Here is a 60,948-nt window from a genome sequence, read left to right as displayed (position 1 = left end):
CAAATAACAATTGAAATGTAATTTTAACAGGATAAAACATATTTAAAATAACATTTGTTTGAGTCCCAATGTACCAAAAATTATGCACAGGCTTTTTTCCAACTGTCTCCTCTCTGGTGACAAAGACGCTGAAATTACCGTAATAACCGCACGTTGGCTTTCAGAAACAGTTGGAATTTTTTCCGATAGCACAAAGCGTCGCGTAATTACGGTAACGCAAAGTGCACTTGCGCGATAATATCGCTCGGTGTTAAAGGGTTAATATGTGCTAATTTCTACTATTTAATATTGAAAATAGTGTCAAACGGTACCAGTCAAACATTGTTTGTTAAGTAAATACAAATACAGTGTCGTGCATATAAAATGGAGTCATACATCTACAGCCCGGGTCTGGAGGGATTAAACCGCACTCTGGAGTTGGCAGCAGATTCATGAACTATGTTATTAGTTTGAACAACAGTGGCCTGATTGTTAACATACTTTGTTCCTTTCTGCTGTTTGCTTTCCGTCATTAAAAACATTGGCCCACTACAGTTTTAGGGACGTTAATAAATCATCTCCATCTCTTGAGAGGAAAAATTGGGCTCTCTCTTACACACACACACACATATGCTGGTTTTATATTCTTTGTGTGGACACCCGCATACATAATGTGTTCCCTCACCCTTACTTAAAACTTAAACCTGATGAATTCCTTTGTAAAAGTGTGAATTTTAGGACATAAATTGGCCTCAAAAAGACAGAAGTAAGAGAAAACTCTGGGTTTAATTCCTGTCATTTTGGATTTCGTGAAATGAAGTCTATGTTTGACCTTAAACTGGATCATCTTGACCTTTTGTTAAACATTTATTAAATGTCCTTCCAGATTACTTTGAAAACAAAGTGTAAGAAAAGTCAGATTTCACAGAAAAGACAGGTAAAATGAGGATAGTTTTTATGTTTTTACCTTGACATGTCATGTTTCAACCACTTCCTGTGGTCTTCCTCAGATGTGATGACTCGTCTTTGCTTCCTGTTTTATACAGGTTTGTCAGACAACAGGGGGTGACTATGCCCCCTGCAGGCAGGAGATTTAGCTCCAAAAAAGTTAAAAGAAAACAAAAAACAAATGTGGATTGTATTATTGAGGAAAATATCTGTGTACTTTCATCACAAGCCTGAAGGCGACGCTCCAGCTGGAGTGCATTTACTTATCTAAATGTGTTTGTGGAGCGGGGATCGATGAGCACACTGATAAGCATGAAAGGAGTCCTTCAGGTCCATCACTCAAAGCTGAGTCTGGAAAGAACATTAGCGAGAGCGATGCAGACGAGAAGAACCAGAGCCAAATATTTGTGTAGTTTTGGACAAAATCTGTCACCTATCACTACCATTTTTACCAAGTTGCTACACATCATTTTTTTTTGTTTTTTTAATGGCAGCCCATCAGGTATTTCAGTCTGTTGTTCCTTGAACAGTTGACATGTTGTTTTGTTTATGACGGCTCTGGGCTTCATCACGTCTCATTTTGAAATAAAACAATGGATGCTATGATTAAGTGCCAAGTCTCCAGCTTTCATTTAAAGCGAGAAAAGAATGGCATGGGAGACAAAGACGACTCAACGCCAGCGACACGACTATAAATAACCTACAAAAAGAGTATGCACATGATGAATGTTATTATATTCAGTGTTTTCTACTCTTTATTTGCAGTATAATTTTTGATTCGTATGAATGCCCATTTTTAAGTGGTTATACCCCGTATACCTGCATATCAAGTAGACTGCACCACTGGCTGCAATCTTACCTGGCAAATAAAATAAATAAAACTGAGAAGAACGGTTGTGTTTGTGTTGATTTTCACTCCGTATTCCAAGTGGCACAATAGTAAAGAGGTAAATATGGCGTCAACGGAATGAAAAGTAACAAAATAAAACCATGACAATGACTTTACTAGTTCTGATTTAAAGAGCTACAAAGAATGAACTGTAATAAATAACTTTATTATATTATCATTAAATATAATGAAATGATAAAATGAAAACACCATTATTCACATTCAATAGAATACAACAAATGCTTAAATAATAAATCAAAAGAGAGCAAAATGTGTCAAGAACCTCTGTTTGAAAATAATATAGAGCACAAACAAAGACATAAATATACAAAAAAATATGTATGCAGTGTTCAAATAACAGAGTTCTTACAGACTTTAGCATTTAGTGTCATCGATAATTTGTCCAAAAAAATAAAACAACAACAACAAAAAAAGTCTATTATGCCACGTTTGTTCAGGAAATGCTTGAACGTTATACGCACATGCTTTCACTGTGGATTTGCATCAGCAAAGGCCAACAACAAACCACTTTTGTACAGTATTATGAGTAAAAAAAAAACACACTCAGAATCCAACAATTGAGCTCCAATTGTTGGATTCTGGGAAGTGTTTACGCCGACCGACGCGGACGGCGTTTCTCTGACCCAGTTTGTGACACTGTGGAATCTGCAGCGTGAAAACGGGATTATTCTGACGGAGGTACGGTCGTGTTCAGGCTGCTGCTCGTACGGAATGTAAACACAGCTGCACACACACACACACACACACACACACACACGTACACGTCATCAGTCTACACTGCTGCTGCATCTGAGCTCCTCCAAAAATGGAACCGTACAGATTCATACTAACACAGAGACACACATGCAGGTAAACCGCTCTGCAGATAATGACATGCCTTTAAAGGGCCAGTACAACTCATAAATTGTACATTACATTTTGCAGCTCTGACCTAAGCTAAATATATTTTATCTGCCCTAAAATGACTTGATTTGGCAGATTATACCTCACCCAGGTGGGAATATGCTTAAAGGGCCAGTACAACTCAAAACTCAACAAAAATGTGTGCATTCCCACTTGCCAAAACAGTGATTGCAGCTCCGACCTTGCATCAACATCTCTTGGTTTCAATAGTGAGGCTAATATTTGGCAGATTATACCTCACCCAGTCATTTTCTTTCCTCGAAATGTTTACTTGTTTGAATAACTTTAAATATGTCAACACAATGGAGTAAAAATTTTGTTTTTGTTGTCTTTTTATCGCATGTTATTTGAACGGTGCACATCCTGTCTTGTTGTTTTGCACCGAACGTAAACAAACTTTGATTGTCATGGTTCAAAACTCAAAACTTCTCCTTCCACGTCCTCAAACCTCTTGTCTTGTCGTCTACCTGTCCGTCCCCACACATCTGCTGCTCGTTCGCGAAGAGCCTTGCACTATTTATGTCCAAATACTTTGATCCCAGTCTTTTGTCAAATCATAACGGCCTCTGGTCGTGGATGTGTTTCTGATTCTGATGTTCTGTTGTCTGTCTCGTCTGTCTTGTATGACATGTTTTTCCTCCTCCTCTCTTCCCGTAAGGCCTGCTTTCCTTAATTCACAGACTGCTGCTGCCTTTGAGTGTCTACAGTTGTGGTTTTACACTGTATCCTGTTTGTTTTTGGCACCACTTGTGACCGTGTTGTTATGAATAAAATATTTACAATTGGATTTTGATCCAATAAACAACCTTGGTTTCACCTATAACAGTTGTGTCTAGCGAAACATTTGGCCTTGACTTAACTTAGGCCTCATCACTGAGCCATAGGCAGAGTTTGACCTTTGCCCTGCCCTTGCACAGTGCAACTAAGCAAGGTTATAATAGTTTTTATTCAGTTTTGACTTTTTGTTTTTAAAATTTGTTAATTTTAATTAGTTTTAGAGCGGGTTTGTTAGTTGTTTTTTGATAAATGCTTAGATTTAATTAGTTTTAGAGCAGGTTAGCTAGTTTTCTTTGGTAAATGCTTAGTTTTAATTAGTTTTAGAGTGGATTTTCTATGTTTTTTTTGGTAAATGCTTAGTTTTAATTAGTTATAGAGTGGGTTTGCTAGTTCTTTTGGTAAATGTTTAGATTTAATTTGTTAACGAGTGGGTTTGCTAGTTTTTTTTTGATAAATGCTCAGTTTTAATTAGTTATAGAGCGGATTTGCTAGTTTTTTGGTAAATGCTTAGTTTTAATTAGTTTTAGAGCAGGTTTTCTAGTTTTTTTTTGTAAATTGGTAGTTTTAGATGATTAATTAGTTTAAATCATCTGCGTGTGTCGTGGCTCTAGCTCATATATACTGTATCGTATCATTAATCTAAGTACTCTAAGGAAAGGGTTACTGAAAAATGGAACGGTTGGAGCCTGTTATTTTGGTACTATTCCTCATGGAAATGGAAAATAATACATTCTGAATTGCTCCAGCGCTCAATGGAAACACAGCACACCTCAACTCCAATTCATGTCAGTCTACAGGCTTTGCCATTCTAATAATAATAATACACTTTATTTGTATTGTAACTTTCAAACAAGGAGTGCAGCTCAAAGTGCAAACACTCAAACACAGGGTGGAATAAAATAGGAAAAGGATTGAGTGAAGAGGTTTAAACTGTTGTTGTTTTTTACTTTAAATCAAACTAAAAATGCAAATTAAACACAACACCCACAACAACCCTGATATCTAAGGATAGTGTGTTCCATTGTAAGCAAAGGACGAGGCTGATCTGGTCATTCATTGAAATAAAAAATAAAAAATAAAAAACAATTAATCCATGATTAAGTCCCCGTATGTCAGGTGAAATGTTATCATGTTAAAATCCCCTCTGATGTGCAGGAACACGTACAGACACAGACTCTGCCCTCAGGGTGAGGCCGGATCATTCCACGGTTCCATCCTGTACATCCAGCAGCTAACAGCTAACACACAATCGATGAAACTGTCTGTGTGTGTGTGTTTGTGTGCGTTTGTGTTAAGTGCATCACAACACACTGAGGGCTTTAAAGAGATAATGATTAACACAAATCTCGTTTTCCGAGTCATCACTTCACTATTGATGGTTTTAATGGGTTTATAAGCGCCCTTACACACACACACACACAAAGAGCTTTTGGTCTAATTAATGAGCGTGCACTGAATCATCAAATGCTGTCCTTATCGCAGGTTAATTACTTTAACTGAAACATTTCTCCATTTACGTAGATGTTAACGTGCCCCGAGGTGAGTTGTTATTGGAGAATTTACACATCACTGAGGTGTGACCTCATTGTGTGTTTGTATTTATCAGTGGAACATTAGAGGGTAAACATCATTATATAATGACACACACACATACCTGCTGCAAACTGAGTCATATTAAATCGGATGACCGGATGACGTCTTTACCGGGAACAGTGACTTACATGAGAGTGGTCATTATCGGTATATGTACGCGAGTCCTCCTTTAAATGAATAATTCATGGGTAAAAACATGGGGACAACAGTCTGCACTGTCTAAATCTAAAAATGCGCATAAAATAGACATAAAAACATGCAATAAAACAACAGAAACGGCCACAAACTTAGTCAAACAACACAAATAAAAGTTCACGTTGTGGTAAATGCTAAAGAAAACAGATGTGTCTTCAAGAGAGATTTTAAAAAAAAGGAAGAGAAGAAGCCTACTCTACCTACCTAACAGTTAAAGGCAACTTATTCCAGGTCCGATTCCTTATGTCAGGTGATCAGCCGACCTTCAGGGCCTGAGAGGGAACATAATGGCTGAAGCAGATCAGAGCGGTAGGGTTCACACATTTATATACAATTAAAATAATCAATTCTAAAAGACACAGGGAGCCAATGGAGAGTGGAAAGTACAGGTGAAATGTGCTCACGTCTGTGAGCTCTGCACATGAAAGGTTAAGCATGGTTTAACCCCAAACATAGAGACTGCTAAAGTTGCGATAAAAGCGTGGATTATTTTCCCCTTGATCCTGTCGTGTCAGGGCGGCTTTCAGCTCCGCTATCTAGCCTTAACTGAAAGAAACTATTCTGAACAACACAAAAACAAGATAATGTAATAATCTACGATGAGAGGATGACCTGACAAAAGTGAGATGTTACAGTGTATGCATGAATGTGAGTGATTGCCTTCCTGACCTTTGACTAATGCTTGAAGACTTATCCTAAACGATCCTCATTTATAGTCACTCTATATCTAATGCTACACATTGTAACACTTCACTTTTCTTCAAACATATGTTGCACCCCCCTCCCCTTCACCCCTTGAGGAATTTAAAGTAATTTTTAAAAAAAAACGCTGCCTGCGTCTCTACTGACGTATATTGAGGGCCTCCCTTCGGGCCCAAATACGTGAATAATCACCGAAACCACGTTCAGATGCAGTTTGAGGACGCATGTGGCCGCATTCCTGAGCAGCGGCATGAAGTCAATCTGTCCCGAGGACACGAGAGGACGTAAACCGTTTCAGTTTTCCATATGTGGGGGTTCTCCTCACTTGACATCGTTCAAGTTTCCATGTCCATTGTCTCTTTTGGTCCCTAAAAAATGAAAAAATAAAGCATGAAACCAACTGGAATGGAGAGTGCTGTGCTCACCTGGAGCACGTGCACTCGTCACATACTGTCCAGGCAGAGTCAGATTGGAAATATGTGTCCACAGGGATTGGGCAGATGGTGAAATCTGCATTACATGGACACAAATGGACCTTGTATTTGGAGAAAATGTTAAAATTCTCCCAGATACGGTCAATTTAGAGTGCCCAATTGACCTACTTCCAATATTGCATGTTTTTGGACTGTGAGAGAAACCAGGAGAAAACACACACACACATGGGGATAAAATGGAAACTCATGCAAGAGTACAGTAAATGTCATCTATAAATTCCAGGAACATCCGTCTGGCTGCGATATTTTGGATTTCAAACTTGACAGGTGTCTTGCTACGGGCGCCAGTCAGTGCAGTGCCAAGTTTGACGTGGTTTGGATAAGTAATGCAAAAGATATCGTTACAGTAAATATATCGGTGAAAGAAGCGCAATTTGGCTTCCGCCGCTCTACTGTAGCCACTCCCCCTTTCACTCGCACAGTGAGATAAGGCGCCATGAAGCTGACGCAGACAACGAATCCCTACTGAATAACAACTGTTATGCAACCATATAGTTCAATTTTCCATATTTATTGTATGCCATTAGGTCAGTATTACTATTACATTACTATTTGAATGTCAGTGAACTTTTGCTGTGTAACATTAACAACATAAACACACCAAACCAACAATTTACGAAAAACACACAAAATCTAGTGTGATCTAAATGTTCCAAACTAATTTTCCATCTCTACTTCTTCATATGTTAGTATTCTCATCTCGTCTCTGACTTCAAACACTCACATAATAGACAGTGAAAGTGAAGTCCCAATGGCTTTAGGCCAAAAAAAAAAAAAAAAAAACGTCAGGGGTCTGAGAGAGGAATCTTCTCTCTTTCATGCTGCAACACACAGCCGTCCCCTTCAAGCTCGGCTAGAGCGGCACGACCCTCGTTAGTGTGGTTTTAAATATTTAATGCTCCCCCCTGCCCCCGAGCTACGGAGAAGGACAACGGCTGCATGTGGACAAGAAAGAACAAGACACGAGCAGCAGGAGGTCGTCCTGAGGCAAACGCAGAGTGGCAGCGAGTTTTGAACGTGTGCCCAGCAAATGACGCTGGACGTCTGCATTAAGGCTACATTTTATTGGGGATGACATAGAGTATATGCTTAAATGAAGACACTGACTAATGTTTCCTGTCTGCGTTCTTGTACAACAGTCTAATGAGGACACTCAGAGACTTAATGTGTCCCATATCCCCTTTACCCTAATCCTAATGACATTATGTTACAACCAAAGGTCTAACGCTAACCCTTAACTTCACCCTGACCTCAACCTAAACCTTTCTGTTCTCTAAAGGTTCCCAGAATGTTCCCCTAATGTTACATTGTCACAACCTTTACAGAACAATTCTCTAAAGGTTCCCAGAACATTCCCCTAACGTTACTTTGTCACAACCGTCATACAACATTTAGAATACGTTCTGTAAAGGTTCCCAGAACATTGCCCTGACGTTACCTTTCTACAACCTTCACAACACCTTTAGAGAAAGTTCTCTGAACGTTCCCCTAAAGTTGCTTTGTCACAACCTTGACAGAATGTTCTCTTAAGGTTCCCAGAACGTTACTTTGTCACAACCTTCATACAACCTTTAGAACACATTCTCTAAAAGTTCCCAGAATGTTCCCCGAACATTACTTTTCTACAACCTTCATAACACCTTTACAGAACGTTTTCTAAAGATTCCCAGAACATTACTTTGTCACAACCTTTAGAGAACATTCTCTAAAGGTTCCCAGAACATTACTTTTATACAACCTTTATAGAATGTTCTCTAAAGGTTCCCAGAACATTACTTTGTCACAACCTTTACAGAATGTTCTCTAAATGTTCCCAGAACGTTCCCCTAACATTATTTTTCTACAACTTTCATAACACCTTTCTTTGTCACAACCTTCATACAACCTTTGGAGAACATTCTATAAAGTTCCCAGAACGTTCCCCTAACGTTGCTTTGTCACAACCTTTACAGAATGTTCTCTAAAGGTTCCCAGAACGTTACTTTGTCACAACCTTCATACAACCTTTAGAACACGTTCTCTAAAAGTTCCCGGAATGTTCCCCTAACATTACTTTTCTACAACCTTCATAACACCTTTACAGAACGTTTTCTAAAGATTCCCAGAACATTACTTTGTCACAACCTTTAGAGAACATTCTCTAAAGGTTCCCAAAACGTTCCCCGAACATTACTTTTATACAACCTTTATAGAATGTTCTCTAAAGGTTCCCAGAACGTTCCCCTAACGTTACTTTGTCACAACCGTCATACAACATTTAGAATACGTTCTGTAAAGGTTCCCAGAACGTTGTCCTGACGTTACCCATCTACAACCTTCACAACACCTTTAGAGAATGCTCTCTGAACGTTCCCCTAACGTTGCTTTGTCACAACCTTTACAGAATGTTCTCTAAAGGTTCCCAGAACGTCACTTTGTCACAACCTTCATACAACCTTTAGAACACGTTCTCTAAAAGTTCCCAGAATGTTCCCCTAACATTACTTTTCTACAACCTTCATAACACCTTTACAGAACGTTTTCTAAAGATTCCCAGAACATTACTTTGTCACAACCTTTATAGAACATTCTCTAGAGGTTCCCAGAACATTACTTTTATACAACCTTTATAGAATGTTCTCTAAAGGTTCCCAGAACATTACTTTGTCACAACCTTAATGCTCACGTTTAGAAAGTGCTTTCCAAAGGTTGCATAAGAGGATAAAGTGGTAGACAATAAATGAATCATCTATTTGTTCTCTATTAGAACTTTTAATTATCATTTTACATATTATTACTATCATTAGTAGTCGTAGTCGTAGTAGTAGTAGTAGTAGTCGTAGTAGTAGTATGGACAAAACAAGGACATGTACTATTATGTCCTTTTGTACTGAATTGAAAAATCATGTGCATTTGTATTCTGACAATTTAAAGAACCAAAGTGTGGGAAAAGCATGTTCGCACATTTGCATTTCGAGCATTTTCTTTCCAAACCCTGGTCTTCTGGTTTTTCCAACCTGCCACAACACTGGCATCGGCCTGAATGCAGGCCTTTGTTGGCCAGACAACGTGAGAGCATCATGTCTTCCCGTCTAATAGAATCAGTTTCAGTGAACGCAGCGCCTCATGCATTAGGACCTGGTGACACTCATTTAGTCCACTTAAGTGCCCGCATGTCTCTGACTTTTAGAACTCGCAACAGAAGAGGCCGAGAGAGAGAGAGAGACAGTCGTCTAAACAGCATCCCTACCCGGTGTGACAGGGGAATTACATGTTGATTTTTCACATTGATGGATCCATGTGCGGGAAAAAAACTATTTCTCCAAAGCTGTCAGAGCTTTTAAAGAAGACGTCTTATTCCGGTTCAAGGCTTCCTCCGAATCAATTTGCTGACTTTCTGCATTTTGACAAAATCATCTTATATCCAAAATATAAGTGGGTAAAATAGATTTAGTCTTGCATCATTAAATTATAATCCAAGTAAACAGAAGAGAAGTCAATCCCTGCTACCATTTATTAATAACCAAACGCAGACTTTTCTCTGATAATGACACATTGATTGCGCAGCGTGCAGCGGCCTTTGAAGAATCTCTGCTCGCTGTCATGACTCTGAACATGAGCAACAGAGGAGAACAGTGTTCTTCTTCAGATCTCGCTCCATCTGACGTAAAAGAAACTAAGAGTAAACAGTAAACCCGGAGTACAAAGCAGCAGGTGGTCATAAATGATGCACACACTGTCTGGTATGGATATTTAATGATCGCCTTTCAGGATTTTTTTAGTAGTTTTCTTTCTTAAATTATTATTATTATCAATTATACCAAATCATAGATTTTAGATGTATATGTTATATAGATGTAATATGTAATATACTGTATGATCAAGCCTCCAGAGGTACATATGTTAAAAGGGTATAAAATCCAGACCCCCTCCGTCTTATTTGATAAATTCATTAAATGAAAAGTACAAATTTAAACCAGCATAGCACACAAAAAACACAGTACCTAGACCAGTACTTTTACTTGTACTGAAGTAAAATGTTATCAATATAGTGGCACTTTTACTTGAGTAGAATATTTCAGTTCTCTTTTCACTTCTGGAAGAATCTGGCAAGTGACATCTTCTGTACTTGGCACTGGTTTTATCCGATCAACTTTTCCCAATATTGACTGTAATTCTCCTCAGACACTACCGTTCAAAAGTTTGGGGTCACCTATACAATTTTTGTTGTGTTTTCCATTAAAAGTCACACTTTTATTCATCAAAGAGTTGCAAAATGAATCGAAAAATACAGTCAAGACATTGACAAGATTAGAAATAATGATTTTTATTCAAAATAATAATTTTGCCCTTTCGTCAAAGAACCAGCAAAACTGTTTTCAGCTGTGCTAACATCATTGCACAAGGGTTTTCTAATCATCCAATAGCCTTCTAACACGATTAACAAACACAATGTACCATTAGAACACTGGAGAGAAATAGGTCTCTATACACCTATAATTCCATTAAAAAACAGACGTTTGCAGCTAGAATAGTCGTTTACCAAATTAACAATGTTTAGTGTGTATTTCTGGTTCATTTAATGTTATATTCATTGAAAAATAAAGTGCTTTTCCTTCAAAAAATAAGGACATTTCTAAGTGACCCCAAACTTTTGAACGGTAGTGTATCCAAAAGGCATCTTTGCTCTTGCAGCAGCTGGACAGTTTTACACATCACAAACACCCGCCGCCTGTGTCCGGCTTCATCGTCCTGTCACCAATGTGTCTCACACCACAGTTTCCCACGGAGTAATTCTCAAACAGAGCTCACTGTCGGAGGCTCCACGTGCAAAACAGAGACACATTTTTAACGAGCAGCACAACTGCTTTTGTGTTTCCTGTCGTCAAATCCCCAGACCCTGAAATCTCCAGACCCTGATAACAAACCTCACTCACAACCACACTCCTTATAAGGACGACCACATCTCCAGTTCTGACAAGAACGAGCCAGAGATTAAGGGGCTTTTCACTTCACGGTGCACTTATCTGCTCTAGCACCTGAGAAGAATGCTGCAGCCAGGAGCTTTTTAATAGAGCAAATAACGACTCAAGTTATTGAATCTTTCGCCCGTTGTGGGCGAATAGTTAATGTTTCTCCCGAGGCAGAAATAAAAACAAGCACCAGCTCATTTTCCACTCCTTCAACAGGTTTAATCTCGATACTTTCTTCCTTTTTAATTTCCTGTGCGAGCGCAGCGGGGTTGTGACTCAGAGGGAAGTTTTCAGCAATGTCGCACATGTTATTTAATGTATTAGCTGGCCGGGAATTGAGGCTTCGGTGAAACTGCACAGCAAAGGAAGGTGAGACAGAGAGTTTAATAAAAGGGTCATGACAAGATAATGCACTCCAGGCTCCCACAGGAAGCGACAAATTAGAGCTCAACTATGTCAGAAAAAGTGTGGGAGATGTCTGAATTACTATGCGATGTAGCTTAATCATTCACCTCTATATCCCCTAAGATCCAAAAACAGTCCTAATGTCATCTGGGCTTTCAAGAAAGGATTGAAATAGTATAGTCGCTACAGTGTGACATGTCAAACTTTTAGTTTCCGTTATTTCTTTAACTATAATAACCTTGGTGCTGTTGTCTTTTGGTGGCAATTCATCGAAGCGGGAAGACTGAAAGTGGAAACAGAAAGTTACCACTGCTGGGCGACAGAGACACTGTTAGAAGACGCTGGTTTAACATTTCATTTGATTTGTATCGGGATCCGATTGCTCGTATTTTCAGACGTGGAGTTAAATCTATTTTGTTTTTGTTGTACCCAATCTGAATCCATTGTCCCTCCTTGTTCAAACCTAAAAGATGGGGGAATCTTTATTGTTAATTGTTAACATTTGAGACCTCCCTATAGACTCCAGACTGTTTTTATTGCATTTTTCCCCAACCACCTGCTTACTATGGATCACAGTTCTGTATTGCATGTTTCGTTGATGACAGCAAGAAAAATTATTACTATTAATTGGATGAAACTTAATCCTCCTTCAATTATCCAGTGACAACCGAAAGTAAACCACATCTACATAAAAGGAATACTTGACTGCCCACTTATAGCTTGAGTAATTCAATAATCTTGCCCAGGAGTTTTGTAAATTATCCATTTAAGAATTGTATGAACCACAATGTTTTTCTTTTTCACATCTTGATTCCTAATTTATTCAATTGTCTTTCTTTCTTATGGATTTTGGTAGATGTGCACTACTGTTTAAAAGTTTGGGGTCACCTATACAATTTTTTTGTGTTTTCCATTAAAAGTCACACTTTTATTCATCAAAAGAATTGCAAAATTAATAGAAAATATAGTCAAGACATTGATAGGATTAGAAATAATGATTTTTATTAAAAAGAATAATTTTAATATAGCCTTCTAACACGATTAGCAAACACAATGTACCATTAGAACACTGGAGAGAAATGGGCCTCTATATACACCTTTGTACATATCCATTAAAAACCAGATGTTTGCAGCTAGAATAGTTGATTACCACATTAACAATGTATAGAGTGGATTTATGATTCATTTTCTGTGACCCCAAACTTTTGAACGGTAACGTGTGAGTAATATTTTCATGTTATTCCCACAGGATCAGATCACTGTCGCCCTCTATTTTGCAAATCAATTAATATTTGTGTTTTGATTCCTTATTATTTTGCTGCTAAAGAGTGTCACCACTCGGCCTTGTTGCCTCTGTGATGAACTCGTCTAAACTGCATCGTTGTTCTGTTTTTCTCTTAATTCAATAAAAGCTCTTCACATGACTATCCAAGTAATTCAGGTAAATGGCCACATGAAGGTTCATCAAACGGCCTGTTATGAAATACACGTGAAACATTTAGGCCGAGAGCAAATTAAAACTCCCTCCAGAAACATCTCACGTGTTTAAAACAGAAACGGTGGACGATGGATTTTACAGCTGCAGTTAAAAAAAAAAATAAAAAAAATCAGAATGCCATGTGTTGATATCCCGGCAACCAAGACTTCTACATTTTAAAAGGCAAATGTTATCATCAGGAAAACTGTTCCCCCAAGTACTTTAACAACAGGATGTATGCAGGTGCAGGGCATTAAACTTGGCAGTCTTTTATAGGTCCTTCATGTTATGAGGTTAATTTGTCATCGAATCAAGCACCATAGGGGATTATACAAGCAAATGGACAGAAAACACACCAGTACCTTATGGGCATTTTCCAAATCTAATGAAACGCTGTAAACCTGCGATGACAACATCAATGGAAAACAGTCACAAAAAAGGACTCCAGAGAGAGTGTTATTGATCATTGACACTGAGAGGGAACAATCTGGATTTAAAATAGTGGTCACTGGCTACTATTACAGAGCTGACTTTATCACACACAAAAAAAAAAAAAACATTCAAAGTTACATTATATAAATGAAACGGTTTAATTTAAAACAAAAAAGAAGACAAATTCAGGCACATGTAAAGTATTTCCCTTTACTCTGCTGTGTTCTGCTGGTGTCACAAAGAAAAACATCACATTTCTTCCATTCGCTCAGAGCAGAGACTTCACTGTTGAGTCAAAGTCATGATTCATTTCATATCGCATTTTTAGTCATGATATAAAGTAGCAGTAATTGTGCAGAAGTCACAAAAATAGTTGTTTGTTTTTGTTCAAAAAAACAAGCTGAGTGAACTTTGAACAGTGACCTATTTCCCAATTTCACAAATTCATTAAACGTGTGTTTATAAAGTTGATGAAATGTAATAATTATTTTCATCAGATTGCCAAGGAAAAAAAGGATATAAAATACCCTCTGTATATACTGTAGGTTTTAGCATAGCGTTCTCGGGGTTAAACAGGTTTGACTTCGTTTAGAAAATAAACCCTTGAGATCATTTTCAGTGACGTTCCTTTATTATTACCAGCGATCGGGCTGGTTTTATTCATTGTGAGTGTGTTTACCCGAGAGGATTTTTTGTTCTAAACTGCACAATCACAATTGCCTGATGGTTTCACATGATTTTGCACTAAAAATGGTTTGTAAATGATAACTTGATTCAGGGTTGTTCCGCGTCAACCTCAGGTTTGATTTCCTTTGTGTCAAAGAGACGGCAGGAAATGTTCTTGTGTGACCATGATGAGACAACTTAACATTTGTAACAATGGTCTCACGAGTGCTCCCATCACCTACCTCTCTTTCCCAGTATACACACCTCACAATCATCTTCACCTTCACTGTCACCTCCTTTTAAGCTCACAAACTCTATTTTTTTTCCTAGTCTCTGCTTCCGCTCAGTCTCCTTTGTCCTCACCGCCGTTCTGCAGTCCCAAGACAGTCTGCAAGCGCTTTGCCCGAATGGGAGGCAACTGCTCGTATGAATCAAACCCAAACTCGGCCTGTTGCTGGGGAAGACGGAAGAGCAGCATGTGGTTCTTCAGCACCTGGAAATGAATGCCGAAGGAGAGAGGAAAGAGGTGAGAAGAGTTTCGAGTGAAGTCGCAGCACAAACAAGAACTGACCGCGACACTAACAGTTCCATTTTATAAAATTACTGTGCAACATCTTTAAGGAAATGGTTATTACTAATTACACAGAAAACACAGGAACTGAAGAAAAAAAGAAAATTATAATAAAGATGAAAAGAATTGCATAAATAAAAAAACATGAAAACACAAAGCTACTTTTGAGACCATCTCAGACGGAGAGGAAAGAAGTCAAACAGGCCAACTGTGACTTGGACTGTGATCAATGAGAAGATAAAAGCAGCACTGACAAATTAAGTCAGAATAATGTGGTGAAAAAAAATCATAAGTCATCAGTGACTTATGTGAGAAAGAGGTCTAATCAATAAACACTTTGCAGCGGATGAACATCAAAGAGAGGAGGCGGTGAAGGGAAAGACGTGGCATGGGTGTACAAAGGAAGAGCACCTCATCATTCAGGTAGTAGATTTTCCTCAACATGCTGTGTCGAGCTGCTTCAACCTCCTGGAAAAAAATAAATAAAAATCACATGAATGCATTGATAACTGTTTTTTGAGCTTCACTGATGTGGAACACAGCGTTTATAGATGGAATAAATAACTCACGTGAGCCAGGTTGTTTGGACTGTTCGACTGACATGTAATTAATAAACCGATGGCCACTTTTGTCATCTCGTTTACTATAATGCATCAAATGAGCTCATGTGCGATGTCTGGAATGTACGGGAAAAATCCTCGTAAAAGTTGCTAAGCATTTGCCACAAATCCAGACGTCTGCTCTCGGCGCAGCTGCAGCAACTTCTGGCTCGGGCGAAACCGTCGCACATGTGTGCGGCGGTTTAGCCTTAGGTTTGGCTGTGGCTGATTTAACAAAGTCACAAAGCTCAGCACTTAACATAAATACATAACCAGAGGATTTGAAGGCGCAGAAACAGACTTCATGTGGGGGAGTTGTGTTCATACAACAGGGAAACGGAAACTCTGCACACTAATAAGGTCAACATATATGTACATATATACAGTATTATTTATTTTTATTATTATTACATAATTATGACAGCCATGCATACAGATTGCCATCAGTGTTGGTAAAGATCCTGGAGAGCTTCAAACTCTGAACACAGATATCGTCTACTGTTTGCTCGATGCCAGGCTTCCCTTATTAGACTTTAAGCTAAAGATGACTTCCAGATTGTTTTCTACAAAATTTAGATTGTATATTTAAGAGGTTTTAGCAGAAAATGGAGTTAAGATTCCAGCTGTTCAGCTTCTGTATCCTTGGATTTGGCTTTCAACCAGGCCAGTTTGGATTTTCAGTACAAACATTTTCAGCTAATTCAGCCTCTTGTTCAGCATATTTCAGTTTCAGATATGCAATTTTTGGTTTCAATTTGTTCTAATCTTTTATTTGTTTCTTTAAACAGTCTTCATCCTTACACTCCTGCCCAGGTATTCTGCTGCTGTGCTGATATTGAGGAACCATCTTCCACTGCATGTTGTCCACTTTTAAAACCCATTTTTACTCTTTGGCTTTCGACCCAGTATGAGACATCTTTTTTATAGTTTTATTGTGTGTTTTACTGTTTACTCAGGTTCTTAAGTCTGTTAGGTCTTACGTTTTTATATTTTATTTATCTCTGATGTAAAGCACTTTGTTTCAGCAGCTGTTGGTTTTAAAGTGCTTTATAAATAAAGTTGGATTGGATTAGTTGTTGCTTATATAAAATCAACTGTGTGCATATACCTGTGCTGCTGCGTCCTGAGAAAAGATGAATGAGTTGACATGACACACGGCGACCACATACAGGATGGGACACCAAGCGAGCTTCAGGGTTCCCGTCACCAAAGAGCGGAAGTAGAGGTGGAGGAGAGGGAGAGAGTCTTCAGGTGGAGAGGTAAACCGCTCAATGGGGATGGACAACTTCAAAATGGAACACATAATATTTGTGTTATAAACACTCAAACAGATGAAAAAGAAGCTAAACTGATAACAAAAAGCAACATCATCATCACCTTCTCCAGAGTGACTCCCAGTGACCTGAGCATTCCCACATGTTCCCCAAACACTGCCAGCCTCATGGTGGCGCTGTACCGCCTCTGCAGGGGCAAGAGAACCCAGCAGCCAAACAGCCAGTCTCCAAATGACACGGCTTCATACTGAGCCAAAAGGGCCGAATACAAGTCCTGGAATGAGGCCAAACCTGGAGGAGGGACATTCAGGTCCAAAGAGTCCATCCTGGACTGCCTATAAATGAAAGACCCTCTAATTACGCACAACCTACCCCTTGTTAAAGGGCACAGATTTTAAACATTAAATGAATGTTATATCAGACCTGGTCACCAGTCTGAACAGACCCCAGGCCAGTTTTTGGACAGGTCCCTCCAGGAACAAGTCACTGGAACACAGGAACACACAGGAGAGGCGGGCAAACTTGGCCACCGGGGGAATCACCTATGATAGGGAAAAATCTTGTGAATTTTACAGTAACTAAAATTACAACTCATTACTGCTATGAATAAGTCAGTCTATAACTGAATATTTAGAATGATATCAGCTTTTCCCAAATGTAAGAATACCACAGGTCAATTTAAGTTCTGAAAACCTTCTGCAGCCCATAATACACCACTCGTCAAGAGACACAGTGAAGTGATCTGCATCAACAACTTTGAGGGGATTTTTGAGCGTAGAGACAGAGAAATGTTGCACGCAAAAAAGAAAACCAGCTCGATTTGAATGTGTACCTTTAGAGCCTCCTCTCTCCACACCTCCAGCAGCAGCAGCCACTGCAGACAGTGGGTCACCACCTGCAAAGCTCCCTGAGGCAGTTCTTCCACGGCTAACACTCCACCGCCAGAAATCCCCGTTCGCGTGTACAGGCTGACGAGTGGAAGATAAGGCCAATCAGATGGCAGAGTGGGACCAGTGAGCTCTGGGAGCAGATGGGAGTTTATCCAGGGGTTGTGGCCGAGGAGAGCGTCTCGAGACAGCAGCACAGCTGACTCCAGGTGGGCTAGTTGTGTGAGGAAACACCCACGAATGGATGGCAGCTGGACGCAGGCTTCTCTCAAGAGAGAACCGACAGTCTGGAGAGAGGGAGAGGTGTGCTGTTGTGTTGCCTCGTGGAGCTTTAGCTCACCCAGCTCGATGGTTTCGGGTCCTCCACTGTGTCCCTCACTAGAGGACAAACAATCAAACAAATGTACACCAATAAACACGCAAAAAAGAGGGAGTGAAGCACGTCAAACATAACTCTTGGTGGAAATATGTCAATTTGATCAAATTCCAGACAAATGTGATTTTAAATATAATCTAATTTCAGAAGTTAGATTATCATTATGAGATCTATGCAAGCAAAATGTTATGCAAATTTAATTAACTTCTCATTTACTTACTATAAGTGAAACGACTATTATGAGCCCTAACGATCAACACAACACACAGAAAAACACAGACAAAACAAACAAAGTCAAAATAACTCTTGGCACTTACTAGCACCTAATGTGAACTTACGATATGAAGTCCTTGCTGAAGATCATGGTGGAGAGCAGTTCATGTGCCAGGTACTCACTGCCCGGTAACAACCATGTAAGCAGAACCAGCGCCACCTGGTGGTACAAAGACGAATGTTTCGCTACTTCCTGCTCAATGGAAACCTGAGAAAAGACGGAAAGAATACAGAGTTAACAGGACATTTCCATTTCCATGACAAGATGTATAAACATCAAAATTAAATTCTCTAATTCTCTAAAAAACTCTGATAGCACAGCAGATATTTATGCACAAATGAAAACTGCTTTGACTCATGTCTGCCTACCAGTCTGTGTGCCAGCCGGAGCAGCAGGTAGAGGAGATGGTGTTCGTGTCGGAGAAGCCAGCCTCTGGTCAGTGACAGGGTGGGCGTGGCCTGACTGCAACCACGAAGGTAAACAATCACAGGTTGTGACAGGAGGAGATCCTTGAACTAAATGGTCAAAGGACAAAAAAATCAGACACAGAAAAGACAAAATAGTTAGTTAGATAAAATATATTTGAGAGGGCAACAAAATGGAATCCACAGACAGGATGCAGATTAAGAGCCTAACCAAAGACTAAATATTTCAGCAATTAGTTTCCACTAACTGGAGATCAGAAAAAGAGTAAAGTCGCTTCAACTCTTTTCTCTGTATAAAATATTACTATAAAACCTACCTTACAGCTGAGACCTTTGTGGATGCCTGTGATTGTTTGCAGAAGGAGACTCAGCCCCGTGAGAAGAGGGAAGGGGGAACCTGGGACAACAAGCCCTGGACGATCCCTCCAGCCTGAGCACACCAAACCTGGAAGACTGGGAGTGGTTTCTGGACCGTGACGACCAGCCTGGGCAGCGCACACGACTGAGGAAGACCTGGTGTGGCAAAGGCAAAAAAAAACAATAAAGATTTCTGCCTGAGGTATAACAAGCAGAAAATATGATACCACATTTAAGTTTTAACCAAAACTTGTTCTCTCAGTTCACAGTTACCGAGATCTTTGACCTAGTTCTATCTAATCTGCTCATTTTGAGCCAAATGTAATCATCTCCTTCCTTTATGGAAATGTAATTTTCTCAGACACACATGATAAATCACAGTCACATCATGCAGTGACAAACTTGTGACCATGTGACCGACCAAATCAAATCAGTTCATCTTTGAGATTAATTGAAAAGTTGAAGAAATTCCCTCCCAAGATTCTGAGATTCCTGAGAAATTACATTTATGACAGAGGGATGGAGAGAACAATGCCTTGTGCTACTGCAGTTTTACCATTAACTCTCTCATCTGACGTAAGAATCAAACATACCTGAGGTTTCCCATCAGGTCTTGTACGACGTGGTGAGAAAACAACGGGAGGAGAACCTCTGACGTGAGCAGCTCCAGTTCTTGAAGAGTCTCCACTGGCTTAAAACAATTCTGACAAACAGAGTTTGATGAGACAAATTAAATATCTAAATTGCACATGACATAAATTTGTATTTGTGGTGGACTGAGATCCCTCTGTCTTATCATATCACAGACATTCACCTCAGAAACAATTATGGATTGGCCATGGAAGTGTGGCTATGGTTAAGAAGTGCAGTGAGAGATGATACCTGTCTGGAGAGATGGTGATAGTAAGCATCTAGGTAGACAAGGTAAGCAGGTATGAGAGTGACACTGCTGTCTTTCTGAACTGGATTATCAAGGCTTTTCACAAAGCCTTTCAATTGGCCCAGCAAGGATGTGTGCAACCCTGTGACGTGACCCCAAGACACTGGCGGAGGAGGGGGGCACTCTTCTCCCTGAGAGCTGTGGTAAAAAAAATGGAAAAGGTTAGAATAACAAGCGATGTTGTGCGACGAATCTAAGGCAGCGCAATTTCATTCATCCATTTCATGTCATCCGTACCTGACCATGCCAGCCTGGAGCTCCTGATGGCATCCAGCAGTGTGTGTGACCTGTGTGAGTAAAGAGAGTAGAGCCAGAAGCCGCTGAAGCTGCAGTGGCAGCAGATCCGACGGGTCGAGTGCACGGGGAACCGACTGCAACGCCTTCACTAAAGCTGGATACAGGTCTCTGAGTGAGGAGAAATAATGACAGTGTTATTTAAGACGAGCGCTGTGTAAAAAACCATGGGCAGCAGATAAAAAGTGGATTTAGTCTTATTGAATAGTCACCATGGGGTGATACTGCTAGTTGTAAAAAGAACTCCATCTGAAAATTAGCCTATTTCTTGCTTGATTTATGACGTCAGTAGACATTTTTCCTTCGGAGTTAATGGCCTTTATGCTCCCATTTGTAAGATGACAAAGCATGAGGCATATGAGCTTGGTTACAAGTGACATCTCTGAACTTCGCCAAATCTGTTTTGCAACCAGAGGATAAAGTCCACTTTTTATATACAGTCGATGTGAAGGACAGACGAGTTAAGTATCCAGACATAGAACATGGATGAAATTAAAGTAGAGCTGCAATTAATGATTATTTTGGTTATGGATTAATCCGTCAATTATTTTCTCGATGAATCTATTAATCGTTTGGTCCATAAAATGTCAGAAAATGTTAAAAAATGTTGATCAGTGTTTGTCAAACCTGGAAATGATGTTGATGTTCTTGAATGTCTTGTTTTGTCCACAAATCAACATGATTCAGTTTTGATGATTTCTTTGTTATGTGGCGCAAAGAAACAAAGACAATATTCACATTTAAAAAGCTAAAACAATCAGGAATCTTGTTTTAATAATGAAAAAGCTTCAAACGGATTAATTGATTATTAAAATAGTTGACGATTAATTTAGTAATCGATTAATAATCGTTTAATTGGTTCAGTTTGAAATTAATGTAAAAAATATTTCGCAAATATTAACTCACATGTATAAGTTACAGGCCTGTCCATAGCCGGCTGCAACGGCCCACAGCCTGTAGGCTTCAGTGGTGACCCTTAGAGCCTCGGCGGGCTCCAGCAGCAGCTCGCTGAGCTCAGCGCTCAATAGACAAGACAGACGCTCCCTCACTCTCAGAGAGTTTAACTGAAGAAAGAAGAGAGAGGAAGATATATTATTAATGCACATAAAAGGGGTAGATGCACTCACTGTACAGACAATTCTACAGCCATAAAATCAAAATAAATCCATGTCATAAGAGGGTTTATATCTATTTTTGTATGCAAATTGTGTAATGTGACGTGAGGAGACTTACTAAATGTTATGTTTGCTATTTTACAGATCATTTGTGATGGAGTTAATGGCAATAAAACAAAAATTAGAGCATATTCGAGCTGTCCATTTGAGTTTGATTCAATTTCGCCTATCTTAAGCCCCTTTTCCGCCTATGTAATTCCAGAAGGCAACCGTCATCCTCACATATCTGAGGCAAATGGACACGGTTGTAGGTTTGAGATTGAAAAGTTTTCACTAGTTATTTTCATTCAAACTAATATTTTCTTCAATCCAGAAGAAAGGAAAAAGTCTAATTTTCTTACACAGTTCACTGCGGTCACATGGAAACCGAGCTGCACAAAGAAGGTTTTGTTGTCGTATCCAAACCACAGACAATTCTCCTCTTTCTTATGCTCGTGCCGAGTTTGGTCACACATAAAAATAATTATGACACCGCTGCCCACTCAAGTTGTTTGTTCTATTCTGTGACATACCAAAGGCGTGCAGTTAATGCGAGATAAAAGTAGAGATGAGAAGATCTCTTTCATACGTTATTAATAGCACTTTAAACACTTACAAGTCTGGCACAAGCATGTCTGCCAGAGGAAGCCAGAACTCTTAAGAGCTTCATGCCGCTGGCCTGTGGAAGTCCATACACTGACTGAGGAAGGGGCGACGATGGTGCCGCCCAAGACGTGGGAAGAAACTCTGATATGACAGTCTCCATCAGACGAGGACAGTCCAACACCTGAGGAGTGAATACATTACTGCTGAATTTGGCCAGAACATGTTTTTGGATGATAATAATTCAGTTAATTTGAGTGAATGAGTTACTGTAGTTTACCTGTGTGGCAGATGAAGAGGAATGCCTAGCAATACGAGTCAGGACGGCCAGGACATCCTGAACCACTCGGGAAGACGGTCGCATCACCTCGAGGATGTAACGTAACCTGGGGAGCAGTTTCATTTTCAGCAGACCCTGAAAAAATAATGACAAGGAATAAATAATCAGCCTTCATTTACAGGACTTCTTTAAAGGCCAGGGAGTAAAATTGAAGTGAAATTTTCATTGGGCAGAAATTGAAAATAAAATCTTTCTAAAATTGTAATAATTTCTTTCTTTCATGAAATTCTTATTTACATTATGTCTGCCCCTAACTTAAACTCAAAGAACCTTAGATGGTCTGTCACTAACAGTTAGTTACACCCTCATCCACACTCTTGATTACATCAACAACAAAAACAACAACAAGACCAAAACAACTCAAAATAAACATCCAGTCAAATTTTCAATGCATATTTTATCATACATTTCTCTTTATACATTTTCTTTTAAATAAAAAATATCCAATCTCCTCCTCTGATTTCCGTCAATGTTTAATTGCTCTCAGGCAATACTTTGTTTTTAGCTTTAAACATAATTAACAGTGTCTGCATTTCTATTATTTCTTAAAGATTCAGTAATCCTGAGTTAAGAAAGCATTATGGGGCACAATGGGCAAACTAAACATCTTTTTTGAGTTTTGATCTCCAACATAGTTAGAGGGAAGGGTGAGGTAAGGGATATACATCCTCTGCTTCTTTACCTTGACAACATCCTGTTGGGCCACATCATGATCACTCTTCCTCTCTTCCTTCTCCTTGGCCGTCTCCTTCATTATTTCATCCAGCCCTTCATCCTCCTCATCTTCTTCCTCCTGAGCAGACGGCAGCAGGGGGAAGGTGGCCAGACCACCAAACCAGGAGAAGGTGTAGTCCAAACACTCCTGAGAGGAGAAGACACAGAAGTGAAATACTTTTACAATGAAACAGGAGTGAAGGTTCTGATGATGTGCTCGCAGTTGGCTTACTTCATCTTCTGCACACACGAGAAGTGCTTTCAGTGCATGCACGGCCGCAGACATGGCTCCTTCCACGCTGTCGTCTAACGCAAAGCGGAGCAAGAAGAGCAGGCCGGCGTCAAGCAAAGTTGCCATCATGCTGCATTTGAGAACTGACAGGTATTCCCCAGCACGTGCCTACAGGGTAAGAACAGTGAGCAGAGTGAGGAGCTGCAGATGTGTGTGTTTGTGTGTGTGACATTATGTGTGTTTATTGTGTGCACCTTTGAGAGGATGTTGGCTAAAGTGCTGAGGGCTAGACTCCTCTGCTGGATCACCTGACTCCGAGACAACAAGAAGAGCTCCTGCAGGGAGTAACCTGCCCGCTGCGGGTGAAAGATCCTTAGTGTCAAATATTTAGTCATTAACTCAAATTCTGAGTAACACTGTAGATTAGGGAACACATATTCACCATTAACTAGGGGCTTACTAACATATATAAGTCGCATACTTGCCCTTTATTGCAATCATTCAGACACACATTGTCTGACTTGTTGCCTACAAACCTCTGGCTCCTCTCCATGATGATGCAAACCCAGGTGAGTGGGCAGATCCTCAGTGGGTGGAATCAAACTCCCAGCAAAGTCAAAACGAGCCTGCATGGCCTATCAGGACACACAGAACCAAAAGACTTGTGTTACTCTGGAAAACAGAATGGATTTTCTTCTGCTGGTACAGTGAGGAAAAATCTCTCTACCTTCTTGGTTCCTTTCCTTCGCGGTGCGGGCAAATCTCTCATCCACTCAAGCTTCTCTGGCTCCAGCTTATCCATATGGACCCACTCTTTTTGAGGCTTCACTGGCAGATCTTCTTCTGAATAATGACACATGCAGTACATGCAGTTTTAAGCTGTTTTAAGACATAATCAGAGAGAAGATTAACCTTTTATTTCTTAGTTAAATTAAATATTAGATTGAACAAAGCACAATATATAGGGATATATGTATAAAATCAACTAAACGTGGGCTTTTCTTGGACACATTGACTGTGAGACACACATCTGTGAACACATTTAAGTTTATAATCATGGTCACGATGACCTGCTAAAGTTCAAACTGAGCATCAAAATGGTGATTTAAGTGACTTTGCGGCTTAAGTGGTTGCTGGTGCCAGTTGGGCTGCGCTGAGTATTTCAGAGAGGTCAGAGGAGAACAGCCAGACTGGTTCAAAATGATTCAAAGGTAACAATAATTTACAACATCGACACAAATAACTACTTGTTACAACATGACATGCGGAAGACATCTCTAAATGTAGAACATGCCCATCTCAGCACTTTTGCTTCATAGCGCTAGAATTAAAAATGCTCTGTAAGAAGCTGAGTCTGGCTATTTATTCTCAACCCAAAATGAGGACATGTCTCAAAGGGAAAGTCACTAGAGGCAATAAATAATGTTTGGCCGGGACAACGAAAACAGCTTTACTCTGTTTTTCTTTTTTTGCAAAACAGAATTGTATAAATGATGTGTAAGATATGTCCGTCCGTGATCCATGAGCAATACTTTCATCGGGGCTGGGAGCATTCTCTCAGTGATCTGCAGTAACTTAATTGCAGAGAGTGGCTGCTTCTGGCTCCGCCTGCTCTTTCCTCTAATCACACAAAGTGAAGTCAATGATCAGTTTTATGTCTGGAATTGAGCCATGCAGCACAAGCGTCCAGCATGAATTACACAATTAGCATCCAGCCTTTATACACAGAGGAAAAAGAGCATAGAGAGGGAAGTAAAGTAAAGAGCAGGAAGCTCAGGACAGATGAAAACAAGGAGAGACAGGAGACGGTGCCAGGTTTGCTGATGTGCAGAATCACTGATGAAATACTTCAATACAGATTCAGCAAAAGCAATCACAATGTGACTAATCTGAATGAAGCAAGAGGTGATGTGAAATTATTGACATGACAGAACAGGAACTGGCAAGATGGTCGGAGCTACAGATAGCTCAGTTCATCAAGCTGGCGCCCTGTAATCCACCCACGATTATGATTAAGGCAAAAAGATATCTTTTTTAAAAAAGTTAATATAGAAAACATAGGTACCTGTTATAGATAATGGCACTTCCTCCTCATCCTCCTCCCCTCCTTCCATTTCCACTTCATGAGGTTTCTCAAACAACGCAGCGTTGCTGGAGGAGCCTGACTCACTGCTCCCAGTTTCAATTTGTTTGGATGAGGGTGGCGACGACGGGACAAGCTGGTCTTTGCGAGATCTAACAAACTCCACGAGTCTCGGATCTGGGAAGCAGAAATAATTGTGTTGTACACTGAGGAACCAACAAATAGGAACATTTTTGATGTACTAACCAAAATAACACATTACTCTCCCATGTTTTCATTTAAATCTATCTCTAATTTTATGATTAGTACTTGAACTTAATGAGATGTTTGACGTGGATAAGTGCTTCCTACCAAGCTGAGTTAAGAGTTTCTTCTGCTCCTCCACAATCTCAGATTGAGACATCGTCTGGAGTCTGGCCTGGTTCTCCCTGTGAATCCTCATAGTTTCTCCTGAGCTATCAGGTCCCCCAAGACCCTGACCAGACACCAACTTCGGACCAGGGACCAAAGGTTTTTCTAGGAAAGAGACAGAAGTCAGAGTGAAATAATAAAATGTTATAATGCACAGTATAACAACGTCCTGTATCACAAAATGAAGTTCACTCATACTGACCTGTCTCCATACTAGTCTCAGGAGGAAGGTTCTGCTGCCTGGGTTCAGGTGTTGAACAACGTAACAGTGTATTCCCCTCCTTAAGTCTTTGAGCTGCAATCTGACGAGCAAAGATGCTTTTCTTTCCTCCAACTGAAGACAGAGGTGCCTGGTTGAATGGATTAAATTGAATTAAAATATATTGTAAGAAAAGTTAAGTTTGTCATTTGAATTATACACTTTAAGAAGAATGGCTGTGACGTCTTTGTACCTGACCGTTGTTTTCTGAGCGGTGAATTACTTTGGGGAAAGCCACGCCAGTAAATGCTGGTAAAGATATTGGTGATGAACTTGTGTCTCTCTCCTTAAAATAAAGAATAACATTACTTATACAGGGTTGGGGGGAAAAAGAAAGAAAAACAAGCAACTGAAACTGTGTATGGTGCGTCAAGACTCACAACAATCCTGGAGAGAACAGCACTGATGTGAGTGTCATGCCTGTCCAGCCTCTCCGCAGCATCCTCATCCTCAAAGGTGACACGACTGGCTTTAAAGCGAGATTTCTTCGGTGGCGCTGGAGTCAGAGACGGGAGCTGGTCTGGAAGATCTACGACGAATACAAAGATCAGCATTATCACATGACTGTAAATATTCCTACTCCAATGTCACTCATGATGTGTTCATAGCAAATTGTTGTCAGATGTTACCTTAAAAATATAAAACCACATTCCCACTGGTCAAAAACCCATTTAACACCTGCTAACATCTGGCTCTTGGTTCAGATCAGCAGTAATATAATGGAATCTCCTACTTCTTTAGTTTGGTAATCTCAGTACTGAGTGTACACATTTTGCAGCGTGATGTTGTGATGCACACTGTTCAAGCAGCGGTCTATAATGATTAATTCACTGATGATTTCAAAAGAGGGACCAGTTATGTTTGTGCTCTTACAAAAATATGTCTACTAGCAATGTGAAAGGAATCAATTTTTTTTTATAAGTAGGTTTGCCTGTGTTTACAAAAATCCATGTATATACCTGCTAATGTTTATATGAATTTTGATAACTGGTTGTTAAAACCATGTGGACTGCCAGCAAGTACATTTTCATACCTTCTATGGAAACCACATCCCTCTCACGTCCTCCATTCTCCCCGTTGTGTTCTCCTCCGCCCACACCAGCTTCGCCTCTCCTCTTATCAGGACGGCGAACCACGTTAGCAGCAGATGGGGCACCAGAGGTCAGAAACCGCTCCTGCTCTCTCAGGAGGTCTGCCTCCGAGTCGGTTGGCTTGGGACGTCGCAACATCCCTTTTAAGGACACAAAAGGTTGATATTAATTGCAGTGCAGTCTGTGCTATGGTGCAGTGAAGCTACGCCAAAACATGAGGTGAGACATCCATCAGCCTGTTTTCATGTGCATTTTAGATAACGCTCTCTTGAAATATCACATTAATGCTTTATAGTTTGTTGAGTAAGTAAAAAACAACGTTCAGAAAACTTTTACTGCACTGGAAAAATAGCAGAAATGGTGGAAAAGAGGAGGTGTGTCAACTCAGAGCAAGAAGCAAATATGACAACAATAATAAATAATAATAATAATAATAATAATAATAATAAATATAATAACAATAATAATAATAATAAATAATTCCTCAGACTTAAATCACTAGCCGCTGCTTATTAAAAATATGACTATAGAGCAAGTTATTAATGTCCCAAACCGCTGGCACACCTTGATGAGCAAAAAGACTTGGACACAAAGATGCTTTGGCATACAGAATAAAGTGATGAACGTTATTTCTATACCCAGTCATAAAATGGAGGGCACAGTGATATAAAGCATCCAGCTTTTTTAAGGTATTAATGAGTTATCAGTGATCAAATATTTCTGAACCTGACATGAAAAGCAGGCTTGATTACTGAAAAAAGAAGCCTAGCTTTAGTTTTGTGACAAGGTTATCAATATGTAGTTTAAATGTCAGGCTCTAAGCAATAATAATCCCTGAGTATGACTCTCTATTTCAGATCATGAGTAGTGGTTATCTGTACATTATTGGAACACGTGCAGCAAATACAGGAAACATGTATGCAGTAGTAAAATAATAAATTTTTCAGTTAAAAAACACAACAAAACAGGTCAAGTAGTGTCAAGTATGTAGTGTGACCTACATGTACACGACAACAATAGCTTGTTGAACCTGGAGTGTAACCATAATTAATTTTATCAGTAACACCTGAGTTTGCCCAACTATTCAATGTCGAGAATTATCTGCGGTGTATAACTCATTCCCACCCACACGACAATGATTTACAGACATAAAAACAACAACGTTGCACGAACTGCCTCGTTTTCACGTGTACTGTTATTAAGTTCACATCGGACACGCGCCGTGGAGGAATAATATCGTGCCTTTAACGTTAGCTTAGCCTTAGCTTGACGTCACTGACCTCTCTCAGTCGAGACTCGATATTATGAAAAGCGAAGCCAAACCGCGTCACGACAGTGTGGACGTTTTCGACTGCTGTAAAAGCGTGTGTTGTTGTTGTTGTCTGTGTTAGCTAACCTTCACTTGAGTGCAGGACTCGGCGAGTGCGTTCTCATCACAAGCGAACACACGGAAGACTTTCAACGTGACACCGAGTCATTGCCTTCAAAATAAAAGCTCTGTCGACACAAACAGAAAAGGTCGACGAGGGAGAGAAAAAAAATTCACAGACTTCGAGAATTAAGTCGTAAATATACGAGATTACAGTCGCAAATTTACGAGAATAAAGTCGTGATATTCTAACCTGTTAGAATATGTTTCACAAACATCAACAACATCAGCACATCAGCACTTTCACTTCCGGTCCGTCACTCAAAGACGTCCGTGCACAACATGAACAATGACAACAATTCCCATTTATGCACACGCCGGCAGTACAGTATGGCTTTATTCTCGTAAATTAAGACTTTATTCTGGAAGTCTGTGATTTTTTTCTCAATGTGGCCCTAATACTCCGTAAAAATCAAGATTACTTACTATCGTTTTTTTGACTAACATAGTCATTGTTTATGTTTTCATTTTATTTACAAAACTTTATTTATACAATACAATGTAACAGCGCAGGACATGCATGTTATTCAATGTAAGAGCACAGACGGGAGCGAGTCGGCTCATTTGCAGCAAAGAATCGGCTCGTTCGCACACGACACATCACGGAGTGATTTATTTGTCCGACCTGGTAAGAATAGGACGACACACTTACTTAGGTCTGGATTAGAGAATGTTGTGACGTGTACTTTGACATCCGAATGAACACACACTGCAGCGCTGTTTGATTATGTAACGTTTAATTCCGTCATTCTTATTTCCCTGCTGCAGACCACAGTGGCCAGTGACAGGAGCCTTTGCTGACTGCATCATGGTCAACCTCTGCTGTCTCTGCTGCGGTGAAATCCCTCAACCCCGCCCTCATCCGTCCGGTCAGTCTGCAGGACCGCCGCGGGATCCCCGCTCCTCTGCGCAGCAGCGGCAGCAGCAGCAGCCTGTTGGCTCCGGCCCAGACACTGTGGCGCTGCAGGGGGCGCGACAGCAGGGAGCAACCGGGGAGACATCAAGAACTGAGCATGTGAATAAAAAAGGAGTGAGTTTATAACCTATCATCTCCCCACTTCTTTGACACGGACATGAGAGAAGTGCAGCAGCAGCAGCAGCAGCAGCAGCAGCATGCTCTCCTCCGACCAGGACTCTGCGGAGGACACGACAGCCAGCGCTCCCAGTGATGCTGAGGGAGAAGAGGAGCAGCAGCAACAGCAGGAGGAGCAGGAGCAGGAGCAGGAGCTGCAGGACTCCCCGGCTCAGAGGAGTGATGTCGTGGAGGAGGTAGATACAGACTCCATCACAGATTATTTGATAGTTATCAAAAAATAAAGTTGTTTTTGGGAAACAATCCAGCAACAACCCTGTAATAAGTCACTTAATATGTACATGTCATCATGTTACAGGTGATAATATAGGCATATTCAGCTGTGCTCTCCTTCACTCATACTAGTGTGATTTAACGTGCAGCTTTGACTGGGAGGTGGGACAGGTTGCATTGGTTGCCAAGTGCTATTTATTTATTTATTTATTCATTCTTACCTGTATTTTATGTAATTTTAATGTAATTGTACAGCAGTGTGGGCAATTGTGTTGTTTTTAAACGTGCTCTATTAATAGAGTGACGTGGATTGCTCTTGCAAACTTTTCCAGACCCCAGCTGCACCAGATCTGATTGAATTCTATCCCCAGATAACCTTATTTATAAATGTCCACACGGTTGGTGAAGTGGTTTGCACTCTTGCCTTTGCACCAAGAAGACCTGGGTTCTTTCTGCATGGAGGTTGCATGGGTGTGTGGGTTTTCTCCAGGTTCTTCCTCCCAAAAACATGCAATATGGGGATTAGGTATATTGGACACTCTAAATTGACCGTAGGTGTGAGAGTGGATGGTTGTTTGTCTCTATATGTGGCCCTGTGATGGACTGGGTGAACCCCGCCTATCGGCCAATGTCTGCTGAAATTGGCACAGCACCCCCCAGTGACCCTCCTGTGGAGGATAAAGAGGTAGAAGATGGATGGATGGATTTTTATTTAACCAGGAAAATCCCACTGAGATTAAGTACCTCATTTACTCAACTCAGTTACACATTTACACAGTGAAAACACAAACAGAAAACAAATGAAAAAGAATCCAGATTCGGCCAGATTCAGATCGGCCTCAAGAACTCTCAGTTTGGATTTAATAGCGTTCAGTGAAATTATGTAAACAAGGCCAGAGTTAGGGACAATGATGTCATAGTTTTTTGTGCAGATTTTATTTTAATCAATATTCAAATCGACTGGATTCTCATTATAATGCAACGACCCAAAACACACACAGGAGATACGAGTGGCACATTCACAAATGCTGCAGATTCAAAGGCACAAATAAAAACATAAACAATGCGGAAAATGTGCTGCAAAAGGAAAAATTATCTGCAGAAAAAGCCAAAACACATACATCGACAGAAACAAAATGATGCAAAACCGAAAAAACACACCCAGGATCCCAGGGATAAAGTACCAGCATATTCAATAACAGAATTTCTCCAGGTCTACGACCAGCCGTTGCAACACTCTGGGACAACTTAATTCTTACTTACACGCTCTATATGCTGGGCTACCACCAAAGAACTTCAATGATGTCTTGGGTCTTGTGGTATTAAATGTGCAAGCAGGACCATCAGCATGTGATTTTAATTACTTCATTACATTCATTACATTACAGCGGACTATTTTTGAATATTTTCCTCATCTTCACTACTTCTCAGATTGGATTGTGTTTACAAATCTAATCACTGATTATAAAAAACTGCATGGTTACAGGAGAAGAACTTGTATCCTCTTGTGCAACATGACCAGGTCTTTTAATAAAGTCAGAATTAAGTAGTCCCCGAGTATCATAACAGCTGGTCGTAGAGTGCCCTCACAGATCTGGAACACTTCTGTTATTGAATATGCTGGTGCTTTCTCTCCTGCTCGTGTTTTGGTATTTGTGTGTGTTACGGTGTGTGTTTGCATCATTGTGTGCCTGTTGATGCATGTGTTTTGTGTTTTCTGCAGATCATTGTTTCTTTTGCATTACATTCCTCATGTTGCATTTGCTTTTGTTTCTCCTTCTGCATGTGTTTTGGGTCATTGCCTAAAAGGCCTTCTTTATGTATTTTATTTAACACATTCACACCAATATTCACCCAAGGTAGGCGAGTCTCTACATATAATGTCTGCATTTAGGACGCCGGCATGCTCTCCTGGAAAAGCACATCCTCTCCCAGCACATTGAATCTCTATTTTCTCCTGAGCTAACTGAAGTGGAACCAGCAACGTGACATCATCGCCTCTGTGTCAGTGCAGTAATGGATGGCCAGTTGTCAGCATAAATCCTTTCACCTCATAAAACACCAGAAGAAGTGAACAACAGTGCACGATCTCATCGGGAGAAACGTCACCACCACAGTTATATATATAATAGAACATGCCATGAAGGCTGGTTACTGGTTTAATCTCCTCATGCGTAAAGGATTCAGCTCTGTTTGTGTTTCTGATGGAAATAGCTTTTGGATCGGTGTCTTTGTGGATAATTTGAGTTTCTGTTGTTTGTCTCAAAGCAAACCACCACAGTGCTCGTATAAAGTCAACAATTTAAAATTAAATCAATCACATCTTGGGTCTCTGACACCTGTGTGTGTGTAGCTTCAATTCAGCAGTGTTAGACTCACTCAATCACAAATTAATGAATTAGTATGAGCGTGAAAGTATATGAACCAAAGCATGACTTTTATTAGTGTAATCTAAATACTATCAATTTTTTCAATCAGCTAAGAGATTATCAGTTTGCCTGTGTCTACTCACTCAAATAATATATTGTAGTATCAAATATTAGTTAAATTCCAGCTATTAATCCATGATTTGTAGTCTCCTGTCTGCAGGAATAATAACCTGTGATATTATTTAGACGTCTTTACGGCCAAGTATATTTGCCCCTAAAATAAAAATGCAGTACATTTCCAGGATGGATGTGTGAAAACACCTCAGGTTTTCAGCATTATTTATAGGCAATCCACCATTTGCATTTTCCACTGATGTCACTGCCATTGCTCTAACGTGCCTTTCCCTCCATGTTTCTCTCTCTGCAGCAGTGTCCGGTGCAGCAGTCCCTGGGTGCTTGTGTCTGCCGGGAGTCCCACTGGCGCTGCCTGCTCCTCTCCCTGCTCATGTACAGCTGTATGGGCGCCGTGGCCTGGTGCCAGCTCACTCGGGTCACCAAGATCAGCTTCAACTCGGCCCTCACCTCCTCCTTCACCGCCTCCTTCACCTCGTCGCTGCGCGGTGGATCCGGCATGGGCGTCGCCGGACACTCGATGATCTACCACGACAGCCCCTGCTCCGACGGCTACATCTACATCCCTGTGGCCTTCCTGCTCCTGCTCTACGCTCTGTACATGGTGGAGTGCTGGCACTGCAGAGCCCGGAGCGAGCTGCAGTTCAAGGCCAACGTGGACGGCGTGTACGAGCGCGTGCTGCGCATGCGACAAGCCCAGCCCTGCATCTGGTGGAAGGCCATCAGCTATCATTTTGTCCGGCGGACTCGGCAGGTCACTCGCTACCGCAACGGGGACGCCTACACCACCACGCAGGTCTACCACGAGAGGGTGAACACGCACGTGGCGGAGGGAGAGTTCGACTTCAACCACTGTGGCATGAAAGACGTGTCGCGTGACCTCAGAGGCTTGGAGGGACATCCGGCGACTCGCCTGCGCTTCACCAAGTGCTTCAGCTTCACCGAGGCGGGTCCAGAAAACGACTACCTCAACCAGAGAGCCAGGTTCTTCTCTGAAATCGAGGGTTTGGATGATTACATGGAGGCCAGGGAGGGGATGCAGCTGAAGAACGTGGACTTCAGAGAGAACCTGATCGCCTTTGTGGACCCAGATAGAATGCCTTGGTATAATTCTCAGGTTGCTTTCTGGCTTGCAGCATTCTTCATGCTGTCCTGGCCTCTGAGAGTGCTCATCGAGTACCGCACTGCTTATGTGCACTACCGCATAGAGAAACTATTTGGGTTAGAGTACAGTCAAAGTAGCCCGTCTCCTCTAGATGAAGTGGGGACGAATACCGGCTGTACTATTCCCAGAGTAGACACTTTGGACAGCACTGAAATGGAGTGGCACATACGCTGCAACCGCCAGGTGATCCCCAGCTACTCAGAGGCCGTGCTGATAAACATGAGCACGGCAGACTCAAACTCACATGACACTGAGTGCACCACGTCCTCAAACTGCTTCCTGTTGGACAGCGGCCAGGCCGCTCAGAGTTACGGCACTCTCCAGAGGCAGGGTCAGTGCGAGCAGTGCAGCGAGCTGACCGGTCAAGGAGACGACAACGGCGGCAGGAGGAGGACAATCACGAGCTCCAGCTGCTCCTCTATCTTCTCCTGCCGGGGAGCGCTGTTCCAGTCGCACCTCTCCTCGGACACGTCTCGCCTGTCCCTGTGCCGCATGTACGGCTCGCACCGCACCGTGGCTCTGTGGAGGAGCCGCAGCAGCAACCTGACGGACCCCTGCTGCGTGGAGGAGCAGTGCTGCAGGTCCGAGTCCAGCCAGCTGGCACTCAGCGACAGCCCGCCCACCTACAGGGACGCCCGCTTCTTCCCGGTCCTCATTGTGCATCAGGCCGAGGGCTGCGGCAGCGAGGACGGCAGGGAAGTGAGGCGTTATTATATACGGAGAGACTCGTCCTGTGTGGACACGTCTCTGTGAAGGACCGACAGAGGCATACGAGTGATCATAAGTGGAGAATAATTGTCTATTTTAAAACAATCTCACTGTAAATATGAAGCAAAGAAGCAGCTGCAGGATGTTACCTATGCACCAAGATTCTCAAGTCTTGTAGCAGCAACAGTGTGTCATCTACTGTGTGTGTGTGTGCGTTTGTGTGTCAACGTCATCTCTTTGATACATGACACTGCATGATCTGATTATTCCCATGTCAGAAATCAGGGTGAGAGGAAACTTGATAAAGTCTCATGTGTGTGTTTAGTTTATTTGGGGTTTGACGGATGATTTTTGCATGTGACAGAATCTAAAGTTTTTGTTGGTTTATTGACAAACAGCAAGAGGAAACCAAAGACATGCGTTTTCTCCTTTTTGTTTTCATTTTATGTGGAGTGGAGAACATGAAGTGGATGTTTTAAGTGCAGGAAATAAAGGTGGTTCCAAAGATCATTGCTGTTTAAATCATATCACTGTGACAACATCTAATGGGTTTTTCTGTAAATTAAGGTTAAAGTTATTTTTTCTGTGTCACTGAAGAGGCAAAGCTGAAATGTTTTTACCAGTAAACCATTGTCAAACTCTACTGCTGATATTCTTGTCTATGAACCCCCATCAGTTAAGGTTTTTGTTGTTGTTGTTTTTATTTCTCAAAAGTGAAATTATGTGGTGGACTGTAGAAAACAAGGATATTATCTCCAACACTCACAAAAACAATGAACACCTGACAGGGAAATAAAGTTAGTAGAGCAGAACAGCTTGTAAAAGTAAAGTCAAATAGTTTTGCATTATTATAATAATAATTATTATTATATGGGATTATTATAACTTGTCAGACTTGTCAGCCATGTTTTATCAACTATCTTCAAATCAGTCACTGAATCACTGTCCTTATGTCACCTGTGTGTAACCAGAGTCATCTTTTCATTCTTTCTGCTGACCACTAGATGTCGCCATTGTCAGCGACAACATTTACAGTAATATGTTCTAAGGGGAATTGGTGCTCCATGAACGCTGTTTCTCTAACAAATTAATAATTAAGTATAATTTATAATGACATTTAACTGTTTAAAACTCTCAAGCTTAAATGTGATTTAAATTTTTTCCCAGATTTAATAAGAGCATTAATTGAACATAATACAACGTAAGTGTGTTTTGAGTGAAACCTTTATTGTGGGAGATGGTTAAACTAGTCCCACGTTTAACCATCGATGACAAGTAAGATGTTAAATCAATAAAGAACAACATTAATTCAACATTTAATCAATAGGAGACACATTTAAATATATTTTGGTTAATAAATAATACATAAATAATACAGCTTCTAGTTTGTTTGTTTTTTTAAATCAGAATAAATGTTTTGTGTCTTATTTTGAAGTGCTCCAACACGACGCCCTCTCAGTACGCTGGCGTCACTTCCTGCGCGCGCGAGATCTTGCTTCTGCTACTGACAACAAATGACAATCTGAAAAGTCTCCGGAACACCAGTGGTTTGTTGAAATCTTAACAAAAAGAAAGCATCACCTGCGCTCGACACGGACCGTGTCTCCTGCTGGAGACTGAATGTAGAGTCTTACGAGGTTTACGACGTTTAGGACCAGTTATGGTCTGTTGTTGACATCCATGGTTAGCACGGACGTGTCCCCAGTTCCCGCTAGCGTGGCTGTTTTCTTCGCGAAAGTTGTCCTCGTCTGGTATGCATTCAAACCTTTAGAGTTCGCTCCGACTCGGCGTTCGAAGCCGGTGCCTGGGTCGGCGCGATGAAGCTGCAGTGTGATGTCGAGGTGGTGAATCGAATGCTGCCCACGTACGGGATGAGAAGTCGCGGGAAGGGGGCGAGAGCGGTCCTCAGCATCGGGAGACATGTGGACAAAACAAGCCAACGCAACAACATCTACATGATGATCTGCACGGCCAAAGACAGAGCGGGCTCAAAGTACAAGGTCTGCATTGTTGCTGTAACACGTCATTATTTATGTAGCTGTCGTGGTCCTAAATCAGGCCGATCTTAGGCTGTGCACCTGGGCCATAACATGTTGGTCTAAAAATAGGCCACTGTGGTTTTTATACTTCTGTGTGGACAAAAAACAACATTCATTAGTGATGATCGATATTAAATATCTGTTACCGATATCATAGCCTTGAAATCATGTCTATACTGACATCAGTACGATACAGTCCTTTACATCTATGAAGCAGTTTAACCATCAAGAAAATACCTTGTGATAGTCGTTTGAAAAACATAGTTCTACAACTTCAGTGTTCAATGTTTAAATTGTGAGAAAACACACAGGAAGACCACACACTTGGCCTCTAATCAAACTATTTCAGGGAGGAGATTCCTGGGATTTGGGATCTCACAGAAACGCGCGTGATTTTACGTGACTTCAGAATGTAAACAGACCTGGAAGACAAGTTTTATGCTCAGAAACTGTGGATGAAGTCGCGGTACTAAACAAAAGTTTGGCTTTTAAACTGATATATTACACAACATTACATATAGACACTTGTATTAACTGTTTTAATTTCAATTAAAATACTATGCGTCACTCACTTTTTTGAATGATGAATTATTCATACCACCAAGAAGTCGATTGGAAACCTGAGCGGTGTCGTTTTCAGAGTCAGAGATCTTATCCTGAAGTCTCTGATCTCTGCAGCATCACAATAAACCGGCTCGATGACGTCGAGGTGAACGTGCTTTCGGGTATTCGTGTCTCAACTTGCATCGCAGAGTGAATGACTCAGCGCGCCGTCACCGTTGTTGTGAAATGTGTTTTTCCACTGTTGACGTTTGCCAACTTTCTCTTGCAGCTGAAAGACAACATAGAGAAGTTCTTCACGTGGTTCGTGGAGCAAGGCAAGGCCACTGTCAGGTTAAAGGAACCTGCGGTCGACATTTGTTTAAGCAAGGTAATGACTGACATCCAGCCTGTCGTCACTTCAATCTCTGCACAGTGATGATTTTAATGCCACGTGTGATCAATTACTCGAGTATTGTCAATAATGTTTCTTTGTGTAGTCCAAAGGGTTAGGGTTAGCACATGCAGCACTTGTCCGGTTCATGGTGCGCTCTTGTTTTGGTCAAGACACAAATGTATAAGACGCTAACCATGGAAGCTTTCCAGTAGCCACACATGCACACCTCAGAGGTCAAATAGTACAAGGAAATACAAACGAGGCCCGGTGATATATCACTGCTACTGGAACAGAATGTAAGATAGAAGTATACACGTGTGGAATGCTAGGCTGATGCCGGACTTCATTATGTCGAGTTACTGTGGCGCAGTGGTGACCTTTCACCCAGATTGTACCAAAAACGTGTTCAACTTGTTCCATGTTGATATGGAACAGCCACATTCATTCATCAGTGATAACCTCATTTATAAAGTAGTCAGTAATGGATCATACAGGTGTTGACTGGCATTTAATCCATGTATTTTTCAAGTTATGTCAAGATATTTGTGGTAAATGAATTGAATCTGGTCATCTACAACCATCTGATGTCCTGTCCGTCCTCCCCATTAACATTTATATATTCATTTGCAGGCTGACGCAAACAGCTTGAAAAACTTCCTCTCGGCCGCTCGCCTCGCAGACAGAGGGAGCGACGCGAGCAGCCTCCCCCTCTCCACTCTCACCCCTGTCCGCGCGCGGGACGTGGAGCAGCCCAAGAAGAAAATGACCATCGTCTCCAAAAAGGACTATCCGCTCACGTCCAGCTTCCCCTACTCTCTGGAGCAGCTGCAGGTGTCCTACTGCAAGCTGTCGCGCGTGGACATGCGGATGTTGTCCCTAAAAGGTAAAGTGGATTGATCATCGCACTTTCACACAGAGTTCTCCTCTTTAACCTGTTTTAGCCGTTTCGAGTTAGAGCTGCAATTGACAATTATTTTTGTAATCTTTTAATCTGTCAATTATTTTCTCGATTAATCGTTTGGTCCATAAAATGTCAGAAAAAGTTAAAAAACCATTGATCAGTGTTTGTCAAACCTGGTAATGACGATGTTTTCGAATGTCTTGTTTTGTCCACAAACCAAAGTGATTAAGATTTAATGATTTCTTTGTTATGTGGAGCAAAGAAACTATAATATAACAAAATATTCGCAAAAACAAGCCAAAACAATCAGGAATCTTGTTTTAATCATGAAAAAAGCTTCAAACTGATTAATTGATTATCAAAATAGTTGACAATTAATTTAGAAATCGATTAGTCGTTTCTCGTCTGAGTCTGGATGGAGCTTTTTAGTTGAAGATAATATTGAGTTGCATCTCAAAAACACAGGAAATGGATCGTCTCAAGAGAACTTCTGCTGCTGTTATAAGTGATTCACATCCAGCCTCTTTTACACACACACACACACACGCGTTAGCATGCTTAAATGAAGTCATGGAAATGGGATAAACTGTTCTGGAAAAGTTTTGTAATAATTCACTGAAACCCTGACAGTCGTACCAAAGAATTGGGTCAAACTGGTGTTTGTCAACTCAAATAAACTTTTGAGATTCCAGATTCCAGATTTCGGTTGCTTAGTCGCAACAATCACAGCAGGAGGGCGACCTGCAAACACCTTGGTTTGAAAACACATCTGGCTTCTTCCACATGTTTTTGATGAGTTTCCATGTGCTGTGTGTGAAAGGCTCCTTAGTTTCGCTTTATTTGTCCTCCACAAAATGAGTCTCCTTCAGGTTTATGTGAGTGTATTACTACTAGAGCTGAAACGATTAATCGATGAATCGGTTTGAAGCTTTTTTCATTATTAAAACAAGATTTCCGATTGTTTTAGCTTCTTAAATGTGGATATTGTATCGTTTCTTTGCTCCACATGACAAAGAAATCATTCAAACTGAATCATTTTGGTTTGTGGACAAAACAAGACACTGGAGAACATCGTAATTTTTCGTTTTTTAACAATTTCTGACATTTTATGGACCAAAAGATTAATCATTCGTGATTTGCAGCTCTAATTACTACATAAAACTGGATAATCCCTTGAATTTCATGTATTTCTTTTCTTCTTTTGCAGCACTTCGCAAGCTCGACCTCAGCAACAACCACATCAAGCAACTCCCCGCCACTATCGGCGACCTCGGCTGCCTCTCCGAACTCGTCCTCCACAACAACCACCTGGAAACGTTCAGCGACGCGCTGTGCCTGTCCACCCTGCAGCAGACCCTCCAGCTCCTGGACCTGAGCCAGAACCGACTCAAGTTTTTCCCTCCGCATTTCTGCCAGCTCCGAGAACTCGTCAACCTCAAGCTGGACGACAACGCGCTCGTCTGCTTGCCGTCGCACGCCGGCCGGCTCAAGAAGCTGAGGTTCCTGTCCGCGGCGCACAACCAGCTGACCGTGCTGCCGGGCGACTTCCGCAAGCTGAGCCTGGAGAACCTGGACCTGTTTGGAAACCCCTTTATCCAGGCTAATCCTCTGGACCATGAGATACAGCTGACGTTTCCCCTTTCACTCCAAGAGATGGCGTCCAGAGCTGTCGCCAACCTCAGGTTAGAATTAAAGTCTTTCACTTAATCATACACTACTGTTCAAAAGTTTGGGTTCACCTAGACAATTTTTGTGTGTTTTCCATTAAAAGTCACACTTTTATTCAACAAAAGAGTTGAATAGAAAATATAGTCAAGACATTGACAAGATTAGAAATACTGATTTTCAAGGGATTAGCAAACACAATGTACCATTAGAACACTGGAGAGAAATGGGCCTCTATACACCTATGTACATAATAAAAAACAGACGTTTGCAGCTAGAATAGTCGTTTACCACATTAACAATGTATAGAGTGTATTTCTGATTCATTTAATGTTATATTCATTGAATTCAGTGTTTTTCCTTCAAACATAAGGACATTTCTAAGTGACCCAAGACTTTTGAACAGTCATGTATTTCTTTTGATCTTGCAGACTAATGACTCTTGATTCACTTTCCCAGGATACCGTATGGACCTCACCTCATTTCGGCCCTCTTGTGTCGGGACCTCGACCGAGCCAAGACCTGCGACTGCGGCCGCGCCTGCGTCAACTTCTTCATCAAGACGGCGGTGAGCATGAACCTGCACCAAGTCTCGCACACGGTCGTCCTGGTGGACGACATGGGAGGCACGGAGGCGCCGGTGCAGCGCTTCTTCTGCTCGCTCTCGTGCTACTCGGAATATTTGGACAACTCCCTGCAGAGGGGAATCAGATGAACCCGGAGAGCAAACTGTCGGGGAAAAGCTGGACGTCGCGAGATATTGTGGGGAAGGTGCTCAGCAGGACAGTGTTCTTCTGGTATTGACTTTAAATATCAACGTTGACTTCGAGCAGCTCGTTTTATACACGCCTTCAACTTATGATGCACTTCCAAACACGTGGTGGGCAACGACGCTTATGACGCTTTTCCACGACACAGGCGCGGCTCGGCTCTACGCGGTTTGTTTTTACACACAAACTAGGCACTTAGTGACTTGTAAAGCAGTTGTTTTTGAGTCGTTTCATTAAAAAAAGATTAGTTCAATACAGCGGCAGGGGTTAAGGTTTCAGCAGTGCTGTCGCTAAATGTTGCAGATTAACCGCACACTTTCAGGATTTTTAAGTCTTTTTAACTGATCTACAGTTCGGCATTGTTCGGTTTCATTCTTGTTTCATTCGGACGCGGTGCTCACTCTGACCGCAAAGTAAAGTATCGGCTCAGCTCGCTTGGAACCTCACCAGAAAAAAGTACCAGGTACTATCGCTAATGGAAAAGCTAAATAGCCGTGCCGAGGAGAGTCGAGTCGCGCTGGGACCGTGGAGTGGAAAAAAAAGCGGTCATTAACACACAGGTGACCACACTTCAACTGGGCAGGGGGAATAAAAACATTAAGACTCTGTTCAACCGAGTTAAGTTTTTATTGTGCTTATGACCGACGTATTTGAAAAATGTCAATAAAATATAAAAGCATTCATTGTCTTTGCCTGTAGACATTTATTTGTATGTGTCGTTACGCACCCACCAAAGTCTGGTGTTGTTTTTGGTCGTGTTTGTTTGTTGACGCTGAGAAAATTGAGCAGCCTTGTTGGTTTCTGTTCTCTTTATAGCGTTTTTTTTGTAATTTAATTACGCTTTAATAACGTCTAAGTCGAACTGAGAGTTGTGTAACACAAAGCAGTTCTCAGTCCAGCATGTAAATCAACTTGTTTTGAAAGACGAACCCAGCAGAAGTGGAATGATCCCTGATCACCTTCTCGTTTCCGTCTCCATCTTTTTCCCTCAACAAAGCAGCCTCTGGTTCTTTGGTGTGAGACACCTGCTCCGTCTGCAGGTCGTCTTCATCCGTCTCCTCGCCCTCGTCCTGCTTCCCTGGCCCTGAAACGCTTTCATCTGCCTCCTCTGCTTTGACCTTAAATCAAAGAAAGAATGAAATGTGGAATAATGATGTTAGGTTGACCTGACATTTCTACATTTAACCTGGTTATTGGCTCTTTTCTTACATTTTCTTTTGTGTTTTCAGTTTCCCCGGTGACATGTGGAGTCTTCATTTCCATTGCGTTCAGGTTTACTGCGACCTCCTCTTGTCCCGGTTCATCCTCCTTCACATTGTCCTCCTCCAATTCATCATCATAAATCGTACCCAAATTGGGATCGACGACGCCTCCTCTTTCCTCCACACTTTCTCTGTTCTGTTTCTTCCATGTTGCCTCCTCCACATTAATCACTACTCCTTCACTCTCTTCTCCCGCCCTCCTCTGCTTGTTACATTTTTCCTCTTGACCTTTTACACCTTTGCCCAAATCTTCACCTTCCAGCTCATCTCTTTCCTCCTCACGCTCTACATTTTGCTCTTCACCTTCCAGGACCTTTTTCATCTGCTCTTCTCGTTCCTCCTCACCCTCTACATTTTGCTCTTCACCTTCCAGGACCTTTGTCCTCGGCTCTTCTTTTTCCTCACGCTCTACATTTTGCTCTTCACCTTCCAGGACCTTTCTCATGTGCTCTTCTAGTTCCTCCTCAGGCTCTAAATGTTGCTTTTCAACTTCCAGGACCTTTATCTGCTCTTCTCGTTCCTCCTCACCCTCTACATTTTGCTCTTCACCTTCCAGGACCTTTGTCATCTGCTCTTCTAGTTCCTCCTCACCCTCTAAATTTAGCTTTTCACCTTCCAGGACATTTCTCATTTGCTCTTCTCTTTCCTCACCCTCTAAATTTTGCTTTTCACCTTCCAGGACCTTTGTCATCTTCTCTACTCTTTCCTCATGCTCTACATTTTGCTTTTCACCTTCCAGGACCTTTGTTATCTGCTCTTCTCGTTCCTCATCACCCTCTACATATTGCTCTTCACCTTCCATGACCTTTATCTGCTCTTCTTGTTGCCCCTCACCCTCTAAATTTTGCTTTCCATCTTCCAGGACCTTTCTCATCTGCTCTTCTAGTTCCTCCTCAGGCTCTAAATGTTGCTTTTCAACTTCCAGGACCTTTGTTATCTGCTCTTCTAGTTCCTCATCACCCTCTACATATTGCTCTTCACCTTCCATGACCTTTATCTGCTCTTCTTGTTGCCCCTCACCCTCTAAATTTTGCTTTCCATCTTCCAGGACCTTTCTCATCTGCTCTTCTTGTTCCTCCTCACCCTCTAAATTTTGCTTTTCACCTTCCAGGACATTTCTCATTTGCTCTTCTCTTTCCTCACCCTCTAAATTTTGCTTTTCACCTTCCAGGACCTTTGTCATCTTCTCTACTCGTTCCTCATGCTCTAAGTTTTGCTTTTCACCTTTTAGGACCTTTGTTATCTGCTCTTCTCGTTCCTCCTCACCCTCTACATTTTGCTCTTCACCTTCCATGACCTTTATCTGCTCTTCTTGTTCCCCCTCACCCTCTAAATTTTGCTTTCCATCTTCCAGGACCTTTCTCATCTGCTCTTCTAGTTCCTCCTCAGGCTCTAAATGTTGCTTTTCAACTTCCAGGACCTTTGTTATCTGCTCTTCTTGTTCCTCCTCACCCTCTAAATTTTGCTTTTCACCTTCCAGGACTTTTCTCATTTGCTCTTCTCTTTCCTCACCCTCTAAATTTTGCTTTTCACCTTCCAGGACCTTTGTCATCTTCTCTACTCGTTCCTCATGCTCTGCATTTTGCTTTTCGCCTTCCAGGACTTTTGTTATCTGCTCTTCCCGTTCCTCACCACCCTCTACATTTTGCTCTTCTCCTTCCAGCTCTTTTGTTCCCTGCTCTTCTCTGTCCTCTACTTGATCTTCTCCAACCTGTATCTGCTGCTTCAGCTCCTGCTCCTCACCTCTAACCACACTTCCCCTCTCATTCTCTTTATCATCATCATCATCACCGACACTCCCTTGACTGGGAACCATAGCAGAATCCCAAGCCTCTGTTGACGGCAGGACAGGCAGTGTGACCGTCAGCTGCCCTCTCTGCTTGTTGAACTTGGCCTGTCCTTTGTCCTCGTCCACAGGGTAGGCCAAAGGCAGCTCCAACTTGTACGCTGGTTTCTTGGACTCCAGCAGCAGACTCCTCTCCTTCACGTCGAGGTTGGTGTCTTTGACGGACTTCAGCAGCGGCAGGTCGATGGTGACGAAGATCTCTTTGGGCCTGGGGCTCGTGGCCGAGTCTCTGGAGTGTCTGAAGTCCTGCAGGTCGACGAAGGTTCTGTATTTTACTGTGAAACGCGGCTTGGTCGGCGCCGAGGCTTCCTGTGGCTGGACCTGGACTGGTTTGGAGTCACTGTTGTGAGTCATGTTGGGTCTGATTTCACCCTGAAGTGGGAAGGTCAGAGGGTCAGGGTTCTCTGGGATCTCCTTGGCTTTAAATCCACTTATTGGTTTGCGGATAACGCACGGCTGAGGCGTGCCCTTGTACTTGGTGTTCATCTGTCGCACGTTATTTTTGTCCAGAGTCACCTTTAGGGTGTTCTGGATCCCGTTGATGGCCGTGCTCACCACCAGGTCCATGAATCTCTTGTCTTTGCTCGCTATGTGCAGAGTGTCCGGGTGGAAGACCACGTCATAGATGATGACCTTGTTCCCCTTTGGGTCTGTGTCCTGTCTGCCTGGGAGCAGACTGTGGGGCAGGGTCCAGTGCTGCCCCCTGCGGCCGTCCTCTGAAGCACCAATCTTACATTCCGGTTTTCCGACTTTGTCACTGGCGCAGATGTTAATGAAACACTTGTTCTTGCCGTCCACGCTCGTCTTGAGAGCCTTGAAAGGAGTGGGGTGAAGGAACTCGATGTTGTTTCCTCTCTGCTGCTCCAAAAGTGTCATCTCCTCCTCGTATTGTCTGCGAGTCTCGGGGTCAGAGATTTCCTGCACGTACTCGTGCAGCATGTCCCGGAATCGCTCGTCTTTGAGCGCTTTCCCGAGTCTGTCCATTTCATCCGAGGTCAGCTTTAGTTTCTCTGGATTCTCCATGCTGGGGATTGAAAAACAGTAAAAAAAAAACACACAAAAAAACACCCACAAAAAGAAGATAAAGTCGGTCAAATACACAAAAATACAAACAACGCGACTCGTTTCTGGAGAATCAAAGGATCGGAGAGGTTGAAAGGTCCCCGCGAACTCATGTTAGTTTGTGCTGTGTAACCATGGCAACGCGTCACACAAGAATGGTGCCACAGCCAGGGGAAACATTTCCCCAGGCAGTTGCTTTATATAAATATTATTCATTTATTTTAAAGATAAATAAAAGGGGAAAAATAAGGAAAAACAAACAACAACATATTCAATGAATAAACGGCACTATATATTACTTAATATCATAGATATTTAGGTTTTTAAATTATTTTCTTTACCTTAAAACGCATCTTAAAACCGATACTTTTCTCTTTGGCTTTCGACCCCTGTATAAGACGTTGGTTTTTATGTTTTTTGTAGTTTTATTGTATGATATTTTCTACGGTAGTTTAATTGTTTAATTGTATGTTTGTTTGTTCTTAGGTTTGTATGTTTTATTTGTTTTATTTATTTATTATCGCTGGAGTGCAGCACTTTGTTTCAGCTGTTGTTGTGTTTAAAGTGCTTTGTAAATTAAACAACAATAAAACTATCCGGCAGTTGTTTGTTTATTTATTTATTTACTTTAAAGATAAATAAAAGGGGGAAAATAAGGAAAAGCTGATTTTATTTATCCATTAATTATTTATTTTAAAGATGAATCATTTTAACTAAAAGGGGATGAAATAAAGGGAAAACAACAACAACATATTCTGTGAACAGAAAGAGAGGCTTGATTGCAGTTTTAGATGACATAAACAAACAAACAAATACATAACAAAGATAACAAATTATCTATAACCTATTTGTTTATTATCTATAATATAAAGTAACATAATTAGGTTTTTCATTTAATTAAATTTGTTCTATTATTATTGTTAATATGTACAATAATAATGTTCTTCTACAAATTATTTTATAAAATGTATTATTATTATTATTATTGTTGTTGTTGTTATTATTCCAGGGAGAAAAAAAGTTCAACTTGTTATTTATATTTATGATACTGTGAACTATTATTGTGTTTTGTATTAGAGTAGATTTTTATTGATCCCAGACTGAGGATTGGGGTTAGAGAAAGGACAGGTTCCAAAATATTAATTGGATAAGTGATAAAGTAAGCAATACAAATACAAGTCAAAATAAAATAAGAAATACATAAATATATAAAAGTATATGAAACATTGAATATTGAAAATATTCCACCTTTCATTACATGCCTTATTATTATTCAAATAACGAAAAACATATATTATTCACTGTATTTTCTTTGTCTTTGCGTGTATGTTGGTTCGTGGTTGTGTGATATCGTTACCGCCAGCAGGTGTCACTGCAGAACACGGCTCAGGTGGAACATGTCGGTCAGTAAGGCAAAGGGGGCGGGGACGTCGGCCAGAGCGCTGATTGGTCGCACCCCCGGCAGTTCATGTTTCCTACGATCTCATTGGCAGGGGAGCTCCTGTTGCTAGGTGCGTGCGTGTGTGTATACCTGGTATTCCTTATATTGTTGGGACCTAATTAAAGTGAGTTAGTTTTAATTCGTTTTTAGAGCAGGTTTGCTCGTTTTTTTTCGTTTTTATTTTTTTGTAAATACTAAGTTTTAGTTTTTATTAGGTTTAGTGTTTTGTTATATGGAGTATTTGCGCCAGGCGCAAGATACAAAAGGGTCATAATAAGTATTGTGTGTCATGAAAACCCAACAAAAGATGACATTTTAGAAATGTATGAGGACAAATGAACAACCATCTCTGAATCAAATAATGATAATAATAATAAATAAGAACTCAATTAACTACATAACACACAAGCTTATGTACCTCATTGTTTTGTATTCAAAAACAAACTGAAAACATTTTATTATTAATGAAAATAAAATCTTTTCATAAATAAATGCACTTCATATGAACCCACAAGGATTATGTATGATATAAAGCACATTTTCGTTAGTTTTGTAAACACATAATTCGGTTTGAGTTTGTTTTTAATAACCTTGATAAGGTCTACAAAATGACTACATTTTAAGGTGAAGACATGCTTTGAAATAAGGTCAATGCAATGTCCTCTGAAGTGTATGAGAGAGGATGGTTTATTGTTATTTTTCAAACGTTATTGGCGTTTTTCCAGCAGCTGAACCACTCGTCTATAAAGGGGTGATTTCTTCAGAAGCAACATGATCTATTATTTATTTTTCATCACAAGAACTGAAGGTGTTTGATGAAATGGACCTGACCGATGACAGTTTTGATTGTACAAATCTCTTGTGGAGCGTTACGCAACAACCACTCGGCTCCGCTGCCAGTCTTCAGCCCCTGTCCAACATGACCGGGGCTGAAGACTCAAATCATCCGTAAATTAACTCCCAATGCAAGGCAGGACTCGCTCTTTTGACTCATTAGGCATTCTGATCTCTGACAGGACAGGACACAATGTCCCCTGATGCCGGTCTGAAGACTAAAGGAGCTTCAATAACAAAATACTGTAACAAAAAGTGACTGAATTCAGGCAGCAGGGAGCTACTCCAGAGGCTCGTCAGCACTTTATCAAGACATAAGTGTGTTTCAGCAGACGAGAAAGAGCGTGGTTGTGTGGGCATTTGCAGTATGACGCACACAGGATGTGGGAGGTGGACACTCACTGAGTGACCTGGAGTGATTGCTGATTTACTGTGATCCAGTGCTTTTGTTTGTCTATCTATGACTCATTAATTAGGAAGTCATACAATAAATAAACAATAAAATGGAACAAAATGTCATGTTGTTGTTGTTGGTTTTTATTACAAATATGTATTAAATAATATGAAACGTTAGACAGAGAGATATAATCAAAAGTATAATCATAGTAACTGTGAATATTCATATTTACATTGTTTTGTGTCAATATTTCCCCCAGATATGACAAATAAATGCATTCCATACATCACACAATACATATACATATATGTATATATATATATATATATATATATATGTACATATATATCAGAATGAACAGAAACAAAGTGTTGAGGGAGGACAGTTAAGGTGAGACAAACTTCATAGAAAGGCTTTGGCAAATGACCACTTATATCAAAGTAAACAAAAGAATCCGTTAAAGGAAAATGCAGTAAAGAGAGGGGGGGGGGGGGGGGAGTCCAGTGCATTTGTTTTCTCATTCTCATGAGATGAGGAGCAGCCTTGTGTGCTTGGGTGCTCCCTGTTATCCCTGTGGCAGTGTCCATTGTCTACTTGGAGCTGGCAGGCACCAGCATGCTCAGTGTGGCGAGGCCAGGTTTTGAGGCAGGTAATTTGCCAGCGACCATTTTGTTCAAACTCCGAACGTCGGCCTGCCAGGAAGGAATTTTCTTTGTGGTCATGTGGCGCCGCGCGTGTTTGGTGAGGTGGTCGCTGCGCATGAACCGCCGGTCGCACACGGGACACACAAACTTCTTCTCCCCCGTGTGCGTCCGCCGGTGTCTGGAGAGCTCGTCGGAGCGGGCAAACCTCTTATCGCACCCGTCCCAGCTGCAACTGAAGGGCTTCTCGCCTTAAAGGAGGGGGAAAGAAAGAAGAGGGAGTCAGCAAATGAGTCACATCAAAGTCGTAAAAAAAAATCTCAAACAGTGAGCTCACTCTCTTCCCATCACAAGGCCAAAGAAGGAATGCTTTACAAAAACAGGATGGAACACTCATCTATGGTCGTCACGTTCTCCCAAACACACCACACGCTCTCTCCCACTACTCTGTAAATGCTCACCTGTGTGTGTTCGCAGATGAGCCTTGAGGTGCGAGCTCTTGAAGTATGTCTTCCTGCAGCCAGGGAAGTTGCACACATAGTTTCTCCTGCGGGAAAAGTCCATCTTTGAGGGCACGGCGCTGCTGCAGCCACCGGGCCCTGCAGGCACGTACATGGGGGCCGGGGCCAAAGGTAGGAGCTTGGTGTTGCCCAGGGTCATGACAGTCTGAGGGCAATGAGAAGTCTGAGTGACTGAGGTCTGAGGGAGCACCAGCATCACTGTGCCCATGAGGGACTGCTGGACAGGGGAGGTGTTAGTTGTGGTGGACTGGGTCAGGATGGGTGTGGTGCTGCTCTGAATTCCAGCATTGGACGTCTGAACGGTGCCAGGGATGAAAGCTGAGATTATACCTGATTGGCTACTGACGGGGAACATCTGGCAGATGATTTGAGGGCTCCTGACTGTGGGCGGGGACAAGGTTGTGGCGACAGAGTGAGGAGGGGGCGGGCTGCTGAGCAGCTGAGTGTTGAGAGGAGTGGGTGTGAAGACACTGTCCAAACTGTGTTTTTTGGGACTGGGCTGCAGTTCTGATTCGGGTGGTGTGAGAGGAGCAGGGGGAGATGGAGGTGCAGTTATCAGCAAAGTCCTCGTTGTGATGCACTGCTGTTGTTGATGCCGTTGTTGTTGTTGTTGTTGTTGCTGCTGACAGACTGCTGTACTCATTACCGTGTCTTTAGTTTTCTCCGGATTGGGGGCCACTGGAATGCGGTGTTGGCAGGGGGTGCTGTCTGCGGTGTGTCGGATGACGCTGGTGGCCATGGCTCGGCAAGGCTGTGGCGGGGACGGAAGGGAGGAGGCTTTCTCTGCAATGGGTGCCAGGAAAGGTTGATGGAGACCCGGCCCACAGCGCTGCGAGGACACAGCCAGGCTTGACTGCAGGCCAGCACTGGATGTTGAAGTCTCAACAAAGCTGGGACTGTGAGGGGGAGTCATGCACTAGAAAGAGAAGGAGAACATAAATGGTTGAGGAATTAAAGACGACTCCCGTTATCCTAGCAGTAGGAACATGTAGGTGTATCAAGTATTAAACTGAGATTTTTATGATCCTGCATTTCAAACTTTGTCCTAATGGTCAACCACTAGTCTCATATCATAAACTGTGTTTATATCAAAAAGGCCATCAGATTTGACATTCATGAACATGTTACTTATCAATCATCAGCTATCTCTCCGTGTGACTTCACTAATGACCTCTGGCTTTAAACCACAGACCACATACAAAAAGTGGACATAGTTTGTCAGTTGAAGCTCAACAGGAAGTGAGACTTGTACGGCATGTCTTTGTTTGAATTAAAGTCTATAGAAGAATAAACCTGCTTCTCACTTGATTTACATTATTTAACAGTTTTTCTGAGAAGTTAATGCTCATGTTCCTATTAAGAGCAAAATAGAGGATAATGCATGGAATTTATGGAGTATGATTGACAGCTGGTATCGTCCACTAAAATGTCCAGATTCTTGCGGGCGATTGATTGACCCACTTGTTACGGAAATGGCCTGACACCTGTGCAGTCGTATGGTATGAGGAGGCTCTTACCAGGGATGAGAGAGACACAAAATCCTTGGGGGCCTCTGGAATTTCTGGGGGTAGGAGGGAGTCGCAAGAGTCTGAAGCAGGGGTGAGGGGTCTCGGCTTGCAGGGGGGGCTCGGCCTGTTGCTGCTGCCCCCGAGGAAGAGGCTGTGACCCCAAGAGCTCATGCACACGAGCGCTTCGGCTGCCTCCAGGTCCGTGTACTCCAGGCCTGAGGTTCCACTGGAGAGAGACTGCTCGCTGTCGTGCCTCTTCCTCTTTGCGATGGAGCCACAGTGGTCGACGTAGTCAATCTGCAAAATTAAAATAAAGAATGTGTCAACATGGTGTTTCAGCAGTACTTACAATTCATATAGAACATATGTTTATTTTCTTTCTAATGCATTTGTGGCTATGCTGCCATTATTGTGCCCCCAAAAAATACAGTTTTTTACTAATTTCCAGAGATAAATGTGTTATTTGATCATCAGAGGATCTGAGATTCACACAACAACAGAGGAAGTTGGGATTGAAAAATAAAAGCCCTGCACTGCTCTTCACTGTGTTTCTGACAAGTATAAGAAGTTTTATGAGTACAAAAAATAAATAAATGTAACACAACTCTGTAATGTGAATTAAACAAACCAGTAGCACCATAAGTGTATTCTTCATTTGACCTAGAGAAAAAAAATTGATGAAATAACTATTTATCTATTTCGTTACTTCTTTTACTATACTTTCTGTACATATGACAATAAACTACCAGATGTCACCTCTATCACCAGAGAGAGTCACAACACATTTTAGATTTAGATTCCCTCAGTCAGCACGAGCTCAGTCAGTGTTCCTGAGCTTGTAACTTCCCGGGCCAAAACTGCAGGATGGATGCCGGGTGATGGTGACTTCACCTCGGCCCCAGCACTCACGCACGCACCGCCTCTGGCCCGGAGCCAGGTCACCTCCCACTGCCAAATATAGACCCAACAGTGACGTGCAGCCCCAGATGAGCCATGTGAAATCCCCGTGAAGCGGGTTTCGAATCAGGAAGTGAGCTTTATTGTTTTAAAAAACTGTTATGTCATTGTCATGCACGGTGAACAAAGCATTTTGTGTTTGTTTACTCTTCACTGCTCAACACAAAAACGCAACCAGGGGACACTGACAGGCTTCCGTACGTCCTGGCGTAACACTGATAACCTCATTAATTTGAAATTGTTCACATCTTAATTTGATAAAGCTTTTTATTTTTATTTTAGAAATTATGAATGTGGCTTGTGAGTTAGCTTGAAGACAAAAAACAAGTCAGAGTGTTTACAAAACACAAAATAATAAAACAAAAAAAAATAACGGTGAAAATAACTCACCCCGTGTGACTCCATGTCCGTAAATCTTCGCGACGGCATCGATTTTATTTATTTATTTATTTTTAACTGTGACTTTTATTATTCTGTTGTTGTTTGTTGTTGTTGTCAAAGCCAGCGTAGAACAAAGAGACGGCGGTGCTGCTGCTGCTCGTCCCCGGGTTTTTCCTCCTGACTGCCTGCCTTTTCTCTCAGCTGTGTGTGTAAGACATAGGGAGGAGGGAAAAGCGAGAGAGGAGGAAAAAAATGAAGAAGAAAAAAAAAGAAAAACAAAACTCACAACACGCACTGGCGGGTGGCAACACTCGGCCAATCACAGCCGAGTGTGTGCAGACCTGCGGCCAATGGCAGAGCAGCGAGCGCGTGAACAGTGCGTGCCCGCTGGACGGTTGGAGGAAATAGGGTGCGTGGCCGTTGGTGGGCGTGGCCGCGGAGTCAGCAGTGTCAGGGTAAACCCGATGAACTGCCAGCCGTTAAACTGGGCGAAAGGTCGATTCAGTCTATGAGGCGTTCACGGACCGCAGGAATAACCAGGACTCGACGCTCTGACAGCCCCGATATATAATGTATATAGATGTATATATTTGAATATTTCACGTTTGGTATTGTTTTATCAGTATATGATGGAATGGAAATGTTTATGATACTTGTGTCTGTGTCGGAATGTTTGCATTGCTTCTCATCTTGTGTGTATATATGCATATATGTATATAATGTTTATGATTCTTTCTGCGTCAGGATGTTTGCATTGTTTCTCATCTAGTGTGTATACACACATATATGTAAAATGTGTATGATACTTTATGTAAGAATGTTTGCATTGTTTCTCATCTTGTGTGTATATATACGAATATACGTTTATGTACATAAAATGTTTCACAGAATATTTGCTTTGTTTCTCATTTTGTATATATATGTGTGTGTGTGTGTGTGTGTGTGTGTGTGTGTGTGTGTGTGTGTGTGTGTGTATAAACAATAATTTTCTTATAAAACAATAGCAAACAATTTAATGTATATATTCAAAATCTACAATCAAGAGTAAATGCTAGACCCTTGTGGGCAAATTTAAGATATATTATATACTACTATATACATCAAAGTATGTAATATACTGCTAAATACCACATATTCCCCTCATCTGATTGACTGTAACACGTGTGCTGCTTTTACAACAGTTTTCTGGGTTGTTTTTGAGAACAAGAAAGCGAAGAAACCTGCCGAAGAATAATTAGCACCACTATTTCCCCACAGCACCTGAACGTCGCACCAGTGTGAACTATTGCGTGGTTTTTCTTTCTATTACTATTGTTGTTGTGTTGCAGCTTTATGAGCAGTTCTTTCATGGAAAATGAAGGGCTTTGATTGCCACGTTAATGTCTCACTGTACTGAACACAAAAAAACAATTAAAGATGCATTTTTTACTGCTGTCGCTCGGGGAAATCATTTGTCATTTTGTCCCTTTAAAATGCTTAGAGCGGGTGATATTGACTACTGTATGTGACCTAAAGGGCCACGAGTAACTTAACTATAAACATGGGTCAACATGTGTCTTTTTTTAAAAACCATGTCTTGGGTGGAGGCGACGTCATCATAGCTGCCTTTAGATCCACATGAAGGACGCTGAAGAACACTAAAGCTTTATTCTCCAGGCGCTGAATGCCTTTCTTGAGACTTAATATACGTGTTATTGTACGTGTGGCCGCTTCTCCTTCTTCTCTGAGATCACTCTGGAAGTCAGAGAGTTCAAAATTGTGCCCTGACCCACATATGCTGTTACATCACCAACTGCATTTAGACAAAGCCACGAGTGTCAGACCCGATCAACTCTTCAGAGCCATGATATGGGGAAGAAATATACATTATTCATCTGCTTTATTTTACTTCAATTTTCATTTACAGTTGCATCCTGGGTGTGGTTTTCATATAAGCATCCTCACTCACTCAAACTACTTTGACTGGATTCTTTCTTGCTACTTTTCCTTGTATTGGTGCGTGAAAAAGAAATAAATGTCAACCATCGCTGCAAGTTTTCATTCATGTATTGAAAACAGAAAGGAAATAGTGTGATGTCTGGGATGATTTAGTGTGGCCTGGTTGACCAAGTATCATTTTCACGAGCACACACCCATAGTATTTTACATTTTTGTGATTTTTAAATATGCACAGGCCGCACCAAGCATTTGCCTTTGTTTCACACGTGAGCTCGTCTCACGTAGTAGGTGTGTTGGTCCGGCCGCATGGCGCCCTGACTGCTAACGAAAAAGGCTGCAGCCGACTGTACCACAGTTTGACTCGCGCACGAGCGTGACCTCAGGAAGCAACGAGGGCCTGGAGCTGGAGCTGGAGCTGGAGCTGGAGCTGGAGCTGGAGCTGGAGCTGGAGCTGGAGCTGGAGCTGGAGCTGGAGCTGGAGCTGGAGCTGGAGCTGGAGCTGGAGCTGGAGCTGGAGCTGGAGCTGGAGCAGAGCGACCACAATGCAAGGCAGTTATAGAGGGAGGAGGCCATTCAAAAAAGTTAGCATGACAAGCTGCACCAGGGTTCAGCAGCCGTGTTTGTGATGTAAGCAGGATAGTCAACTTCGTTAGGGGAATCTGGAGGAAAGGTTACGCTGGCCCTATCTGGGCCTCACACACACACACACACACACACACACCTCCCCTGTATAGTCAACTCCCCCAACTGAGGAACTCCAGGAACAGCTCGACAGAGGGAGGGGTGGGAGTTGTCCAGGCAGGGTTAAGGGCTATATTTTACCAACTGACAGGCAGCTACAGGCAGTGCCACATAAACCTAGTAAGTGTCATGACCATATGAAGCCCAAGTGGGCAAAGGGAGCTTGGCTTGTAACGCCAGGTCAAAAGGTCGGGGTGCCCAACACCGGAATGCTCAGTGGCTGCTCCTAATTCTAGGAAGGTTCCTAGAAGAGGTCGGTGGGTCAAATGCAGAGAGGTGTTTCCAAAACGGGGGTTTAATAAAGAATAGAATTGAAGAAAACATAGTTCCTGTAGAAATAATGCAACTCATGTGCTGTACGTAGAGGTTAGAGCGATTGCCTATTTGCAGCTCTTGCCCATAGTTGGGCTTTTTTGTATGAACACAATAACATGCATGATCAAACATGAAATTACACTAAAACACACAACAACAGTTGTCAAATGATAAATATAAGACACTTGATAGTAGCACCAATAAGTTTTACTTCCTGAATGGAAACAACAACAAAGCGTCTACAACATATTTGACCTCCTGATATTCATTTCAAAACATCCATTCTGTTGCTGAGAGGAAATAGTCGTCGTTTATTAACAATTTAAAAAGAGATTTTTAAGATGAGGTGCAAATGATGTCAATATTATCAGGTTTAATGTGACTGAGTGTCTGAAATGACATTCTTTTAAATATATTTGTTTGGATGGAAATCAACAGACAATCGAATGAATGACTTGGTGGCAGCAAAAAAAAAAAGTTTTAGTCCAGAGTTCACACGCACACACACACGCACACACATGCACACACACATGCACTGGAACGTTTGGTAAACATGGTTCAGTCAGTTGCTTCTCTTCGTCACAACAACCTGGCATCTGGGTGAAAGGACACGAGGAAAGAGATCCCAGGCTGGAAGGGAAACCTTCCTTCCTTCCTTCCTTCCTTCCTTCCTTCCTTCCTTCCTTCCTTCCTTCCTTCCTTCCTTCCTTCCTTCCTTCCTTCCTTCCTTGCTTCCTTGCTTCCTTCCTTTTATTTTTACATACATTATTTGAGGATCAATACAATACTTGATGTGGACTGAAACAAAGTGGGGAAATGCTCTTTCTGCATGGAGTTTGCATGTTCTAAAAAGCAGCCTTTGGTCTTTTAAAAAGTACTATACGTGTTTGTCAGTCAACCCTGCACTAACGGATGCTTCACTGTACATACCACACTCTCCTCCAAGCACATTACAAAGGAGCCTCAACTCAACAGGGTTTCCTCGACAAGCGCCGGCTCCCGATTGGTCGGGAATCATATTCTCAGCCCAATCTGTTGCTATGCAACATTGACTCATGTGCTGCCATTTCACCGTCTGTTGTCCTGACAACGTGAGGAACAGGAGGCAGGATCCAGCGCTCCCTGGAGGAGTTCCCGTGGAAACGGTCTGAGCGCGTGTGTGGTTGCCTAATGATGAAGGCTCAGAATACGTGACATTATTAAACATTATATATTATATATACACCCTTAGAATTCATCCTGCTTCAGTCTTTAATAACTACCTCTTCAAGACAGCAGTGCACTGACCAGATGTAGCTGTTTTTTGCATTTTATTGTTTTATTCTATGCAGAGTTTTGGATCTTTTATGGTAACCGATGCGCTGAAAGGGGTCATTTTCTAGTTTGTCTGGTTTTATTGATCTTTGTTTCTGACTTAACAGTCACTGTTACACAGGTTATGTTTATAATTTCTCCAAAATCTTTTAAATTAAGTGCAGAGTCAAAACTTTCCTGCTGAAAATATCACTTTTCAGTTCTGTTATTTGAACTTAAACTTGTCAGTGTGGTTGCTGGTGGCTTGCTCATGCCGTTGGCATGTTTTTTTTAATTGCACTTTATTTGTCTGCACTGCATGTAAGGAACATAATATATAGAGTATCTGTCTATGATGTAAAAAATGTCCAAATATTCAAAGTTTGAAATGAACAAATGCAAACGTAATGACGAACTTAACAAAATATAACTCAAATTAAAAACATTAATCAGTCGCTAACGCCTGGATTAATTCATTACATAATTTGCCAACTTTAGTTTGATTGAAGTTAAAGCTGTAGTGTGTAACTTAAAAAAAGAAGTCTGCTCCGTTTCACAACGACTGGATTTTCTTCTGTGACCGCGTGTCTGTCCACATTCACCTGGCTGGAGGATCTTAGGACTTAGGAAATTATGAGTATATTAATAATTTAAACCTATTTGTTCACTGCAACTTTAAATGACTAAAAGCAACACAAAACCTTGCCATTTTCAGTGCACAAATAGGTATAAAAGTATAAATGTCATTTATGTAAAAGTGCTAACTATACACACAGGAACTTTTCTAATTTTTCCGGGATTTTTGGAAAACCTTCTCTTCGCATTTCCTCCGGAATTACCCGGGGGGGGCGACGACTTTCCCTCGACCAGTAACTCTAGAGGGGGCGGGGCTGTGAGCTGAAGAACTCTGATTGGTGGAACACATGTTGCAGCTGGTTTAAGCTGGTCTGTGTTTATGTCGCACTTTTCTAGTTTTGACGACCACAGATGACAGTTAGAAGAACAAGAAGTGTATGGACGATGAGGTCCAGGTTCTTTTGAGGTTCAGCGAGACTCGGTGAGTCAGCGACACAAAATGGCCGACTGTTTATCCGAATAGTCGGTGGAACAGAATGTGCAACGCCCCCCAAAACAAGTCCGCGGAAAGCTAAAGAAACGTAATCACAGGACTAGAAGACGCTCCCCTGCATATCAGACACGATTTTAACACATTTGCCGGAACTTTGAGGTGCGGTGGAAAGGGCATATTCTTTTCCCTCCTGGATAAATTATTTACTCATGGGCTCTGGACAGGGCAGCCGAAAATCAGCACCTCAAGGACGTGATCAATTTTTTTCCCCAACGCAGAGAAAAACCTGGCAACCGCAGACTTTGTCGGCGGCTGATTGCGGAGATAATTGAGATGGATTTGCAGATACTTGATCACGGCGTAATAAAAAGACGTGTCGTTTGATAAAAGCGTCTGCTGCAGTTTGTCCGGCGGGCCGAACTTCATGTGAAGGAGCGTGACCACGTTCTTGGTGACCTTTTTAAACTCTTTCTCGAATATCTGCGCGTTAGAGTTGATGTCCTCGATGGCGACCTTCAACATTTGCGAGAGGCGCACGATGATGGTGTCCACGTCCTTCATCCTTGGCGGTCCCAGGTCGTGCCTCAGCAGCTCAGTAACGAGGCTTTGGGAAAAGGAAGTGATGAGGTGCCTCGCCACCTCCTCTTTCTCGTCTTCATCGAGAGGCAAAACAGCACAGAACCGGCTTATGTAGATTTTGTACTTGCGCGCGGGGAAATCCGCTTGCTGGTGCACGTGGGAGGTCAACTCCGACGCGGTCGCCATTGCGATTAAATCCTCGATGTCGGCGATTGCGCCGGCCACGACCTCGCAGCAGTTTGTTTCTGCCGATTCGTTGTACATCCAGAAAAGCACCTGCTGCAAGAACTTCTCCACTGCATCCTCGATCATCGCGTACAGCACCTCAGGTGAAATGTAGGAGTTCTCAACCCTCACTGCGAACTCAGAGAGGACAGAGTCAGAGAGGCAGGTGCCTGAGGGAACCTGGGGTTTTGGGTATGTCTTATCAGGCATGAGAAAATCATAGATTTTATTGACCAATTCCCAGGAGAACGTCATGATCTTTCCACTGGACTTCATGTTCCCCAGTGTTTCGGATGCGAGCTTCTCTTGCTGGTTTTGTACGTTCAACAAAAAAGCCGCCTTGAAAGTCTCCTGACACTGCCTTTTGCTCCCGTTGATCAGAGTCACCCTGCTGGCTGGACTGATGTTTGCAGGTGAGAAGAGGTCACATTCCAGCGAAGTGTCATCATCCCGGTGAGAGTCACAAGACTTGAGGAACGTCAGCTGAGAGGCCTGTGGCTCTGTCGCAAGACTCAGCAGGAACTGTTTGTCCTTTTTCAGGAGGGCACTCTTCAGGTTCGCCATCATTTTCTCAAATTCTTTCTTGACGACGCCAGGGAACTGTGGGTAGGTGATGGTGAAAACCCCATTTTCAGCCTGCGAGGCGAAGAACTCTATGACCCTGTCGAACGTTAACGCCATGTTGAAACAGGGCTTCAGTAACCGGCTTTCTGAACGCAGGTCATTCCATATGTGGATGACGATGTCGAACGCGGCGCGCTGAGCCTCCAGACATTTTGTGTGACCGCCGTCGATCTCCTCTGCCATGTTTTGCGCGCCGGACCATTTCATGAGGATTTCGGTCACTTTTTCGACGGCCGACAGGAAAGAGATCTTGAAGGTGTTGCGATGGCCCGTCTCGGGACTGAAGCTCTTCTGTTTGAGCCAGTAACACAGGCGCTGATCGATCAGGTTACCCAAGCAAACGGCGGCGCAGCACACCATCTGCTGAAGAGACTTTGTGCTGGATAGGGAGCCCTTGACGTAAACGGCGGGCCGCGGCGGACGCACGGGGCTGCCCACGACCATGGACCCGATGCACTGCAGCTTCTGCGAAACTTCCCACTCGACTCGCGCCGTCAGCTCTTCGGCGCGCTCGCATTTGTACTCGGAGACGTGAAGAGCGTCTGCGAATATACCAGAGAGCGAGTCTCCCTGAAACACGTTGAGGTCCTTTAAAGTGGTCGCCCAGTGAGTCTGCGACGGCGTCCGGGTGATGAAGGCCACCTCGAACTCTGGCAGGGTCATTCGCACAAAATCTGTGACAAGTTTTTGCACTATGTCTGTGATCAGGTCAGCCAGAGAGGCTCTGATGCTGGAGTCACTGGTGCCTGCGGCTAACAGGCACCACTGTGATGTGGAGAAGCCTTCAAAGTGTTTTATCACGATGGGCAGAAGAGCCTCTCGTATCTGGGGAGGACTGTCCATTTGGCCTCTCGGTGAGAGGATCTAGACACATTAGCTTGGTTAGATTTTTTCCGGATTATGTTGTCAATAAAAATCTCTTTTGTATTGTTCTCAAAAAACATAAATACACACTTCCTCCCTTCTTACCATGTCACCACCCTCGCCTGCCTTTGATCTGTTAACATGGGTTGCCGTAGTAACCGACAAACATTGTAGGTAACTTCATGTTAATGGCCGAGTGCACATGGATCAAAGTAAAGGCTTTAAATCGTTCAAGTGTTTCTTACTCAAACCAACTCATTTTCACATTTTTAATTGGTTTTTCTGTGTTGCTTCAAATGTGTCAGGATTATGTTTAGATTCACTCCTCTGTTCCTGGGAAAACAGCGCAGAGTCGTGATGTAACCGCAGACACGGTGGTTGTGTTGTGTTCAGTTTTTAGGCGGAAACAGATCAGAGATGTTATTTTAAGCAGCGACACTCTGAATCACAGAGGCACAAAAGAGACACGACAAACACTAGTTTTGTGCAATAATATTGTAATAACACTTTAAACCTTAAACACACACTGAGACACATTTTTGTGTCTTTGGCTTTTATTTTCTATATTGCATCCTTTTTGTTCATGTATTTTTTATTTTTAGTCTGTACAAATACTCACACTCACACACCTACGCACAAAAATGTCCCCATTGAAACTCATTCAAATCACTATTTTGGATGCCTATTTGAGATATATGATGAGGACTGATGTAATTTTTTTAAATCAAAATATAGCTTCATTTTTAATGAACACATTTTGGTGCTCAAGGTGCGTAACTTTTTAGAAGGCACATCTAAGGGTTAATTGGTGATATGAATCAGGTATTTCATGTATTATGTGTAGTTTTGGAGGAAAACTGGGAAAACTGAGGATTTCAATGGTGTTTTCTGTCTTAATTAATAGTGTGCTTGCTGAAAGACAGCACACTATTGTCCTTCTTAAGTTTTCTTATTCCAGACCTTAGATATCTCCACCAGTTCAACTCTGGAACGTCCGTCCAGAACCGGTGTAGTGTGGAAATTGAAGATAGTGTTCCTGACCCTTGACGTTCTTCCGCCATATTGGATTGATTAGAAAGCGGAACTAAAACTTTCACAAAAGGTCACAAATTTTGTCCGATCTTCACGAAACTTGACGCACACGATCCTTGGACCAAGCCTCACAAAAGTTACCAGAAGGATTTTTGATTTTCGGAAGCATTTGCCCGTCACAGCCAGACGAAAATCGAAATCGGCGGTGTAGCCGCTAAACAGGAAGTTAGCTCATATATCGGGAACGCTTTCGCGTATCGAAACAAAACTTTGTACATGAACTCGGGACTCCAATACGAGGACGCACGAGATCTGAAAAATGAAGTATTGATGAAATTCTCAGCTGAAGCATCAGCACCCCCATATCCCACCAGCTGCTCGCATTAGTGAAATGCAACCGAGCAAGCACACTCTGCAGTTCCCCTCGGAAATGCTTTCTAGTTCAATTTGAGCTGCTAGAAGTGAAGACTTGATGGAAGTTGGAAAAGCTCACGGATTAGGACAGATAAGTCCAGAAATCAAATATCTCTAGTGAACAAAACGGAATACAAAGTGTGTAATTTGCAACAATTGGAGGTTGTTTCGTCAACGTCAGACGCCACAGGGAGAAACCTCTCACTGCCTCTGAAGGTGAGACAATGGGTCAGGCAGCACAGCACTGCAGACTCAGGGTATATGAA

At 41.9% G+C, this 60,948-nt stretch overlaps 4 protein-coding genes across 5 annotated transcripts; 2 read left to right on the top strand and 2 right to left on the bottom strand.

The window, feature by feature from the left end:
* Window positions 1–13,768: 13,768 nt before the first annotated feature.
* On the bottom strand, window positions 13,769–28,757 carry rpap1 (RNA polymerase II associated protein 1). 2 transcript variants are annotated; one of them, XM_083902257.1, is made up of 27 exons: window positions 28,714–28,757; window positions 27,260–27,457; window positions 26,607–26,755; window positions 26,420–26,512; window positions 26,170–26,317; window positions 25,908–26,072; window positions 25,539–25,733; window positions 24,201–24,316; window positions 24,010–24,108; window positions 23,728–23,829; window positions 23,474–23,641; window positions 23,210–23,389; window positions 22,468–22,602; window positions 22,201–22,371; window positions 21,337–21,494; window positions 20,374–20,541; window positions 20,079–20,274; window positions 19,790–19,899; window positions 19,157–19,352; window positions 18,783–18,929; window positions 18,479–18,621; window positions 17,710–18,142; window positions 17,301–17,419; window positions 16,981–17,212; window positions 16,712–16,888; window positions 15,416–15,472; window positions 13,769–14,926 (listed from the first exon to the last, which is right to left on the bottom strand). In XM_083902257.1, the coding sequence occupies exons 2-27, from the start codon at window positions 27,453–27,455 to the stop codon at window positions 14,777–14,779; spliced, it is 4,203 nt and encodes a 1,400-aa protein (XP_083758383.1). In that variant the 5' UTR covers window positions 27,456–27,457; window positions 28,714–28,757; the 3' UTR covers window positions 13,769–14,776. The 2 variants fall into 2 exon arrangements, with proteins under 2 accessions (XP_083758383.1, XP_083758384.1); XM_083902258.1 differs by lacking the exon at window positions 28,714–28,757 and adding an exon at window positions 28,598–28,709.
* A 1,102-nt stretch (window positions 28,758–29,859) lies between these two features.
* LOC310944424 (transmembrane protein 151B) lies at window positions 29,860–34,471 on the top strand (the record flags this gene model as incomplete). Its single annotated transcript, XM_083910206.1, has 2 exons — window positions 29,860–30,015; window positions 32,849–34,471. The coding sequence occupies 2 exons, from the start codon at window positions 29,860–29,862 to the stop codon at window positions 34,469–34,471; spliced, it is 1,779 nt and encodes a 592-aa protein (XP_083766332.1).
* A 1,554-nt stretch (window positions 34,472–36,025) lies between these two features.
* On the top strand, window positions 36,026–40,683 carry lrr1 (leucine rich repeat protein 1; the record flags this gene model as incomplete). The annotated part of the gene is made up of 5 exons (XM_083910796.1): window positions 36,026–36,426; window positions 37,298–37,396; window positions 38,033–38,285; window positions 39,511–39,985; window positions 40,428–40,683. Exons 1-5 carry the CDS (start codon window positions 36,244–36,246, stop codon window positions 40,681–40,683), a joined length of 1,266 nt encoding a protein of 421 aa, XP_083766922.1. The 5' UTR covers window positions 36,026–36,243.
* Window positions 40,684–47,828: 7,145 nt separating this feature from the next.
* klf11b (Kruppel like factor 11b) lies at window positions 47,829–51,761 on the bottom strand. Its single transcript, XM_083910469.1, has 4 exons — window positions 51,598–51,761; window positions 50,260–50,547; window positions 48,683–49,658; window positions 47,829–48,472 (listed from the first exon to the last, which is right to left on the bottom strand). Exons 1-4 carry the CDS (start codon window positions 51,634–51,636, stop codon window positions 48,171–48,173), a joined length of 1,605 nt encoding a protein of 534 aa, XP_083766595.1. The 5' UTR covers window positions 51,637–51,761; the 3' UTR covers window positions 47,829–48,170.
* Between the last annotated feature and the right edge of the window lie 9,187 nt (window positions 51,762–60,948).

Source organism: Microchirus variegatus (genome assembly GCF_963457635.1).
Source record: "Microchirus variegatus genome assembly, chromosome: 2".
Classification (NCBI taxonomy): domain Eukaryota; kingdom Metazoa; phylum Chordata; class Actinopteri; order Pleuronectiformes; family Soleidae; genus Microchirus; species Microchirus variegatus.
This window is presented reverse-complemented; position numbering and strand designations above follow the sequence as displayed.

Bases quoted from the DNA above. Each gene is read 5' to 3' on its own strand.
- klf11b (XM_083910469.1), bottom strand. From the start codon at position 51,636: ATGCCGTCGCGAAGATTTACGGACATGGAGTCACACGGG. The intron at 50,548-51,597 runs GTGAGTTATTTT...TTAATTTTGCAG, and splicing joins CGGACATGGAGTCACACGGG to ATTGACTACGTCGACCACTG. The intron at 49,659-50,259 runs GTAAGAGCCTCC...TTCTCTTTCTAG, and splicing joins TTGTGTCTCTCTCATCCCTG to TGCATGACTCCCCCTCACAG.
- rpap1 (XM_083902257.1), bottom strand. From the start codon at position 27,455: ATGTTGCGACGTCCCAAGCCAACCGACTCGGAGGCAGACCTCCTGAGA. The intron at 23,830-24,009 runs GTTTGTAGGCAA...TTTCACCCGCAG, and splicing joins ATCATGGAGAGGAGCCAGAG to CGGGCAGGTTACTCCCTGCA. The intron at 21,495-22,200 runs GTAAGTGTTTAA...TTCTTTCTTCAG, and splicing joins GACATGCTTGTGCCAGACTT to TTAAACTCTCTGAGAGTGAG.